The 67,774-nt window shown below is 36.2% G+C and overlaps 10 protein-coding genes across 13 annotated transcripts; 3 read left to right on the forward strand and 7 right to left on the reverse strand.

Moving 5' to 3' along the window:
- Positions 1-3,785: 3,785 nt before the first annotated feature.
- LOC132177244 (uncharacterized) lies at positions 3,786-5,651 on the reverse strand. Its single transcript, XM_059589492.1, has 5 exons — positions 5,637-5,651; positions 5,158-5,560; positions 4,860-5,099; positions 4,182-4,646; positions 3,786-4,087 (listed from the first exon to the last, which is right to left on the reverse strand). The coding sequence occupies exons 1-5, from the start codon at positions 5,649-5,651 to the stop codon at positions 3,786-3,788; spliced, it is 1,425 nt and encodes a 474-aa protein (XP_059445475.1).
- Positions 5,652-7,419: 1,768 nt separating this feature from the next.
- Positions 7,420-11,449, reverse strand: LOC132177245 (cyclase-like protein 2). The gene is made up of 7 exons (XM_059589494.1): positions 11,020-11,449; positions 10,669-10,713; positions 9,348-9,420; positions 9,104-9,201; positions 7,971-8,041; positions 7,619-7,754; positions 7,420-7,509 (listed from the first exon to the last, which is right to left on the reverse strand). The coding sequence occupies exons 1-6, from the start codon at positions 11,447-11,449 to the stop codon at positions 7,629-7,631; spliced, it is 843 nt and encodes a 280-aa protein (XP_059445477.1). The 3' UTR covers positions 7,420-7,509; positions 7,619-7,628.
- A 1,069-nt stretch (positions 11,450-12,518) lies between these two features.
- On the reverse strand, positions 12,519-16,381 carry LOC132179649 (cyclase-like protein 2). The gene is made up of 6 exons (XM_059592406.1): positions 15,922-16,381; positions 14,844-14,888; positions 14,369-14,441; positions 14,018-14,115; positions 13,640-13,710; positions 12,519-12,680 (listed from the first exon to the last, which is right to left on the reverse strand). The coding sequence occupies exons 1-6, from the start codon at positions 16,346-16,348 to the stop codon at positions 12,555-12,557; spliced, it is 840 nt and encodes a 279-aa protein (XP_059448389.1). The 5' UTR covers positions 16,349-16,381; the 3' UTR covers positions 12,519-12,554.
- Positions 16,382-18,259: 1,878 nt separating this feature from the next.
- Positions 18,260-22,326, reverse strand: LOC132179958 (cyclase-like protein 2). Its single transcript, XM_059592781.1, has 6 exons — positions 21,790-22,326; positions 20,703-20,747; positions 20,227-20,299; positions 19,876-19,973; positions 19,499-19,569; positions 18,260-18,595 (listed from the first exon to the last, which is right to left on the reverse strand). The coding sequence occupies exons 1-6, from the start codon at positions 22,202-22,204 to the stop codon at positions 18,470-18,472; spliced, it is 828 nt and encodes a 275-aa protein (XP_059448764.1). The 5' UTR covers positions 22,205-22,326; the 3' UTR covers positions 18,260-18,469.
- Positions 22,327-23,051: 725 nt separating this feature from the next.
- LOC132178783 (cyclase-like protein 2) lies at positions 23,052-29,455 on the reverse strand. The gene is made up of 7 exons (XM_059591334.1): positions 28,903-29,455; positions 26,638-26,682; positions 26,135-26,207; positions 25,783-25,880; positions 25,380-25,450; positions 23,455-23,590; positions 23,052-23,330 (listed from the first exon to the last, which is right to left on the reverse strand). The coding sequence occupies exons 1-6, from the start codon at positions 29,330-29,332 to the stop codon at positions 23,465-23,467; spliced, it is 843 nt and encodes a 280-aa protein (XP_059447317.1). The 5' UTR covers positions 29,333-29,455; the 3' UTR covers positions 23,052-23,330; positions 23,455-23,464.
- A 3,640-nt stretch (positions 29,456-33,095) lies between these two features.
- On the forward strand, positions 33,096-34,524 carry LOC132178684 (leucine-rich repeat receptor-like serine/threonine-protein kinase BAM1). The gene has a single exon (XM_059591179.1). The coding sequence runs from the start codon at positions 33,177-33,179 to the stop codon at positions 34,344-34,346; it is 1,170 nt and encodes a 389-aa protein (XP_059447162.1). The 5' UTR covers positions 33,096-33,176; the 3' UTR covers positions 34,347-34,524.
- Positions 34,525-40,634: 6,110 nt separating this feature from the next.
- Positions 40,635-43,404, forward strand: LOC132178914 (uncharacterized). 4 transcript variants are annotated; one of them, XM_059591495.1, is made up of 6 exons: positions 40,635-40,749; positions 40,869-40,907; positions 41,035-41,096; positions 41,647-41,696; positions 42,735-42,880; positions 42,984-43,404. In XM_059591495.1, exons 2-6 carry the CDS (start codon positions 40,888-40,890, stop codon positions 43,186-43,188), a joined length of 483 nt encoding a protein of 160 aa, XP_059447478.1. In that variant the 5' UTR covers positions 40,635-40,749; positions 40,869-40,887; the 3' UTR covers positions 43,189-43,404. The 4 variants fall into 4 exon arrangements, with proteins under 4 accessions (XP_059447478.1, XP_059447480.1, XP_059447479.1 ...); XM_059591497.1 differs by having other exon boundaries at positions 41,038-41,096; XM_059591496.1 differs by having other exon boundaries at positions 40,637-40,749; positions 40,843-40,907.
- A 522-nt stretch (positions 43,405-43,926) lies between these two features.
- On the reverse strand, positions 43,927-51,556 carry LOC132177247 (uncharacterized). The gene is made up of 8 exons (XM_059589497.1): positions 51,403-51,556; positions 51,207-51,317; positions 49,280-49,455; positions 47,754-47,853; positions 45,310-45,527; positions 45,014-45,133; positions 44,738-44,856; positions 43,927-44,181 (listed from the first exon to the last, which is right to left on the reverse strand). The coding sequence occupies exons 1-8, from the start codon at positions 51,446-51,448 to the stop codon at positions 44,091-44,093; spliced, it is 981 nt and encodes a 326-aa protein (XP_059445480.1). The 5' UTR covers positions 51,449-51,556; the 3' UTR covers positions 43,927-44,090.
- Positions 51,557-52,525: 969 nt separating this feature from the next.
- LOC132179303 (sodium/proton antiporter 1) lies at positions 52,526-59,700 on the forward strand. Its single transcript, XM_059592008.1, has 10 exons — positions 52,526-52,898; positions 53,339-53,515; positions 53,623-53,751; positions 54,940-55,116; positions 55,798-55,904; positions 56,513-56,633; positions 57,649-57,710; positions 57,822-58,124; positions 58,398-58,692; positions 58,777-59,700. The coding sequence occupies exons 1-10, from the start codon at positions 52,632-52,634 to the stop codon at positions 58,894-58,896; spliced, it is 1,758 nt and encodes a 585-aa protein (XP_059447991.1). The 5' UTR covers positions 52,526-52,631; the 3' UTR covers positions 58,897-59,700.
- A 643-nt stretch (positions 59,701-60,343) lies between these two features.
- LOC132179096 (D-3-phosphoglycerate dehydrogenase 1, chloroplastic-like) lies at positions 60,344-63,398 on the reverse strand. Its single transcript, XM_059591735.1, has 5 exons — positions 62,579-63,398; positions 61,669-62,045; positions 61,482-61,592; positions 61,302-61,397; positions 60,344-61,221 (listed from the first exon to the last, which is right to left on the reverse strand). Exons 1-5 carry the CDS (start codon positions 63,120-63,122, stop codon positions 60,550-60,552), a joined length of 1,800 nt encoding a protein of 599 aa, XP_059447718.1. The 5' UTR covers positions 63,123-63,398; the 3' UTR covers positions 60,344-60,549.
- Positions 63,399-67,774: the final 4,376 nt, after the last annotated feature.

Raw genomic sequence — 67,774 nt, forward strand, 5'->3', positions numbered from 1 at the left:
CTCAGGTTTGCAAATCACCCATACTGGTTCTACTTCCTTCCATACTCCCTTTGCTAAACTATAGCTTTCTCAAGTCTTTCATTGTCCTAATGCCCTTGCTAATCTCCTTTCTATTAATCAGTTTTGTAAGGAAAACAATTGTTTCTTTATATTGACTGCTGCTTCCTATTTTATTAAGGATTGTCTCACAGGCCTAACCCTGCTGGAAGGCAAGAGTGAAGGTGGCCTTTATCCCATCCGCACATCAAAGGCTGTCCATCATAAATCTCAAATCCTCACGGCATTGCTTGGTGTTAAGGCTCCTGTTAGTGTGTGGCACTCAAAGCTTGGTCATCCATCTTCTCCTGTTGTTCGTCAAATTCTGAAAAAGCATCAGTTACCATTTGTTGGGTCTTTGCAAAATAAGGAAGTTTGTGAGTCATGCCAATTGGCCAAAAGCAAACAACTTCCATTTCCTTTGTCATCTAGAGTGTAATCTGCACCACTTCAGTTAGTTCATACGGATGTTTGGTGCTCTCCTGTCGTGTCTTTTAGCGGTTTTAGGTACTACGTAATTTTTATCGATGATTTTTCTCGATACTCATGGTTGTATCCTCTTCACAATAAATCAGATGTATTTATTTCTTTTAAGAAATTTAAAGCATTAGTGGAAAATCAATTCTCTTCTCGTGTTAAAACTTTGCAATCGGATGGGGGTGGTGAATTTACTTCTCACCAATTCACTTCATTTTTAGAAACCCACGGTATTTTTCATAGAATTAGCTATCCATATACATCCCAACAAAATGGGCTAGCTGAGAGGAAACATCGCCATGTAGTAGAAATGGGTCTCTCTCTAATAGCTCAATCTGGACTTCCTCAAAATTATTAGGTTGAATCGTTCCTTACAGCTACTTTTTTGATCAATCGTTTACCTACACCTTTGCTGAATCAATGTTCCCCATATTACATGCTCTTTAAACATCAACCTGACTATTCCATTCTTAAGTCATTTGGTTGCTTGTGTTTTCCATTACTTCGTCCGTATGTCTCTCATAAGTTGATGTTTCGTAGCAAGCGGTGTATATTTTTGGGTTATGGTTCCAGTTACAAAGGTTACAGGTGCCTTGATCCACTCACTAACAAAGTCTTCATCACTTGGCATGTGGTGTTTGATGAAAAGATTTTTCCAGCCAAGGTAGAGGCCCCATCAGCTCTGTCTGCTCCAACATCTTCTACAAGTGCCCCAATTTTTATTCCTGACAATATCCAGCCCAATTCATTATCCACTTATAATGATATGTCAGGTACTGTTTCTTTGCCATCTTCTCTTAGTCCATCTCACATTTCTACTTCCCCTGTTTCAGTACCCATAGATCCTTCCTCTATTTCACCCTCTTCAGCATCTGATGGTATTTCTCCATCACCATCCGTGGACTCTTGTGATATTTCAGTTCCCCTTATATCATCAGATTCCTCTATCTCTGATACTTCTAGTTCCCTTCCTCACTCCTCACATGGTATGGTCACTCGATCCCGTACTAGTACACTTCGACCCAAGACATTTCCAGATTACAAAACCTTCTACTCTACCCGCCACCCACTAAAAGCCTTATCTAGTGTTGTAATTTCTGTTGAACCTTCTTGTTATAGTCAAGCCGTGATATCACCTGAATGGAGAGCTGCAATGGGTCTTGAGTTTGATGCACTATTGGCTAATGGGACTTGGTCCCTTTGCCCACTACCCGTAAATCACAATGTTGTACGCAATAAATGGGTCTATAAGATCAAAAGAAAACAGGATGGTTCTCTTGAGCGTTTCAAAGCTAGATTGGTGGCTAAGGGGTTTGATCAGAAAAGTGGGGTTGATTTCTCTGAAACATTTAGTCTTGTAATCAAACCTGCAACAATTCGTGTAGTCTTGGCATTGGCTGTTCATTTCAATTGGAATATTCGACAACTGGATGTGTCGAATGCGTTCCTACAGGGTTATTTGGTTGATGATGTATATATGGAACAACCACGGGGTTTTGTTGATTCTACTCATCCCAATCATGTTTGCAAGTTATACAAAGCTAATTATGGTCTTAAGCAAGCACCTAGGGCCTAGTTTACTCGTTTATCTCAAGCTTTGTTTGATCTTGGATTTCACTCTTCAGATGTTGATACTTCTCTATTTATTTACTTTCAATCTGATGTAACAATACATATTTTAGTCTATGTAGATGACATTTTGATCACAGGGACTGACAACTCTGTTATCCTCTCTATCATCAAGCAGTTTCAATTGGTATTTGCAATGAAAGATCTTGGCAACCTTGGGTATTTTCTTGCTATGCAGGCTCACCGTGATGATCAAGGTCTACATATTCGCCAATCTAAGTACATCATTGATTGGTTACACAAATCATCTATGGCTGGGGCTAAACCATACTCTGCACCTTCTATTTCCGGTTCCAAAGTATCAACTACAGTAGGTGATCCCTTATCTGAATCAGATACTGCAACATATCGTCAAGTTGTGGGTGCTTTGCAGTATTGTACTATTACAAGGCTAGATATTGTGTATTCGGTTAACCAACTGTGTCAATTTATGCATTCCCCAACGTCTTTGCAATGGATTGCTGCCAAGAGAGTGTTGAGATATCTCAAAGGCAGTGTTGATCATGGCCTATTCTATCGTAGAGGTTCTCTTAACTTAGAAGCCTTTTGTGATTCTGATTGGGCTGGGGATACGGATAGTAGACGATCCACCATGGGTTTTGGTATTTTTCTTGGGCCATGTCTTGTTTCGTGGTGTGCTAAGAAACAACCTGTTGTTGCTCGTTCCAGCACAGATGCGGAATATCGAGCTATGGCATTTACTACAGCTGAGGTTTATTGGATTCGAATGTTACTTAAAGATTTACGTCTTCCATTGACAATTCCGCCTATACTATGGTGTGACAATATTGGAGCCCTTGCTCTTGCATCCAACCCGGTTTATCATGCTCGCCCCAAACACATCGAGGTGGACTACCATTTTGTTAGGGAAAAAGTTGTCAATAAAGATATTATTGCTAAATTTATTTCTACTCATGATCAGTTGGCTGATATTTTCACTAAGGGTCTCACATCAACTCGGTTTTCATTGCTACGTGACAAGCTTCAGGTGGTTGAACCCCCTCTTAGCTTGAGGGGTGCTGTTAGAGATAAACCTTCTATTCAAGAATTTGAATCATCAACCAAGTCAGCAGCTCATCCACAGTTACCAGATCAGCCACAACATTCAAATTCAAACCTTAGATAACATTATCTTATCTTGTTATCATGTATTTAATTTTCGTATTGTAACCATCAGATAAGATTTTACATTAAGCTGTACAGTTCTATATATTGAGTAATATACTTCATTGTTTTGGTATTCAAGCCAAAACCTTTATTAAAAGATTTTCAATAAGTACTTGGTATAAAGTTTATTCACTCATATTCATTTGTATATAATAGATTCTTCTATTTTTCTCCATATAATCACTTTGGATATCATATAATTATTAGATCGAATATTGTTATGATAATGGAGAGAACAAATTCAAGCCCACATTTCCATCTTCTTTCTTTTCCTCACTCATGAAAAAAGACTATTAATTCAACATTAAAAGGAAACTTCAGTTATTTGCTTTATATATATGAATACGAATAAACAAGGTAAATTTATATGCTGCATGCACCGGGAGGTGTCAATATTCTTGCCTCCAGTGGGTTACAGTTTTATTGGTGTTTGTATGCGCATGCATGTAGAACTTTTTACGACAACAAAGAAAAGCCTATCTCTTGCATACAACTCCTTGCCCCTCCATACCACTAGCGCAGCTCAACTCCATACCCTCCATAGATGCTCCGCCATGATCCAACCCGCCAAACCAAGCAACAGCGCAGTCGGCGGCAAACAGGCTTGATGTTTCGAAATCCTTGTCCCCTCCCATTACCGGCAGATTTGCCCGAACATTTACACGACTCATGTAGTCCGGTCTATATGTTTGTCCCAACACACTGCTGGCTTCGTTGCTCAAGGAGAAGAACTTGAATCCAAGGTCGAGGTGAGCGAATGAGCCCCTTCTCGTTATACCTATCAGAATATAAATTAAATGATTAATTTTTTTTGTTAAGTTAAAATTTTAAAATAAGTAATAATTTAATGTGATATGAGAGAGGTTATATACCATAGTTGTGAATCCTAGAATCTTGTTCGGTTATAGGCACAACCTTGGTTGTGATCCTCAAGCGTCCTTCAACTTCAACCATGACACTGTTTGTGTCAGCAAGCCTGATGATGACCACACTTGGAGAGCTTGAGGACTGCCACCTTGCAGCTTCGGATTCCGGGAGGACGATAGGCTCACCATCAAAGGAGAGGGCGAGGCGGTCAACGGAGTCGTCCCATGTGGTGGTTTTCTGTGCACCGGCAAGAAGTTGGTGTTTGCTGAAGAGGATTCCAATTGACTGGACCCAAGTGAAGTCCCTCTTCATGTTCTGGTTTCGCCTGCCGATGAAGTGGGCGTTGATATGGAGGTTGGTGTCGGATACAAGGCAAAAGTTGCGATGTTTCTTGCCATGGAAGTAGAAGGTGATGCCATCGCCGCCTATGAAACGAGGATCTTGGCAAACTGCTCCTGGCCTATCACACCCTGCCATTCAAACATGCAGAAAAACTATAACGATAATGCTATATATAAGAAGAGTACTAGTATCTTCGGATTGAGATCTCTAACAATTTATTGTTAACAATTGTGAAAGGGTGATCATATATATGAGATTTACACATTCGGGTCCGTGGTTAACAATTCAAAATTTATTTAGGCAAGTAGGTTTTAAATGAAAAAGTGCTTTAAGAGACTTACTGCAAAGAGGTTTGCAAGTGACACAATCAACCTCACATCCACCTGGGCATGAGCTGGGACACACTTGCTCCATATCGTAGCACTGAGGGTAATTCTTGTTCTTGCATCTGACAGTCTTTGGAGAGGTAGAAGGAGGTGAGGGAGGAGGAGAGGAAGAAGTAGGTGGTGATGGGGTATGATGTGGTGGAGGAGGAGGAGAGGAATAGGGAGGAGTTGTAGTAGGAGTAGATGGAGATGGAGCTGGAGGGGAAGGAGTAGATGGTGGTGGTGGAGATGGCGAAGATGGGGGGCGTAATGCTAGGAGGTGTTGGAGAAGGTGAAGATGGAGTTGGAGGATTTGGAGTGGAGGGAGGTGGAGTGGAAGTAGTTGGAGTAGGAGGTGTTGGTGAAGGTGGTGATGGTGACAATGGTGGGGGAGTCGACGAGGGTGGAGTTGAAGTACTTGGAGGTGTTGGAGTTGAAGCAGGCGATGGAAGGGGTGGAGAAGAATATATTAGAGGTGGTGGGGGTGGAGTTTTGGGCGATTTTGGTGTTTTAGGCGTTTCAAGAGTTTCAGGCGTTTTATGCGTTTTTGGTGTTTTGGGTGTTTGAGGTGTTTTTGGCGATTTTGGTGTTTTAGGCGTTTTTGGTGTTTGAGGAGTTTCTGGTGTTTCGGGCGCGCGATTTTGGTGTTTCAGGCGTTTTGGGTGTTTCTGGACTTTCTGGTGTTTTTGGTGTTTCAGATGTTTTAGGCGTTTTAGGTGTTTCGGATGCTAAAGAAACTATTGGGGGACCTGCCTCAGCTATTGCCATTAGCATGAGGAGAAGAATTGGTAGAAGAAAACTTTTCACGGATTGATCCATGGAAGCTGAAGTTTGAGCAAGCCCTATAATTATTTGGTTAATTTTTATCCTCGAGTGGCTTGCTATGAGTGAGTTTGTAATTGCCAATGCACCCCCTTTTATAGAGTTTCAAGCAGTACCGAATCTACGAAATTCCCATGTGCCTATTATTTCGGATCATAAATTCATTAAGCCATCTTCCACATGGTTTCTTCACAAGTCAAACCAATTGAGTTTTCTTGCCTTGTATTATTTATTCTTTCATTTCACTTTTGCTATTGTGTTGCTTTTCATATGAAATTGGCATCACTTACATTTCAAGGAAAAGTCTCGCTACCGAGTAATATTATTCTTCACACTTATTTATCACATCCATTTCACACATGCAACATATTTTAAGTAGTTTTTTATATCAGCCACTTAAAAAAAAAAAAAAAACAGTTAAAACACGTCACATCAACTGGTATAAAATGAGTACGATAAATAATAATACACTTTTCACCCGTATGATATTCTGTTTGCTTAGAGTAACGCTAGACCCGCAACCAATTTACTATTCATTTACAATCTAGCAACACGTGTCAGCAAATTGTAAAAGAGTCGTAGACGTCTAACATTATTCTGTATAATAAATAAGAGTTTCTCGTAGGCAGGAAAAAGTTGCTCCCCCCAACGTGAATGAGACCCAAACACATACTGCCCAAGGGGACAACAGGATTATCTAACACTCAATTGCTTTGAGTTGAAAATAAAAGATAAATTAAACAAAAAGGAGTGAAGTAACAAGAGAAACAGAGTCTAACTTCTGAAATATATTTCCTAGGAGCCCTTTTCTTCTTCCTATGGTCATCTGGGTTCAGTTAACTTGCAATGTACGCCACACTTCAACCTTTACACCTTGATGGGTGTGAGGAGAAGTAAACATGTATGGGTATGCGTATGCGTATGTGCTATTCACTCATCATGTAATCTAATAAATTATTTTGCAGGACAAGAGAGCATGTCATTTGTAAGGCGTATACAAAGGGTGGGGGGGTCGGGGGGGCGTTGGGAGTGAAATCACCAATCATTTATCTTAAAAGTTGAAGCTGATAAGAAAATGTGAACTTAATCATTTAAATTGATATTCTAACATACTTAACAAGTGAAATATTTAACCGATGGAATCAGAATTCAAATTCATGACCTAGACTACCTGATGCATGTAGTGGTTTTTTTTAACTTGGACCATAAGGATCAATATCACACTCTTTAATTGAATTGTTAGGGTTTTGCTGTTGAAGTTGAGATTTTGTGGGGGTGGTTGGTGGAGTTCTTTAAGTTGATAAAGATTTCCCCATTTCAATGTTTATCATGTTTCTAGATGATTCATTATTTTATATTTCAATGAATATATAATATGTTGAACATTGAAGTAGTAAAGTACTCTTAAAAATGTAGAAGTCTATGTAAAATATAAAATAAGGGAGAATAACGAAAGCAAAGAGAACAAAAATGAGACATGAAATTTGGGGTGATTCAGCCTTAGAGTCTTATGTCCATCACTGGAAAAGGCTCTTTAGGGTTACTTCTTTATTGTATTGATCAACTGCATAGAACTCTATTACATTGTGTGGTATTTAACTATTTATAGAGAAATTAAGATGTGGTAAACAAGGCAATTTAGACCAAATAAGGTAGGGAATTGATGACAGAAGATGATAATGTACAAAAGTTGCTGAATTTCCTTATAGTTTATGTCTCTCCAGCATTATTGAGACACAAGAAAACCTCTGTATCAGTCTTATTCCAGGCACTCAATGCACACCTCATTGGGCTAACATTGTTCCTGTAACAATTTAACAAATATGCAATGAGTTTACCCCCATAACTGATAAGAAAGCAACTGGTTAAGCATTTTCCATAGGATGGATTACTTTGAATAACACAAAACTTACAAGGAAATTATCATTTGATGAGAACGCATCTTGTGGGTGATCCATCGGAACCAAGCAACCTAAGAGGTAAGCAATGGACAGAATATATTCCTGGCTGGATGTCATCCAGCTTTAGGCCTTCCAGGAGGATGATTTCCTGAATTTTTAAGCATCTTTAGCAACATTACATGAAATTTGTGACCAAGAAATTGATAGATAATCTACATCAGAAATTTCACTAGAAATTAATCTCTGATATAAACCCAAAGTGAGTACCAAACTATAGATATAGTTTGAGAAAAGAATCCCAAATGGAGCTTGGAAAAATTCAACATGGAAGAATCATAAACAGATCAAACAAATACTTTCTTACCCTGCGTTCCAGAAAGGCAAGATGAGATGGTGCTAAATCATCATAGGCAGAAACAGATAAATAATCAATTCCTACATTCAATGACAGAAAATGTCTTAGCTAGTGCAACTACGTACTAGCAAGATTTACGAGAGAAAACATAGAAATGCCACAATATATATACCACAGAAAATGTGTTGGTACAACTAATAGCTAGATCTACGAGAGAAAGCATAGAAATGCCGATTTGAGGAGGCATTTCGAATTTGTGTGTTGGTTTTCGATTGTATTGAGACATGGACATAAAATTATATAAGTCATTTTGAATTCGACACCCAATTTATTGAATTAAATAGATTAAACCCTTCGACTCTAACCCTTAATCCGCTAATTTCGTATTGAGTTTATATTGGGTTCGCGAGTCAAATTAAAAATTGTCAACCCTAATTGTCACGTATCAAGTTTAGGTCATGTCGATGCATGAGTATAAGACTATATAGGTAAACCTTAATCTGATTTATTTAATTAAGAGAAATGCTAGGAGTACCAAATCTTTTACCAAGAGAGCCTACCAAATTGATATGTAACTCATTTATTGGAGAAGAACAAAACAATTAATTAAGAGAAATGTAACGGATACCAATGAATGAGTTATACTTCAATTTGGTAAGGCTCTTTTGATAAAAGATTTGGTACCCCTAGCATTTCTCTTTAATTAAACGAGTAAGACATTTCAACCCTAACCCACTAATTTCGTGTTTGGTTCACATTTTGTATCCAAAATTACTGACCCAAAATTATCGACCCAAATGCCTCTCTCTCTCTCTCTCTCTCTCTCTCTCTATATATATATATATATACCACCAAGTAGGCATGGAGTAAGTTCTCGAATCGTCCCATGTGGCAATGTTGGTTGGCCCATAACCTCCTTACCGTCTATGCCCCCTAAGAACATTGGTTTTCCAATAAACATATGCTATTATAGTCACACCCAGATAGAATTAGGAGGAAATAAATTTTTCATAGAATATCTTTTGCTATATCTTTTTAATTAGCAAGCATCTACTAAGGTAATTCATAGATGAAAAAAAAAAAAAAAAAGAGAGGACATCAACTGTAGGCATCTATAAGTACTGTAGGCATATCTTGATTACCAACAAGTTTGATGTCCGTGTTGTCCACCAACCATTTTGTCCCATCTGTCGTAAATCCCACGTAACTTGTGTCGAATTCCTTTTTAAACATGAGCCGCCTGAAATTATAATACGTTTGTGCTTAACTTATAATGCTTAATGAAAAATTGTTAATGCAAAATAATTTTCAATTCTTTTAGATAAAATCATCAATAGATCGAGTGAAAATTCTATTAAAAAAAAAAAAAAATTGAACTAGATTTACCTGTCAGTATTCAATGTTCTGAAAAGGACACGACGTACTCCTTTAGGAATATTTAAAAACTTCATAACTTCAGCTGTAACGGATAGATTTTATCAGCTCGAGTAATGTTATAAAATCCTCCTCGAGTCCTCTCAAATATAATGTAACTTTTAAAATTATTATTGAATTTAATATGATTTTTATTGAATTTTAATCTATTAATAATTTTAAAAGCCACATTATATTTGGAAGGATTCGACCCAGTATATGCAAAACTTCCAAAAATAGAAGATAAAAAATGTTCCCATCACTAGGAAAATAAAAGTAGATATTGTGAGCTGCCAAAAAACTTTCTGTAGTTCATAAGATTCAAATCCATGCAATTCTCAAGAATTATGGAGGCTTACAATTCTTTAAATTCATAATAAATTACTTAAATTATGTCACGTCATCAATTTAAGTTAAAAAAATTTCCAACAATATTTTTCCACTTACGTCAACTATCCTCGGGGGATGGCTAAACCATCCAAAACGATGAAATAGTTGGACCACTCTAAGGGCCCGTTTGGGAGTGCAATTTCAATAAGTGCGATTAAATTGCGTTTTTAAAAATTGTGTTTTTAAAATCGTTACTTTTTAAAATCACACAGGCGTTTGGTAAAACATACTAAAAATTACTTTTTTTAATCAATTGAGTGTTTGGATAACATTAGTATATAATTGCGGTTTCATGACCAAATTACCAATGAGAATGAACAAGACAGAGAGGATGAAGAAAAAAAAAAAAGAGAAAAGAAGGGTTTTAATATATTTTAAATGGATATTCTTGGTATTTTTTCATTCTCGTTCTAAAAAATATAACTATTGCGCCAAATATCTTTTTAATAGAAATCGTGATTTTGTTTTAAATTCGCACTTTTTCAAATAAGCACCCTCTAATCAGCTTATGAAAATCGCAGATTTTTTTGCGATTTTAAAATTTGCGTTTTTAAAATCGCAATCCTAAACACCCTAAAGTTGAGATTTTGTTTAAAATCGCATATTATTTTTAAAAAAACGCACTCCCAAACGCACCTTAAAATAGTTTAAAAAATAATTTTAGGATAGCTGATCATTTCAATATACACCTTGAAATTAACCAACTATCTCCGAAATAGCCAATGACGAGCTCCGATCGACCAACCCTATGAGTTATTTGGGTGATCCAGTTAAAATTTTTTTGGACTAGAATTAACAACGTGGCATAATTAGACCTAATTTTCCTCGTGCTCCTTATCTAATCATATGAATCATGGACCCAAATTCTCTACAATTCTAGAGACTTGTAGATAAGTTCACTTACCAGTAATGTTCTTCTCCCTTGGAACATCAACTAATAATGCCGGACCTATTGAAAATAAAGAATAAAAAAAATAAAATCATACCAATATCTCATTGACATGCAAGATATGAAGAGCTAGCTAGCAAACTATATCAAACAACAAAAGAAAGCATTACAGGCCCAGAAAAAGAAAAAGAAAAAGAAAGAAAGCATGACAGAAACTAAGACGTGCATATATAATATTTTCCAGAGAACCAAACAGAACATTTCTCAACAAAGACACTGAATATTCAAAATTGTTGCAGACAAGCCACATGACTAAGAGGGAAGAGGGAAACAAAACAAGCCTGAGTACAAAATATACAAGATTACCATTGAGTACTTCCAAGTCAAGCGTATCGACATCGAAGCCGGCGTCGTAGTAGTGATCAAAGACATGGCCGGGCGCGTCAACGTGCGTACCGGTGTGAACGATCAGCTTCATTTCTGATGCGTTGGCGAGCGAGCCATTTTTCATGCTAAGCGGGAGCGAGAGGAACTGGCCCAGCCCCTCCGTTGACTCCCACGACGGCATGTCCGAGGTGTACCTATGGCTTATATCGATGATTCGGCCACCATCATAGACTTCTCGGCGAACCGGGATGAGGTCGTCTTTGTTGTTGGTGTTGATGTTGATATTGGAGAGTGAGCAGTCGGCGGTTTCGGTGGCGCCAAGGTTAGAGGGGTAGGCGGTGGTGGTGGCCGAGAGGGTTGGGATGGTGTTGGAGGCGGCGCAGAGTAGGAGGAGGAGCTGCAAAGTCATGCTTGTTTGTTTGCTGAAGCACTTGAGACGAAGCCCGAAGGTGGAGTAGTTTGGTGGGGTTTTCAAACTGGACTGTGAGGAATAATATGACAATATCACAATCTAATTGAATTGTTTAAGGTTTTGCTGTTGAAGATGAGTGGCTGCCTGGTGGGGTGGTTTGGTGGGGTTCTTTTAAGTTGACTAAGAGGATCAAAATTATTCATGTTTCCAGATGATTCATCATAATATTATATTTCGATCAACGTTGAACGTTGTAGCTAGTAATCAATTAGAAAGAAAAAAATAAAAAATAAAAAATATCAAATAATTGTTTCACAATGTTGAATTAACTGCCGTTCTATTTTTTTTTTTTTTTTTTTCAGAAGAGATGATGAAGAAGAAATTTGTAGGCCCAACTCATAAAATTGATTTAATAAGAGAGAGTTGTTCATTCCTTATAAATATGTCCAAAATCTAGTCCACAAATAATGTGAGATTATTCATCAACACTTTCCCTTAAGTGCAAGCCAATATTTTGTCATTGGATAAGTAGTGTAGGTCCCATTCGTCCTCTTGTAGGCTCTGATACCATGAAGAAATTCGTGACCCTAACACATCTCATTAAACCGGTTCTATAAGAGAGGATTGTTCATTCTTTATAAACATGTTCAAAATCTTATCCACAAACAATATGGGATTATTCCTCGATAGATGAAACAAGATCAGGCCACGACAAATATATTCATCATTTTCGTGAAATTCTAGTCCCTGCCTCCTCACTTTTCTTTTCTCTCTGGTTCTCTGCCCTGCAATCTCAGTCTCTTGAATTTCTTCTTCATTCACAGCTGAAGAAACAAACAAATATATTCTCTATTCGATCTTCGTCAAAGACAAAGATCTTATAGACGTGTTATGTGTTCTACATTTATCTTCGGCCGAAGACGAAGAACAGATCTTTGTCTTTGATCGAAAACGAAAATAGACGTCTTTAGCTGACAACGAAGAAAAGTCGTTCGATGACGAAGAAACTAAAACATATAAGAAAGTAGATTTCTCATCAAACGTGGAAAAATCCTCCATAGGGTAGATCACTGTCAATAACATAAAACTTACAACAAAATTATTATTTGATGAGAATGCATCTTATTGGTGATCCCCCGGCACCAAGCAACCTAAGAGGTAAGCAATGGACAGAGTATATTCCTGTTGGGACGTCATCGAGCTTTAGGGCCTCCACAAGAATGATTTCCTGAATATTTAAGAAGTGTTAGCATTGCTTGCAGACCTTACTAGTTACTAGTTCTATGTGAATCCAAACACAACAAAACTCTGTTTTCTTACATTTTATTGCAAGTCATAGACATAAATCCCAATATGGATCACCTATAGATGAGTGAATGATGTTTTTCCATATTGGATGTTGCACTCCTTAATGTAAACGTGGGTAAACAAAGATGCATTGAGTTAACCTAGAACAAGCTGCTCCAATCTAGAACATCACCCTTCCGCTAGACGCTTATTAGCCAATCCCAATAAGCAGGAAGAAGACATTGATCAAGAGCATTGCCCATAGGTCTATTTTCCTTTACCATGTCAAATAGAAAGGCAATGACGGAAAGATAATGGCAGTTTGTTATTGTTAATACCACCACAATGGCCACTACCGCCTGTGCTCACATTGAATCCGGCTAATTGGTTTTTAATATGGTTGTACAAAGTTAACAACATAAAAGGTTTTGATTATATGTGAACCTGTTTTTCCTGTTATCTGAACTAGTATCCTGTAAAACAGCACAGCTTGTCACAGCTTTGACTGGAAACCTAGTCCAAGACCAATTACTACAGATTTCATTTTCAATGAGATCTCATCTGATATGGCTCCAACTGCACGGATAACATTTGCTAGGATGATAACATTACATGAGATTCGTACTCAGAGAATTGACAGATAATCAACATCAGAAATCTTACTAGAAGTCCCTGGTATCAGCCCAAAAATTAAAATAAATAAATAAAAAAGAAATAGCAACCTATAGGCTATAACTACAGTTTGAGAAAAGTACCCCAATTTTTTGGGCTGAAAAAAAATGAAATCTCAACCGATAGATACGTTATGCTCAACTAAAATACTAGATAAAGCAAGAAAAATACTTGGTAAAAGTTAAAACATGGAAGAATCACTATTTTGTCAGACAAAGAATTTCTTACCCTGCCTTCCAAAAGGACAAGATGAGAGGGGATCAAATCATCAAAGGCAGCAACAGATAAATAATCAATTCCTGCATTCCATAACAGGAAATGTGTCAAAGTGCGAATATCAGAAACAGGAAGGAAATTCACTAATGTACTCTCAGTGTACAATAACCAAACACAAGACGAGATTCTGCTAATAAATATATACGCCACTGAGTGAAAAAGTTTTGGCTTTCAATGAAATTTTAACGGGTTAGAATATTGCAAAAAAAAAAAGAAAAAAAAAATTGCAGAAAGCATTTTGCATTATCTATTGAATTAGCAGGCATCTCTTCAAGGTAAGTCGTAAATGGAAGACCAAACAAAAACAGGATACTGATTGGCATATCTTACCAACAAGTTTGATGTCAGTGTTCTCCACCAACCATTTTGCCCCATCCTTCATAAATCCAACATAACTTGTGTCGTACTCCTTTTTAAACATAAGCTGCCTGAAATTACAGTAAGTTTTAGCTCAACTTAAAATGCATAATTTTTTGCCTTCTAAGTTCAAATTTGTTTTTGATTAATAAAAATGACTTTTAAAAACTTCTAATTTAAATGTGTCAAATGCAATAGTTTCAAGCAAACCAGTATCACCAATAACAACTAGTTAATGCAAAATATCTTTTTTAGATGAGTTCTATCAATTGAAAATAACTACCATGGTGGAAATTCTACAAAATATGATTCATCTAATCTTACCTGTCAGTATTTAAAGTTCTGAAAAGGACACGGCGTACTCCCCTGGGAATATTTAGAGACTTCATAACTTCAGCTGTAAGGAATGACTGTATCATAGTCTAATACATGCAAAACTTAGAAAATAGAACACATCAAGAATGTTCTCATCACTTGGAAATTATAAGTAAATTTTCATTTAGCTGCCAAAACACTTGCGTGTAGTAGGGCCTGAGAAGCAGCTGCCTTACATCTTAGGTCTTATATAAGTATTTATGGATGACCATACACATAGACAAGGTCATACCAACTGATACAGCACCATATTTCATCAGAGACATAACATATGAAGAAGCTGACAGAAGAAAATTGAATAGCATGTACTGAAATTTTGAAACAGCGTCCTCCCTCCCCCACCCCCCCCAAAAAAAGTTTTCATTTACATGGAGAGAAGGTATCACCAAAAATAAAAAGGTCACAAAGAGAGAAGTCCATTTACCAGTTATGTTCTTGTCCCTTGGAACATCAACTAACAATGCAGGACCTGTTGAAAGAAACAAATATAATCATCACCAATATCTCATCAAGACAAGATGAGAGAATATTTACAAATGATCACATTTTGTCACAGAGAAAGATGAGAGAAAATTACGAAGAGAAAAACATATCAAACAACAAAAGAAAGCATGACAGATAGTAAGATAAGGATTCCGGGGAAACAAAAAAAAAAAAAAAAAGACGCTTGCCAAAGAAAAAATCTAAAACCTACTCTGTAACTTTCCCTATAATGTTTTTTTAGTACTAAGCATTGTAACAAAGATTACGATTAGGAAATGCTGTGAGAAGGAAGGATCAAGGATGACTAGGAATCTGTAGAGTAGAATTTCACATATAAGTTACACCTCTTCTCTGAATTTTTTTTTTTTTTTTTTTTTAAATGGCTTTTCCTTTGCCTTTTCAGTAATTAGTTGAAAGTGTTTTGAGTTGGGTCTACCTCAAACATATGGTGATTGAAAGTTAATTCTCAAAAAAAAAATTTACAGGAAATAATTAGAGAAGAACAAGACAAAATCATGGCAATATAAACTGAAAAATTCCTATGCAACCAAAAGCTTCCAAGTTCAAAATTTGCAAATGATCATTTAATTTCTAGCTTCATAACAAAGCGTAACAATAAATTCTGACTGCCAAAATACACACACGAAAGAAAAAAAAGAACATAAAAGCAATGAAATGAAGCCCCTGATTAAATATCAATGACCCAAAAGAAAAAACAGAATAAAAAGAAACCCTTTTCGAAATAAGCACTGAGGCAATCTTCCGCTACCTTTTCCACCACAAATCCATACTTAATCAAAACTGCGATATAACAAAACCTCCAGCAATATGGTTGACCACTATACTTAAAAAAATCACCTTTAGAACTTCAAGCTCCAAAACCCCATTATGATTCACATAATAGTAACCAAAAAAATCTTGTTGAGCCTGACATACATGGTGGTGAACCAAAATATCATTGACTTCATCGAACAAACAGCACCCAAACAACCACAAAACAATGAGTTGCTGATAATTACCATTGAGGACCTCCAAGTCAAGCGTGTCGACATCGAAGCCGGCGTCAAAGTAGTGATCGAAAACGTGGCCGGGCGCGTCTACATGCGTACCGGTGTGAGTGGGCAGCTTCATCTCAGAGTTGTTGGCGAGCGAGCCGTTCTTAATGCTCTTCGGGAGCCACAGGAACTGGCCGAGCCCGTCTGAGCCGGTTCCTAATGACTCCCACACTGGCATGTCAGGGACGTACCTGTGGCTGATATCGAAGATTCGGCCTCCACCGTAGACTTCTCGGCGAACCGGTCTGAGCTCGTCTTTACCGGAGAGCGAGCAGTCGGTGGTTACGGTGCCCGGTACGGATGGGTATGCCGGGGTGGTGGAGAGGGCGGGGATCGTATGCGACGTAGCCCAGAGTAGGAGGATGAGGACGAGCAGGGAAGTAGTAGTCATGGTGGATGGTTTGTTGAAGATGGAGGTGGGAGACGTCTGGAAGAGTTAGACTGAGCCGGAGCGGGTGGTCAGTGTGTGTGAGTAAAGGATGAGCTGATAAAAATCCAAACGTTCCGGCGTATAAATAGATGCCGACTCTTTTGGAGCATGGTACGAGGTAAAAGTCGTAGACACTCTAAAGTTGAGATCGCTTTTAAAATTTCATTCATCCAAAATTTATTGATAATTTTAAAGTCATATCAATATTAAGAGGATAAAAAAATAAAAAATGGTCTCTAACATTATTCCATACGGTATATTTAGCTTTCAAGTTGAAAACAAAAAAGAAGAGAATTGGACGAAAGTGGAAAATGTATTTATTTAGCGGAAAACATGAATGCAAGTCTCCATTTATTACAACTAGGAAAAAAAAATTTGAGAAAAAATCAATCTGATCTCATTAATAGAAAAGTTAAGAGCACAAAAACTCTTACAATGAAGATCTTAGCCGAAGCTGAACTAAATGATTACACATCATAGAGAACAATAACAAACTGATCTTATATTGAAATCCAAACTATGATGCCAAACATTCGTTAACCCAAGACTAATCTTCAGTTGTAACTGCAGATTTACTACAAGCAGACACAATCCAATACATAGATAACTCTAAAAAATAAATAAATAAATAATGAGTTAAGTGATTTGAGGTTTTGAAAAATAGCTTGTTTAGATTAAAAAAAAAAAAAAGAGTGACCTACTACTCTATGAGGTGAGAAAAAATAAAGTGTTTTGGTCATTATAAAAGTTAATAGAATATGTTAATGTGTCATATCAACACTAATCATCTTGTGACACATATCTCTTACAAAGTTATAATGTCAAAAAGGGCGAAAGCATATGGCTTGTTTGGCAACAGTTTTTTGTGCAATTTTTAATTCTCAATTTGACTTTAGTTTTGGGTTAAATATCTTTTTGTCCCCTCTAGTTTAACGATTTTTTTTTTTTTTTTTCTAACATAAGTTACAATTAGTATCATAGATGATGCCTCACTTATAGGTAAAAACAAAGATAGTACCTCCGTCTAACTTCAATCCATAAAATTAGCTCATATCCACATTAATGCCCTTCAAAAACTCACTCGTGTCCTTATGCTTCATTAAAAATTAAAAAACTAAAATTATTAAAAATATTAAAAAAGGGGGGTGGCCGCCACCCCATTTGTGTTAGCTAGTGCAACTACAAGCTAGATTTACGAGAAAAAGCATAGAAATGCCAATATATATATATATATATATATGTGTGTGTGTGTGTGTGTGTGTGATCCCGTGGCAAGGGGTAGGTGTGGAGTAGGTCCTGGGATGCCCCATGAGGGCAACATTGGCCGGCCTGTAAGCCTTCTTAAAGCTTTCACATTTGGTCACCAAATGTTTTGCAAATATTTAGCTAAAAACACCTTTTTCTTTTTTTTCTTTTTCTACCTTTTATAAAACATATTCTACTTATAATTTAGCCATTCACTTTTACTATTTCATTTTGAATATTATTTATTTATCTATTTTTACTATTTCCAAAAAAGAGATGGAATCATATCATTTTTTTATTAGTTTTTTAATGCATTGTTTAGTAGCTAGTCAATTCCTTAGCTCAGGGTTAAACCCCGGCCCATTTCTGACTATCACGCTTGAGTCGGACTACAACATTTCAAAGGTCCAACTCAAAGGTGGAGTTGGACCGAAATCGCCTCCACAAGGGTGGAGTTGGGAGTTTTCCGACTCTTCTGACTCCGACAGAGGCGAAAGGTAGAAGAGCCGTTACCGGCACCCAACAGACTCAGTGCACAGCCCTGTTGCATGTCGTAAAATCTAGCTACAACATTTAAAGGCAAATCTTTATTTTGTTGCTCATAGTAATAACCTATACATGCAAGTATTGGGAAACTATATCAATACATGGTTGCTGAATTTCTTTCGTGCGCATCTGTCCTGCTCTACTGAGGCACAGAAAGTGTCCCTTGAAACAATTTAACCAATATGAATGTGTACCATTAAAACTTATAAGAAAGTAGATTTCTAATTAAACATGGAAAAATCTTCCATAGGGTAGATCACTGTCAATAACGTAAAACTTACAACAAAATTATTATTTGATGAGAATGCATCTTATTGGCGATCCCTCGGCACCAAGCAGCCTAAGAGGTAAGCAATGGACAGAGTATATTCCTGCAGGGATGTCGTCGAGCTTTAGGGCCTCCACAAGGATGATTTCCTGAATATTTAAGCGGTGTTAGCATTGCCTGCAGACCTTACTCGTTCTATATGAATCCAAACGCAACAAAACTCTGCTTTCTTACATTATATAGTAAGCCTAGACATAAATCCCAATATGGATCACCTATAGACGAGTGAATGATGTTTTTCCAAATTGGATGTTGCACTCCTCAATGTAAAAAGAAGATAGACGTGGGAAAACAGAGATGTATGAGTTAACCTAGAACCAGCTGCTCCAATCCAGAACATCAACCTTCAGCTAGACGCTTATTAGCCAATCCCAATAAGCAGGAAGAAGGCATCAAGAGCATTCCTAAAATAACATACATACAATGGCATTGGCCAACAGGTCTATTTTCCTAGACCATGTAATATAGAAGGCAATAACGGAAAGATAATGGCATTTTGTTATTGTAGATGCCATCACAATGGCCACTACCGCCTATGCTCGTTCACATTGAATCCAGCGAATTAGTTTTTCTATATGGTTGTACAAAGTTAACAACATAAAAGGCCAAGACCAATTACTACAGATTTGAATTTCAATGAGATCTCATCTGATATGGCTCCAAGCCTCCAACTGTCCAGATAGCATTCGCTAGGATGATAACATTACGTGAGATTCATACTCAGAGAATTGACATAAAATCAACATCAGAAATCTTACTAGAAGCCCCTGATATAAACCCAAAAATAAAAAAAAAATAAAAAAGAAATAGCAACCTATAGGGACATAACTACAGTTTGAGAAAAGTACCCCAATTTTTGGCGCCCAAAAAAATGAAATCTCAACCGATAGATACGTTATGCTCAACTAAAATACTAGGTAAAGAAAGAAAAATACATGATAAAAGTTAAAACATGGAAGAATCACTATTTTGTCAGACAAAGAATTTCTTACCCTGCCTTCCAAAAAGACAAGATGAGCGGGGAGCAAATCATCAAAGGCAGCAACAGATAAATAATCAATTCCTGCATTCCATAACAGGAAATGTGTAAAAGTGCGAATATCAGAAACAGGAAGGAAATTCACTAATGTACTCTCAGTGTATAATAACCAAACACAAGACAAGATTCTACTAATAAATATATATACGCCACTGAGTGAAAAAGTTTGGTTTTCAATGAAATTTTAACGGGTTAGAATATTGCAAAAAAAAAAAAAAAAAATTGCAGAAAGCATTTTGCATTATCTGTTGAATTAGCAGGCATCTCTTAAGGTAATTCATAAATGGAAGACCAAACAAAAATAGGATACTGTGTGTTAACATTTCTTACCAACAAGTTTGATGTCAGTGTTCTCCACCAACCATTTTGCCCCATCCTTCATAAATCCAACATAACTTGTATCGAACTCCTTTTTAAACATAAGCTGCCTGAAATTGCAGTAAGTTTTAGCTCAACTTAAAATGCATAATTTTTTGCCTTCTAAGTTAAAATTTGTTTTTGATTAATAAAAATGACTTTTAAAAACTCCTAATTTAAATGTGTCAAATGCAATAGTTTCAAGCAAACCAGAATCACCAATAACAACTAGTTAATGCAAAATATCTTTTTTAGATGAGTTCTATCAATTGAAAATAACTACCATGGTGGAAATTCTACAAAATATGATTCATCTAGTCTTACCTGTTAGTATTTAAAGTTCTGAAAAGGACACGGCGTACTCCCCGGGGAATATTTAGAGACTTCATAACTTCAGCTGTAAGGAATGACTTTATCATATATAGTCTAATACATGCAAAACTTAGAAAATAGAAGACATAATGTTCTCATCACTTGGAAATTATAAGTTGATTTTCATTTAGCTGCCAAAACACTTGCTTGTAGTAGGGCCTGAGAAGCGCCTGCCTAACATCTTATGGTTTATATAAGTATTTATGGATGACCATACACAGACTAGGTCATACCAACTGATACAGCACCTTATTTCATCAGAGACTTAACATATGAAGAAGCTGCCAGAAGAAAATTGAATAGCATGTACTGAAATTTTGAAACAGCATCGTCTCTCCCCCACACCCTCAAAAAAAGAAAGTTTTCATTTACATGGAGAGAAGCTATCACCAAAAATAAAAAGGTCACAAAGAGAGAAGTCCATTTACCAGTTATGTTCTTGTCCCTTGGAACATCAACTAACAATGCAGGACCTGTTGAAAGAAACAAATATAATCATCACCAATATCTCATCAAGACAAGATGAGAGAATATTTACAAATGATCACATTTTGTCACAGAGAAAGATGAGAGAAATTCCCATTTACATGCAAATTAGTGAAATTACGAAGAGAAAAACATATCAAACAACAAAAGAAAGCATGACAGATTGTAAGATAAGGATTCCGGGGAAACAAAAGGAAAAAAAAAAAAAAGATGCATGCCAAAGAAAAAAATCTAAAACCTACTCTGTAACTTTCCCGATAATGTTTTTCTAGTACTAAGCATTATAACAGAGATTACGATTAGGAAATGCTGTGAGAAGGATCAAGGATGACTAGGAATCTGTAGTGTAGAATTTCACAGATAAGTTACACCTCTTCTCTGAATTTTTTTTATTTTTTAAATGGCTTTTCCTTTGCCTTTTTAGTAATTAGTTAAAAGTGTTTTGAGTTGGGTCTACCTCAAACATATGGTGATTGAAAGTTAATTCTCAAAAAAATTTACAGGAAATAATTAGAGAAGAATAAGACAAAATCATGGCAATATAAACTGAAAAATTCCTATGCAACCAAAAGCTTCCAAGTTCAAAATTTACAAATGATCATTTAATTTCTAGCTTCATAACAAAGAATAACAATAAATTCTGTCTGCCAAATACACACGAAAAAAAAAACATAAAAGCAATGAAATCAGGCCCTTGATTAAATATCAATGACCCAAAAGAAAAAACAGAATAAAATGAAACCCTTTTCGAAATAAGCACCGAGGCAATCTTCCACTACCTTTTCCACCACAAATCCATACTTAATCAAAACTGTGATATAATAAAACCTCTCGCAATATGATTGACCACTATACTTAAAAAAATCACCTTTAGAACTTCAAGCTCCAAAACCCCATTATGATTCACATAATAATAACCAAAAAAATCTTGTTGAGCCTGACATACATGGTGGTGAACCAAAATATCATTGACTTCATCGAACAAACAGTACCCAAACAACCACAAAACAATGGGTTGCTGACAATTACCATTGAGGACCTCCAAGTCAAGCGTGTCGACATCGAAGCCGGCGTCAAAGTAGTGATCGAAAACGTGGCCGGGTGCGTCGACATGCGTACCGGTGTGAGCGGGCAGCTTCATGTCGGAGTTGTTGGCGAGCGAGCCGTTCTTAATGCTCTTCGGGAGCCAAAGGAACTGGCCGAGTCCCTCGCTCGACTCCCACACCGGCATGTCAGGGGCGTACCTGTGGCTGATATCGAAGATTCGGCCTCCACCGTAGACTTCTCGGCGAACCGGTCTGAGCTCGTCTGTACCGGAGAGCGAGCAGTCGGTGGTTTCGGTTCCCGGCACGGATGGGTAGGCCGTGGTGGTGGAGAGGGCGGGGATCGTGTGCGATATAGCGCAGAGTAGGAGGATGAGGACGAGCAGGGAAGCGGTTGTCATGGTGGATGGTTTGTTGAAAAGATGGAGGTGGGAGACGTCTGGGAGAGTGGGACTGAGCGGGGCAGTATGCGTGCGTAAAGAATGAGCCGATAAATATTCCGGCGAATAAATAGATGCCGAGTAGAGTCAACCAATCACGAGCTTAATATATTGGAGGGTATTTTTGTTTCGTAAAAAACTAAAATACCCATAAAATAAAATAGAAAGAATTCTATTCCGGATAAGATCCTCTGAAATAGATAATATCCCGTTAGTATTTTTCTTATCCTCTAAAATAGATAATATATTTTAGATTAATAAAATTATCATTTTAATTTTTTAAACAATTTTATTTTCTAAAATACACCGTCAAAAAGTAAAAAGATAAAAATACCCATTAAAATTTTATTCCAAATAAAATCATTTCCATTTTAAATGAAATAAATAATATTCGGTTAGTATTTTTTAAATGAGTAAAATTATCATTTTAAGTTTTTAGACAATTTTACCCTCTAAAACACTAAATAAATACTCCAAGGAGATGATAATAAGTACAATGAAGTTTGAAGTCAAATATAATAGATATTTGAACCCACAAGAATCTTTAGAATTTTTAAGAATTTCATGAATTTTTTTTTTTTAAAAAAAAATAGTGTTGTTTTTAAATTAAATAGTTGATATTTTTCCATATCAACATTTATTACTTTTAAAACACATTGAAATGATAAATTTTTAGGATATTGTATTTTACTTGTGCTCGAACGCACCCACCTTGATTCTCAGCTTAGAGAACGTTATTTAGCAAAAAAAAACACACTAATGCAAGTCTTGATTTACTAGGGTGGGTGTAGTAAATTCTACCAACAAATATTTAAAAGGATAGTGCATATCATTACTATACAATATTTAAAGGAGGAGTCCAACAAACATTTATTAGGTTGTTCATAATAACCTATACAAAAGAGAAATGTTACACATCCATTTCTTATTTATTTTTTGTCTATCTTTCTTGCAAATTCACCATTCAATGGCGAATTTGCTCACTTCTTATACAGATATAGACAAAAGATAGGCAAAAGATGGAAACCAAACATTTCCCGTATGTAAAAGTGCATATCTTCCCCGCTTTATTGAGGCACAAGAGATCCTGTAACAATTTCAACCAATATGCATGAGTGCACCATTAAAACTGATAAGTACGTAAATGGTCTCCCCTTAAACATGGAAAAAGATTCCATAGGATAGATTACTTTCAATAATATAAAACTTACAAGGAAATTATTATTTGATGAGAATGCATCTTATTGGTGATCCCTCAGCACCAAGCAACCTAAGAGGTAAGCAATGGACAGTATATATTCCTGCAGGGACGTCGTCAAGCTTTAGGGCTTCCACGAGGATGATTTCCTGAATATTTAAGCACTTTTAGCATTGCGTATTCACCTTACTAGTTGTATAAATCAAAACACAACGAAACAAACAAGAGGGGGTGTGCTCTCCAACAACACGGCCCAAACAAAAAAATACAAAAATAAGTCATAGAGTAACCCGGTCCAATGTTTCTTAGATAGAAATCTAAGAAATGAGATGCAGACCAGGGGAGAGCCTGCTTGCTACTGCATCGAGGCGACTTGGAGACCGCGGCAGGATAGTTGTAGACAGGATAGATCCTGCTTGCCTGTTTTCTTGTACTTTAAGGTAAGCCATAGACATAGACTAATGAATGATGAATGGTGTTCTTTTCCAAATTGGATGTTGGACTCGTCAATGTTATAGAAGATGCATATGGGGAAACACAGATGTATGAGTTAAACTAGAACAGCTTCTCCTATATTACCGAACATCAACCTTCAGCTAGATGCTTCTTAGCCAACACCAATAAGCAGGAAGAAGACATTGAACAAGAGTATGGCCAAAATAACGTACCCAAAATGGCCAATAGGTATATTTTTCTAGACCATGTTATGTAGAAAAGGCAAAGCCAGAAGATAAAGGAACTTTTTTATTGCAAATACCATCAAAATGGCCACTACCACAATTTTTGCTTGTTCAAATTATTACCCAACTTTTGAAGGATATTAGATTATTTTGTTTTATTAGAATACAATATACTTAGAAATCAATCTAAAAGTGGCTAAAAAGGGGTGAAAATACTGTACATAAACAGCACGCCCCCAATATTACATTCATATAAAACAATTTATTTTTCTTTCTTTTGGAACCTAGACCCAGTGGACGCTGCTAGTTTCTGCTTTTCCAAAATACTTTAGCCACAGGTTTATTATAAGACAGCTTGATAAGGGGTAGTTTTTTCAGTCCAACAATTTTAGTGAGATTACTCAATGAACTCCATGAGGTCTAAATTCAAAATGTGAGTTTGCAATATGTCTAAAAGATAAAAAGTCCTTACTACCTAAAGATGAGGTCTGAGATTTAACCCATTATAGATGGAGTTTGAGTTGTTTGGGATTCTTCTATAGTTTACAGCAGCAACAACAACAATAATAATGATAACAATGACAATAATCATATATACTAATGACACATGATTGGAGAAGGAGTGTGAATGCTTTAAAAAAAAGGGAAGTATTCTCATACATTTGACACGTTTAGCATCACTTCTTTGACATGTCTCTTGGTAGAAAGAACAGGAAGCTCAGAATTATGGGTGTATTCAATACTCCCAAATAAAAAGGGAAAGTTCTTTTGAAAAAAAAAAAACACCAAGCTGAGGTTGCTCTGACCCATTTACCACCCGTACTCATTCACATTTTTCATATGGTTGTACAAAGTTAACAGTGTAAAAGGGTTTGATTATATGTGAACCAGTTTCCTGTAAAACAGCAAGGCCAATTACTATGGTTTTGATTTTCAATGAAATCTCATCTGATATTGGCTCCTACCACCAGCATAACATTCGCCAGGATGATAACATTACATGAGATTCGTACTCAGAGAATTGACAAATAATCAAAATCAGAAATCTCACTAGAAATCTCTGATATAAACCAAAAAAGAGAAGCCAAACTTTATAAACAGTTTGAGAATAGAATCCCAATTTTTGAGGGCTGGAAAAATGAAACTTCAACTGATAGATTCATTATGCTCAGCTAAAATACTAGGTAAAGATAGCAAAATACTTGCGAACAGTTAAAACAAGGAAGAATCAGTAACTTATCCGACAAGAATTTCTTACCCTGCTTTCCAAAAAGACAAAATGAGCAGTGGCCAAATCATCATAGGCAGCAGCAGATAAGTAATCAATTCCTACATTCCATAACAGGAAATGTGTCAGTGCAACCACTAGATTTGCAAAAGAAAGCAGAGAAATGCGAATATCATAAACAGGAAGGAAATTCACTAATGTCTTCTCAGCATGTTATAGCTATACATGAGACAAAATTCTCTTAATAGATATATATGCTATTGAGTGAAAAAAAGTTGGTTTTCAATAAAATTTTAACAGGTTAGAATATTGCAACAAAGAAATTTTTTTAAGAAAGCATTTTACATTGTCTGTTGAATTAGCACATCCATGGGGGCAACTCATAAACGGAAGACAAAACAAAAATAGGATACTGAGTGTTGACATTTCTTACCAACAAGTTTGATGTCAGTGTTCTCCACCAACCATCTTGCCCCATCTTCCATAAATCCCACATAACTTAAGTCGCTCTCCTTTTTAAACATAAGCCGCCTGAAATTGCAATAAGTTTTAGTTCAACTTAAAATGCATAATTTTTTTTTTTTTCTTTCTAAGTTAAATTTTGTTTTTGATTAATAAAAATGACTTTTACAAACCCTTAATTTAAACATGTCAAATGCAATAGTTTCAAGCAAATCAGTATCACCAATAATTATTAATGTAAAATATCTTTTTAGATGACTTTAATCAATAGAAAATGATCAACCATGGTGGAAATCTACAAAATATAAATGATCTAAACATACCTGTCAGTATTTAAAGTTCTGAAAAGGACACGACGTACTCCCTTGGGGATATTTAGAGACTTCATGACTTCAGCTGTAAGGAATAGACTTTATCATAGTCTAATAGAAGCAAAAGTTAAGAAAATAGAAGATAAAAAATGTTTTCATCACTTGCGAAATATAGGTAGATTTTCATTTAGCCACCAAAAAACTTAGTCTATTGTAGGGCCTAAGTAGCACCTACCTTACATCTTATGGTTTATATTAGTATTTATGGATGGGCGTTCATAGAGACAAGGTCATACCAACTGAAACAGGACGTTATTTAATCAGAGTACCAAATGATACATCATGTTATTTCATCAGAGTCATAACATTTGAAGATGCTGCTGGAAGAAAATTAAACAGCACGTCCTGAAATTTTGAAATAGCATCCCCCCTCCCCCCAAAAATAGAAGTTTTCATTTTAAATGGGAAAAAGCTAATCACCAAAAACAAAAAGTTCACAAAGAGAGGTTCATTACCAGTTATGTTATTGTCCCTTGGAACATCAACCAACAATGCTGGACCTATTGAAACAAACAAATATAATCATCACATTTTGTCACAGAGCAAGATACGAGAAATTCCCATTTACATGAAAGGCATGAAAAGTAAAAGATTTGCCCTTGTCTAGATGAATTTTGCATTCTTCATAACCAGAAGATAAAACATAAAATTCAATATTGCTTTGTCTTCATCATTCTCTTAGGAAAATAAGCAAAGAGTATTAAGACCCATAACAGCATCAGGGAACTCACCACCTCCATCACAACCCATGCCGGGACCTTTCTTCAACAAGATTAAATTCCCCAACCAAAACATATAGAGATGTTTTCTCATTTAAGCTTTATTTATGGAATAAAAAAGTTAAACACCTAATACCTGCCCTTTTGGTGGAGCAGGCACTTTCGAATCCACTATAGTCTATATAGTTTTCAAAATTGTTGCAGACAAGCCACATGATCTAACAAGAAAGCAGTATAAGGAAAGGGCAATCACACACGAGAAAAATTAAGCATTCACATGGTTTGGCAGTTCACTTATGTCCACATTGGAGGCTGACAACATATCCACTATCAAGAATAACTTGCAAAACTCTCAAACTCTTGGGTCTCTGCCCAAAACTATGTTTGTCATGAAACAAACATAATTACACTCAAAGAGTATGTCACCCAGAAGGAAGAAAACAAAGTGACCAATAACGTTGGGTGGTCGGGTCAGCGGTGTCTGGCCCAGGACCCCAATGATGCATATTAGTGCAGAGTCCCACACATAACTGAAAGGAATACAATACAAGCATGAGCACAAAACATACAAGACATTTGCTACAAAATGACAAAACCAAAAAACAAAAAAATCTCCCTCAATCCTACCATGTAAATTTCCCAATAACATGTTAGTGCAGAGGGCTGTAAGAGAGATTAAGGTTCGGAAATGCTGTGAGAATGATGAAGGGTTTTTAGCCATTGGTAGAGATGAATTATACAAACAAGTTAGACCAGTTTCTTGAACTTTAAAAAAGTGGGTTTTCCTTCGCTTCTTTGAGTAATCTTCAAAATGGTTATAGCCATAGGTCTGTATGCCTCAAACATTATAGTGATTGAAAATTTACTCCCGAAGAATTTTAGAGAGAACAACTACACTGAGGAATTCCTATATATGCAATCTCACCCTCTACCAAAAGCTTCCAAGTTCAAAATTTCAAAATGATCATTTAATTTCTAACTTAATAACAAAGAATAACAATGAATTCTGAGTACCAAAAATACACACACTCACACACGAAAAAAACAAAAAAAAAAAGAATTACATAACAACAATGAAATCAAGCCCCTGATTAAATAACAAGCAAAAAATGAAACTTTTTTCCAACTAAACACTGAAGTAATCTTCACTACCAAGTCTACCATTTCCCCTACAACCACAAACCCATACCTCATCGAAACTTTGATATATCAAAACCTCCAGCTGTCCAGCAATTGATCGACTATATACCATACTTAAAAAAATTGCCTTTAGAATTTCAAACTCCAAAAACCCATTATAATTCACATGTAAACGGTAAACAAAAAAACAACCCATTTCTTGTTGAGCCTGACAGGCATGATTAGGGCTGGGTATCGGTCTCGGACAGGTTAATGGACTTATCGGTCGGTTAACCGATAAGCTATCGGTTAACCAAATCCTAACCGATTACCGACCGATAAGAAGTGTTAACCGAAAATTATCGGTCATATTGGTAATTAGTTAACCGGTCGGTAAAATCGGTATGGGCTTTTGTGGGCTTTTTATTGGACTTTTACTGGTTGCTAATTGGACCAAAAATTAATTGTTTTGGAGGTTCAAATACATTTTGTTGGGCTAAAGCCTAAAATAATTTATTAAAAATTAGTTATTTTAAAGTATATTTTTGGCTAAAATAGCTTATTGAAACTTTTTTTTATATTGGTTCACTACAATAATAAATATAAAATTTTAAAAAAATTAAAAATTAAAATAGCTTATCCGTCGTATCGATTTTCCAATAAAAAATTTTTAACCGCCCAATAAGCTTATCGGTATAAAATTTTTAATCAATAACTATCGGTTATGGTTAATATCGGTTCGATTAAAATCGGCAATCGATTAATCTGCCTATCCCTAGGCATGATGGTGAACCCAACATATCATTAACTTCATCAAACACATAGCAGGCACACACCCAATGACCCAAACAACCTCAAAAACAAGAAATTACTGATAACTACCATTGAGCACTTCCAAGTCAAGCGTGTCGACGTCGAAGCCGGCGTCGAAGTAGTGATCGAAGAAGTGCCCGGGCGCGTCGACGTGCGTGCCGGTGTGGGAGGGCAGCTTCATCAAGGACTGGTTGGCAAGCGAGCCGTTCTTCATGCTCTGCGCTAGCCAGACGACCTGGCCGATCCCTTCGCTAGACCCATACTCCGGCATGTCCGGGCTGTACCTGTGGGTGATATCGATGATTCGGCCTCCATCGTAGACTTCTCGGCGAACCGGTATGAGCTCGTCTGTTCCCGAAACCGAGCAGTCCGTAGTTTCGGTGTCAGCTACGGAGGGGTAGGCAGTGGTGCTGGAGAGGACGGGGATTGTCTGCGACGCCGCGTAGAGTACGAGGCTGAGGACGAGTAGGGAAGTCATAGCCGATGGTTTGTTGAACATGGAGGTGAAGACTGAAGAGCTAGTTAGTATTCATCCACACTAAAAGGTAGTGAAGAGCAGGAGCTCTGGCTGGCGGGGAATTGGGGAAAGCGAGAGTGACTGTGATTGTGTCAGTGTGTTAGTGTGTGTTGGTACGATGTTCACGTGTTTGGTGTATAATTCTTTGACTATTCATTATTACGTAATTTCTCTTTATAATTCTACCATTTTTTTTTTTCTGTTTTTTTGTTGTCTTATCTTATTGGACTGAAGTGATAATACCCATAAAATCTTTAGATTAGCTAAGAGGTAATTTAATCAGTTAAAATCATGCCTAATAAAGTGGAGGTCACTAGTTCAAATTTTTATCTCCACTCTTGTGCGGACATATCAAAAAAAAAAATCTTTGGATTAGCCGTTATTAAAAAAAAAAAAAAATCAATGACTAAGTTATAGTTGAGTAGGGATTAAATATGAAACGGACAAAAATTTCTTCCAAACCAGTCTGAAGAAAATATCTTCTAATCCATATAAAATAGTGTTAAATGTGTATAAATATTTAAAATGTATATTAAATTCTTAACCTCATTAATAACAGTTTATTAACTTAAACTAAATTTAATGTACATTTTAAATGTTTGTAACACTATTTTAGATGAGTTGAAAAATATTTCATTGAAATAAATTCCTGTCCATACGAAACATTACCTTCTTTTTTTTTTTTTTTTATGTCGCCCATTTTAATATTTAGTTATGAATTTGGACTGAAATTAATTTTCATTCTCATTCTCTCTCCCACTCTAGAAGATGTCGTACCTGTAAAATCCCCTGCTCCTCACGGTCCCCTGTAAAATTTCCTTTTTTAATTAAGGATTGGGTTTTCTTTTTCAATTAGGGTTTATTTAGTTTTCCTATTCCTTGTTGAATAAGGAATGTACGTATCTTGTCTGTATATATAATCAGAATTGTTTTCTTTCTCTTCCGCTGTACGCGACTCAGCCGTTTCTTTCTTCTCCCCTTCTTCTTCTATTTCTTTCTCTCTCTTCTCTTTCTCTAATCTCTCTTGATTTCTCGGTGGAGCGGCTTTGTTTTGGAGTGGCTTTGCAGAAAAAACGGTTTCGGACACGAAGTGGCGATGGCTCGGAGAATAGATATGGCGATAAAACATAGACAACATAAACGACAACGTTGCAGAGTTACAAGTTTGGAGGACCTCCCTTCAGATATCATCTTCGATATCCTCTCACGACAATCTGTAAAACAACTTCTCCGTTGCCGCTGTCTCTCCAAATCCTTTTGCAGCATGATCGACAGTCCATCTCCTGCTTGCATACGAGCAGGGGTAAAAGTTTCCTACAAAGTGGGTTGGAGGAAGTTTCTTTTAAGAATGTAAGAAGTATAGGCCTTTTTATTAATGCTATTAAAAAAGCATATAAGAAGTATACACTATTAATTTGAATTCTCTATTTTGTAAATTCATCAATTGAATAAGATCAAAATATAGTCATTTGTGGTATATGAAAGAAAAGATAAAGCTACGAAAATTAAAGGTGTTTTACGTGGTTCGATCTATGACTTACGTTCATAAGGGCTACAATACAGAAGATCTAGAAAAAATACAAATATGATTTGATTTGATTACAATTAATGTAGAAAATATAAAATCAAATCTCATAATATATTCTAACAACTATGTTAATCAATGCTGAAAATCAAATCCTATAATATAAAATCAAATCCTGTAATATATTCTAACATGTTAAATCATTATTTATCTCATACGCTTAACATGTGAAAGGTGACATTTTAAGCTCAAAAAATGTCTTTATTTAATTAGGGACATTTGAATAGTGACATTTTGCAAAGTATAGTAACTATAATAAAAATTAGAGATGTTTGAACAGTGAAAATATCCATACAAGGTGACATTTTCACTGATATATCTCATTCCCAAAGGGGACGTGTGAATAGCAATACGTCCCCTTCTAGAAGGGTCGTTTGAATAATACTGTACTATTCAAACGATCCCCTCTCAGAAAGATGTGTCGTTTTACTATTAAAATGACGTCTGGTGGGGTCGTTTTGTTAAAACGACCCTATGCCAGGCGTCCCTAAGATGTGGGTTTTTTGTCGTGTAAAAGAAGGTTTTACAAATTAAATAGATAGATTACGCAAATAAAAAAAGGGTGCTTCTTTACTGCAACGTATGAATAACCATATATGCTCTCATAATTGTAAATTCTTGGGTAATCCACATAATTGGGGACTATGAGAAAACTTCACTTATTACTCTTGATTTTTTATTATTTTTACAATCATACATTTAAATTTTAAAAAATGTCAATTTAGGGTTACAATCTTTTAGAAGTTTGTAATGTCAACATTTCTGTCCAAATTCAATTTTAAATCCTAATGGAATAAGTGAAATTTTCAAAATACCCATGTCCAAATTCAATGTATTTTTGTAATTTTATAGATATTTTGGGGATTTCACTCAACAACGATTTGAATTAAGGATTTGGACAGAAGAGTTGACGTTGCAAACTTCTGAAATATGGTAACATAAATCACAAAAAAAAAATATGGTAACATAAATGAGCACTTTTAAAAATTTAAGGGTATGATTGCAAAAATAATATAAAAAAAATCTTGGGTGATATGTGAAGTTTTTCCACTAAAAAAAAAAAATAAAAGTGAAATTTTTGGCAAACCAAATTAGTATGCTTTAAAATTTAAGAACCAAATTGTGCGGTTTGGGAGCTTTGACTGCCGTGGAGTTTAGTATATATATATGTTTTGTAATTAGTTTAGTAGATATTTGAAATTGCATAAGATTGTGCCAGAAGTGATAATTTTTGAATTGTGCGGTCACTAAAAATGAAAAGAAAGAATTGGAACAAGTACGATCAATTAATTGGTTGAAGATGCAAGAATTATTTTGAATGGTTTGAAAGAGTGGTCAGAAGAAGAAGAATGAACGAGGTAGCTCACATTATTGCTAAGGAAGTTTTGCATCAAATTGGTGAATAAAGTCTACTTTCTTCCTCCTTATCTTGTAAAATCCTTTTTTTTTTTTTTTTTTTTTTTTTTAAGTTTGACATAGTGTAAAATAGTGGTTAATCTAAAATTATTTTTAGTTAACCAAAGAAAATAACATTTACAAGGTGTAAATTGGCTAAAATTTCTCATTTGCGTAAACCATTTTATGTCAATCTCCTACACTACCAAACAAAAAACTGTGAGAAAACTCTTTACAAGGCCTACCTACTTGAGCAAGTCTCTAAGTTCCTAGCGGTTCGAGCACGAAACACCTCCACATATGTATGATTAGTATTAGCTGTATTGAATTCTTATTGATGGCCTAGTGGGATTAGATCAGGCTATGACTCAGTCGGATTTAAGAGAGCGGCTGAGGTTTCCACTGTCTAAGCCCTAGTGGCTACGGTTTCCACATATGTTTAATTAGTATTAGCCGCCTTAAATTCTCATTGATGCCCTACAGCTCTAGTGGGGTTAGGTCAAGCTATGACTTAGTCGAATTTAAAGGAGTTGTTGTGTTTCCCACCATCTAGGCCCCTTCCCTCCTGTGCAGCATCAGGTAGGATAACCACAATTGATCTCTCCGACCTAACCTATTAAAATAAAACAAAAAATAATAAATAATAAAACTCTCAAATTATCTCATCTCAATAGTGGACACCTTTGTGACAAGAAAGTGACCCCCATGGATATAAATATCCTAAAGCATAGACGTGTAGAATTTAGTGCTCTCCAAGCAGAGAGAAAGAGAACCCATCCAAGTCTACAATCAACAAACTACCTCACATTACATCACCTCCCAAACTCTCTCTCTCTCTCTCCAAAAATGCCAAAGCTAATCATTCCCGACCTTTTCCTCCTCCTCCTCCTCCCTTTCTTCTCCACCAACAATGTCCAAGCCACCACTTCACCGGCAGACATCTCAGCCCTCAAGGCCTTCAAAGCCTCAATCAAACCTTCCTCTATACTACCCTGGTCCTGCTTAGCCTCCTGGAATTTCAACACCGACCCATGTGCCTTCCCTCGCCGCACCCACTTCACCTGCGGCCTCACCTGCTCCGCCGACTCGACCCGGATCACCCAACTCGTTCTCGACCCGGCTGGCTACTCCGGCACTCTCACGCCGCTCATATCCCGCCTCTCCCACCTCACCACCCTCGACCTCTCTGATAACTCCTTCTATGGCGCTATCCCTCCTTCCATTTCCTCTCTCTTCAACCTCCAGACCCTCACTCTCCGATCCAACTCGTTCTCCGGCGCAGTCCCTGCCTCCATTACCGCCCTCAAATCCCTCCAATCCCTCGACATTTCTCACAATTCTTTAACTGGGTTGCTCCCAAACTCGATGAACTCCCTCTCCAATTTGAGACGACTCGATCTGAGTTTCAACAAACTCAGTGGATCGCTCACTAAACTCCCTCCAAACTTGCTAGAACTCGCTCTAAAGCACAATTCCTTATCTGGGTCGCTCTCAAAATCGTCGTTTGATGGATTGTCTCAGCTGGAAGTGGTGGAGCTCAGTGAAAACGCCTTCACGGGGACGCTTCAAGGCTGGTTCTTTCTCCTGCCGTCACTTCAGCAGGTTGACTTGGCCAATAACAGCTTGACACGTATCGAGGTGTGGAAGCCCGCCGACAGCGGCAGCAACCTGGTGGCCGTTGATTTGGGATTCAACAGAATCGAAGGCTACTTGCCTGTCAATTTCGCTTCCCATCCCCTGTTATCGTCCCTATCACTTCGTTACAACCGGCTACGTGGCACGATCCCAATGGAATACAGCAAGACTAAATTCCTGAAGAGGTTGTTTTTGGACGGTAATTTCTTGATCGGGAAGCCGCCGACGGGGTTATTTACCGGTGGCACGTCAGTTTCCGGTAGCTTGGGTGACAATTGCCTACAGGGGTGTCCAGCATCCTCACAGCTGTGTGCACCCTCTCAGAAACCCAATGCGATTTGCAAGCAAGCCTATGGTGGGAAAGGAAAACCGAGGTCGTAATGTGTCAGATTGTTTGTCAGACATTTCTATTTTTTACGCCGTAGAATGAATAAGAAAATGTATAATGCTTTACATCGAAGCAATTTCAAATGCTTAACATTGAAGCAAGTTGTAGTAAAAATTTGTATAAAGTGAGCAAGATGAAAGGGCACATTATATATTATTAACAATGTCATATGGATGCTTTGTGTATAGTTTTTTTTTTAATTTTCAATTTTTGAATCCTTGTCCGTTCAATGTTCATGAATGTGTTTGAAAGATTCAGATGTCTTGGAATTTTTCAAAGAGATTGCGGGTTTTAAGGTGTTTGAGCATGTGTTCAGGCGACTTAGGGTGCAAAAACTACCTACTCGAGCACTCTAAAACCCGTACTCTTGTTTTATTTTTCGCCTAATTCTCTAAAATTTAAATTTTCCAGAACTTTAAGAAGATCTATATTATTACAAATGGCGTAATAAAAACGTGTTTTGAATCTTCCGTTACAGTTATGCACATAACTGAAGAGCGTTTGTCAGACAGACAGAAATGGCATCTTTCACTTGTTTACATAACTGAAGAGTGTTTGTCAGACAGACAGAAATGTCATCTTTCACTTGTTTACTAACTGAAGAGTTTTGCACATAATTGAAGAGTGTTTGTCAGACAGACAGAAATGGCATCTTTCACTTGTTTGGGGATAGTTCCATGCGCCATACAGAAGCCTAAAAGTGCTTTTGCTTTTTGATTTTATTTGTATAAATCAAAGTCGTTAATGCAGTTGTTTTTGACATAAGTCGTTTGTAGTTTGGTGTGTGTGTGCAGTGTCGGTGGAGCGATTATATTGTTCGAGGATGATGATGAAGTTGGGTTTGATTCAACTATTCAACCAATTGTGGTGGTGCATAATGCATACCTGTCCAATCATGAACCTAACCTTCACAACAAAGCTGGTTCTTCTAGCTTTTGCTACCAAATTCTTTGACTGTAGATAATATTGTCAGAATTAGAATCGTGACATTTTGGGTAATATTTGAGGAGTGATGCTAGAAATTATATAACTTTATCTTACAATTATAAGTCTTAACCCGTCCTTAGAATCAACTCTTATACTATATTAATCATTTACATTTATAACAGCTTTCTAATCTAAAACTCAATCTTTCTACAATCATTAGTCTGGCCATTTATGATTGGGACTAATATCTTCCACGATCTTAATTCTCAAGCATTATTCCATCTTCAGGCATTTTTGTAATTGTTGAATCAGGCCTTTAAGTCATCTTATCTAAAATCGGTAGATGTTCAGTGAAGAAGCTAAAGTCTTTTATGGCATTAAAAATTGCATCCCGCAAGGTATATTCTAAAAGTTATCCAAGCGAGTAGAGCAGCACTGTTACACTTCAACAGTAATACCATATAATATACATACGCACGAAAGTTGTTTAGAAGGAGAGTTAAAAATTGGTTTTGAGCTTCACATGGGATATTGCTTAGGAAAGACTTAAATGACATCCCCAACTTTGTTCAAACAACAAAATATGTTTTAATAATAAATGTCAGTTTAATAAATTAAATTAGAGAAATTTTTTCCGACCCATTCACACCGCATACACTAAGTGTACAATGCTAGTTTGAAAGGGTTGGTCCATGATATAGACTCACATTTATGCACGCCACTTGCCAAATTAAATTGTGCCTACTCCTTGAGGAAGTTGACACAATGGGTCCCCTGGATTTCACTTATATTTCAAGATACATAATTACCAACATTTGCAAAAGTAAATTTGTTGCATAGCTTTACAAGGTTCCCCACCTGCAACCAGGACATTTTTCTTTATGCGTGGTAGGGTCTTCGATCTTTTTCTTTTCTATCTTTTTTTTTACCTTTATTTATTTATAGAATACGCTTATCCATTTAAATTTTTTAGATAATTGGTAGTAAAAATTTTGTGCTTGAATATTTTTGTTGGGGTTATTTCATATTGGTTGTGCAATGGGCTGGTGATCAGTTTATAAATGTGAGTAAAAGCTTCACCTTTAGAGTTAATTTTTGGGGTTGAGAGAGACCCAAGACCGCCTAACACTGGTATCAGAGCTTAGATTCAATTAACAAGTCTCAACTCAGCAATCCACGAGAGAAACAAGTTGTCTCTGATTCGACCCAATGCCCGATATATGAGGAAGAGATTGTGTGGGTTATCCCACATCGGTTGTGAAAGTGGCTGGTAGTCAGTTTATAAGTGTGAGGAAAAACCTTTTCTCTTGAGCTACCTTTTGGAGTTGAGAGAAACCCAAAACCACACAATACTCTCTCTATTTTTTTTTATTCCATCTTATTCATCATTGTTGTGTACGGTAATAACAACTGGTATTAGAGCCTAGGTTCAACCAACAAGTCTCGGCTCAACAATCCATGAGAAAAACGGGTTGTCTCTACTCCGACTTAGGGCCCGATGTGTGAGGCTTGTTGGTATTAACCGTTTTAGGTCTCATTGATGCCCTAATAAAATTGGGTCAAGATATGGCTCAATCGGACTTGAGGGAGCGCATGTGGTTCCCACCGTCATAGCCCATTATGTGTGGCTCCAAAAGTCAATTGGGCATATGCTACTATGACCACACATAGGTAGAATATGTACAATTAACCTCTCCTGCTTGCCTTTTTGAATAGAAAAATAAAATAACCTCACTTATTATGGGAATGTGTAAAAGCTTTTGGTAATTTAACAGTGTCGGTATAACCCTATAAATTCTCCATTTTCTTGGAAAAATGGTAAATGTGTACAAGATAAGTGAGGAGAGTTGATCTCTTTCTCCCAGCTGTGTGTCACAACAAAACTCAAGGACCCCATATGGCCTTCCATGAGTGCTTGTCAACATCTAATTCTCATTAGATAGTGGTCGACCAGAAGGTAGAAACAAGTACTCTGGAAGATGCTTCTTTAACCCGCTGCAATTTGGGTCCATCAGAACATCGGAGTGTTTCATGCCGACACCTTCAATAAGCCACTTTTATTAATTTCTATTTCCGTCAGTTTTCTTAACTGAACTACTGACGTGCAGTCAGCTGTACTAATATAGTACTAATATAGTAATATTGGTCATAAAAAAATAAAAAAATAAACTCCAATGTTCACAAAAATATAGAGCCAAACTCGAAATATTCAAGCTTGTTTCACTAAATCATTAAGGTTAATCCATTTAATTAATAAATCAATTCACATACAAGTTATTCTAAAAATTTAAATTAATTTGAAATAGTAAATGTAATAATTTAATTAATACTTTAACATTATTTTTCATGTATGGGTTTAAAGTTTGAGGGAAAAATGAAAAATCAGTCCTTATGATTTATCTGATTTGCAATTAACCCATGTGGTATCAAAATAAATGTAAAAGTCCCTAGGTATGCAAAAAGAAAAAAAAAAAAAAATGATAAAGTTTTCCTTCAAACTAGGTTGGAGGAATTTCCTTCAATCTACTCTATAAAAGTGACATGTGTCCATTTTTTTAATAACATGTGAGATGCACATGAATTTTTAATAAAATTTATTCCAACTTTGTCCCTGCTATTAAAAAAATATGTGCATCTCACATGTTCAAGAGATACATGTCACTTTTACAAAGTAGGTTGGAGGAAATTCCTCCAACCCAATTTAGAGGAAAACTTTGTCCAAAAAATTAGTTCCTATAATCAAATTCCGTTCACTAACTTAACAGATTCTGATAGCGTGAAACGTTAAAGCCAATAAAATTATGCTAAGTCCAGTGTCACACAACAAAGTCTGTTAAATTAGTGGACGAAATTTGACTGTAAGGACTAAATTATTTTGCATTTTGACTATAAAGACTAATTTTGCATTTTTCTCACAGTTTAAACTATCCTTCAACAAATAAGTAATTTTTTTTTTTTTTCCTTTTTTTACTTGGGCAAAATCTTCTACCATGGTGGTAAAAATCTTAAATTTTGAAAAGGACAAAAAGGAGTACTCGTGGGAATCACAATTAGCGAATACCTCGATGCTTTACTTATTTTGGTATTATTAAAATGATTAGTTTCACTAAGATTAAGAAACAACTGTTAATTTTCAAATTAATTATTGTAAACAAAGAATTAGTCAATATATTTTCACCTAAAACTTATTTTATGTTTAGAAGAGGGGGGTTGTTAGGAGGCAAAGATTTCCAAATTAACACCACGGGTTGTTCAATCAATTCTTTATATGAGAAATAACAGTTGGCAAGATGCTTTTTTCTCAACATTAATTCCCCAATAATTCAATCCTCTGTAGATATACATGATATCAACAATGGGGAATGAGTTAATTTCCGTTATCAAATTGGGACGGAGGAAATTTTTTTAATTTAATTTATTAAGTTGATATTTGTTATTATAATATGATTTTTTTCGTGCATTTTTAGTAGGATTAACAAATCTCAACTTAATAGACGAATTAGTCATTATTTTAAAAAATGCATGTAAAAATCATATGCTTTAAAAATATATGTTAATTTAATAGATTGTGTCGAAGAAAAACCCAATTAAATTCATCTAGTCTTCTCTTTTTCTATCTCTTTAATCAAACAATTTTTTTTTATAACAATGCTTGTTTTCTATTGATTTCATAAAAAGAGAGCATATTGCTCTAACACAATGATTATATCATAGATACAATGATTATATCATAGATACAAAATGATTAACTCTTCAAATGTCACCGTCCCAATCAGTTTTCAGATATGCACCATATTTTGGCAAATTACGTCTCTGGCCGTTGTCTAGTCTAACACAACTTTCTCAACTAGAAAGTGACTTCCTAACTTTTCTATATTCGCTATAAGTGCATTCCCAAATGCAATCACATGCAAAAGTTACGGTCATTGTTTAATGGATTAAAAAAAGAAAAAGAAAAATGCTATGTTAAAAGAATATATAAAAGGTGATAAGCACCAACTAGTTGGTGGATATAAAGCACCAAATTAGTGATTAATAAGTTTGGTGATTGGCTGGGGCTTAGTTGAAAGATATCCTGAGGGATAACATGCACATGCTTTGTCAACTTACAGCAATATCTGTTAGTTTCAGATGCCTTCAAAATAGTAGATTCCACCAGAAATATATATATATATTTTTAAATAAAATCTTGACAACGTACGTGTAGAACATACGTACTATATATGTATGTTGAATGGTCGTGGTCGTGCAATTAAAAATGGGATGTGGGTTTGGCATTTACACCGGAAATAAATAAATAATGCGAAAGGTGGACATATATAGTTTGAAATACATTGAATGTCATCTATCTATGACAATATAATTTATTTTTAGATAATATGAAAATATTAAATTAGTGTGTGTATATATATATATTGAAGAATAAAATTTAATGTATATAGTTACTAGTGACGTGACGGCAATAATAAAATACCTTGTCGGCTTCAGCATTTTGATTTGGCTATACTATATTGTAATAGAGATTTGCTACAATGCATTCTCTCACCCATCTTCTCACCATCTTTCCTCTTTCAACATCTGGATTTTTTTTTTTAAAAAAAAAATACAAGAGAGAAGAGATGGTGGGTAGAATGCAAAAAAGCATTTGCCATTGTAATATTGTAAAAAAAAGGACAGTTTTGAGTCGTAGGAAATTCCTCTAATGTACTAAGAGCCCAATTGGAAGTGCGATTTTAAAAATTACGATTTTAAAAATTGTGTTTTTAAAATTACACAGGTATTTGGTAAAACATGTTAAGAAGTATTTTTTTTTTTATCAATTAAATGTTTTGATAATATTAGCATATAATCGAGGTTTCATGGCCAAATAGGTAAATATTGCCCCAAATATTTTTTTAAGCAAAATCGTGATTTTGGTTTAAATTCATACTTTTTAAAATAAGCACCCTCTAGTCAGCTTATAAAAATCGCAAATTTTTTTACGATTTTAAAATTTGCATTTTTAAAATTGCAATTCCAAACACTCCGAAATTACGATTTGGTTTTAAAACATTTGAGGGGACAAAAATACCCCTAAAATATAACTAATTGAATATTATCAAATTTAATTGAACTTGATCTAATTCCCAAGTATCCACTTGACCGATACCATGCCAAGAATGTAGTCTTGGCCCTTGGGCTGTGTAATTGTGCCCAAACCATATATCTCCATGGCCCAAGTGAACCAACCCGCTAGGCTGACAAATTGGTATCTTTGTATCCACCAATAACAAATTGACAAATCAGCGTGAACACAATAAGACAAATAAGTAAAAACACTGAATTTTTATTCTTATGTCCCTTTGAAAGTAAAACCCTTCACTTTTCCCATTCATCGACCCAGACCGCCTACGCCAGCCACGAATCCGGCCAGCCCAGACGACGCCAGCCAGCCCAATCACTTCTTCCGGCCGCTGCTCCTCCACGCCGGTAAGTTATCCCTCTCTCCGTCTCTCACTCTCTCTCTCTCTCTCTCTCTTTGTGTGTCACCAGTTGTGTTATTTATTTATTTTTTTTGACAAGGCTTGATATTCATTGTTTGGCCCCAGAAAATCGAAATCTTCAGTGATGGGAAAGTCACGTTCACTGTAAGGCTTTCACATTTGCACCCATTTATTTTTTTAAAATTTTTTATAATAATTTGCTTCTTTTTTTTTAATTTTTATTTTATTTTATTTTATTTTTAAACTTTGTTCTATAATTATGAAAACAAAGCAGACCGGAATCAATGTCCAAATCCGACCTTAAATTCGAGAAGAAGCGCCAGTTCTATGGCAGTAAGTTTGGATTCGTTAACTCTACAATGAGTTTCTTTTCCTACATATATACTGTTTTTTTGTTTGTGTGTGTAAGAGAGATAGTTTGTTGCAATTGTTCAGTTTTTAATGTTTTCTATAAATGAATCAATCTCATTTAGTTAATTTTGCATAAAACCCATTTCACCATTGAGTAAAATGTTTTGGGTTTCTAATGCTGCTCTTGGAGATGTCAATCAAGCGCCCCTTTAAGTCAAGGTAAATACTTTCCTTGCAGCTAGAAGCTAAGGAAATTGAAAGAACTTGGAAAAGGGGCAAAGGCAGTTTCTAGCATCGAAGACGTGCTAGTACTTTTAGAACATGTATTTTGCCATGATTGATGTGCTTCCATATTGCCAACTCTTGTTTACTATCTTTTTACTACATTCTTTGATCTTGTGGAGCTTTTTCTGGTCATTCTGTTTCTGTTTTAGGTTTCAATAAATTTTTACTTTCTAAATTTTTAATAATTGTTAGGTACTTGTTACCATATTTATTTATTTGACCTTTTTATTTTTGTGAAATTATGCAGAGGTTAGAGAGACTGTTGCTGCCTTGAGTGCCCAGAAGGCTATTGGTAAGGTAAGATTCTTAGATTGACTTTCTCGTTGATTATCTTTATACGATAGCCTCTATTAGTTCAGTATAATTTTGATATAAGGATTTGCTTTGAATCAAAGTTTCTGTCTTTGATGGAGGAACTTCACCATATTAGTATAACATGTACTGAAAGTTTCAAGGAAGAAAGTTTTTTATGGTGCTGTAACTTTTTGCCACATTGTAAATAGTGTCTTCATGCGCATTTTGTTTGCCTATGTTTCTTTGAGATGCTTTAACATTGGTAAATTTTGCACTTTGCTACAAGCATAGCACTTTTTGTGAAGACATAGCTCCTATCTTCTAGAATTGAGGCCTTACCCTCAGAACAGAAGTTGCAACTAAAAGTGAGCTAATATAGGAGTCAATAAGATTTAGAAGTATCCAAACACAAAATAGGGTGGAACGTGAGGTCATGGGTCAAGACCCATGAGGTGCATGTCTAACTTAGAAAAAAAATGTCAAAAGTATCAGATTTTGACAGTGGTTTAACGTGAAGCGGATTGGCATAAAGTTTTGGCATACATGAAATAGATTATATGTATGCAGTGATGCAATTTTTCCAAAATGCAAGGATATAATAAACAAATTTCAATCAAGCTTCAAGTGTTATATGGATTATGTTTATAGCTGTATTATTAAGAAGTGACATAAATACTTTTGGAGGACAAGCTGTATTTGAGAAAAAATTTAACTGGAACTTCAGTATATGATAAATGGATAATATGCAACTTCTTAGGAGACATCCGAATAAAAAAGAACCCATGGTGGTCCATAAGTTTTATAAAGCCTTGAAAACCATGGTGTTTCTTTCTTTTGGGAAATCCCTCAGACCGTGTTGTTTTCCAAAAGTTCCAGAGTAATTTGTAGAATGGTGTATTAGAGTTGTTTACTTTTATTCGATATACGAATTTGAGGTGTTCGTTTGTTGTGGCGAGAGTTATGCATGGCACTTACAGAATTTATTTTTGAATTATATTGATACTTTTTATCATGTTAAGTATCCAATTTATGTTCCATCAGAAGAAGAAACATCGAAGGGGGCAGAAGAAGTTGAAAGTATATGATCTCTCTTCCCTCTCAGAGTTCCTTCCTGAGTTGAAGACTCCGCAGCAACCAACTCCTGCAGCTGAGTTCAACCTGAATTGTAAATCTCGGCAAAAGTTAATGTGAGTACTTCAATTCATCGATTTACATACAGTTGCACATATTAGTTTTTCTCGGTATTCTGTTATTCAAATCTCTTATGTAGTAATGGTTACCTGTCATCAGCTTGAAGGAAGGTAAACAGTTGAGTGCAGTTCTTAACCATCCTGCTTTCCGGTTGGATCCTCTGGCTGCCATTTATCAACACCTGCAGAGCACACAACCGGTTACAGATGAGAAACCAAAGAAAAGGAAAAACAAGAATGGAGGGAAGAAGAGAAAAGAGAAGAAGTCTAAGGTTTCAGATGGGCCTCAATCTATGGTTATGTGATTTAAAAGATAAGCTTTCCCATTCTGCTTCTTTGAGCCATATTTGTTCATATCAAGTTTTAAAAGTTTAGAATGCTCACAATTTGGAATGTAAAATACACTTGCCTTTCTGTAGAGATACTATTAATCTGAACAGTGTAATTTTTCTTTTCCTTTTTCTGTCAAGAATATATTTGAGAAGGAAATATCATCTGGTTTTTGAAGCCTTTCATTTTTAGTACTCAACTGCAATTTTTCTTTTCCTTTTTCTGTCAAGAATATATTATATATTTGGGAAGGAAATATCATCTGGTTTTTGAACCCTTTCATTGTTAGTGCTCAACTGCTCTGAATATAGGGAGGATTTATGCCTTTTGTGACAGAAACATTAAACATGGATGGTAGTAGTTTAGCTAACGTAGTTCCGTGTAGGGAAACTTTTGAGGATGCGGTGCACGGGACCGAAGTTTACTCTGCAGGGGTGGGTTTGAACAGCCTTGCTTTGGAGAGGTTCCAAGTAGTTTAACTAACGTAGTCATTTTTGTTGGTGCAATATATGATGTTCATAATGTCATTGACTCTTGTTTCCAGACAAATTTATCAGAGATTTTTTTGGTCATTCATTGAATGCAAAGATGAAGAATATGAATCTTTATATTGAATCAGAACATTCGAAATTCGAGTCATACAAGTAAGCTGAAAATAAAGTGGATTTGCTTGGAATTTTAAGGAGCAGAAGAGAAGAAGAAAGATCCTCTTTTAATATGCCTTGAGTTTTGTTTTCTTCATATTTTATCCTATATACTAAATTTTGGATATGGTCAGGAGAAACCAACTCTCCACTGAGCCTTCCTTTATGAGGGTTTCCAAAAAAATTGTGTTCTCGTTCCACTCATCCACTGAGTATTTTGTAAGAGACATATATCATGAAGCCTTGCTAGAGAAGTTGCTGGATAGCCAATCAAGACCTTCGTGTAGCCCTTGGCCGGCGATGGCAGAAGTACTCTGGATGTACCTGCACATAGATAATAAATTAAAGCCACTAATCCAATTACATGCATCGAGGGGAATCCCATCTTAATAAAATTAAAAAAATTAAAAAAAAGGCTCTTAATTCATGATTTGGAGTGCGTTTGGCGCCCCAAAATTTTAAACAAAATTGTAGAAAGTGTTCTATTTGAGAGCTCATTTGAAAAATTGTAATTTGAAAACGTAAAACATGTAAGATTATGTATTTTAAAATCGCAGAAACAACTCATTTTTACTGATATTACCAAATGTTTAACTGCGTCATTTTTATTAATTATGTTTTAAAATTGTTATTTTTTGAAACCACGGACACTGGGATGAATTTTTATGCTTTTGCTTTTGTTATTTATGTCAAAAGGGATTTCTTCTGGCATTCTTCTTATAACTATATTTCTCTCATCCAAAGGGTTTTAAGTTTGAGGAGTGAAAATTTGAGGAGTGAAAATTTGTAAATGCACTTCACAGAAAGGAGGCCTGAAGGGGGAGAGAACATAGAATCATTTATTTTCTCTTTGATGTTTTCAAGGAAAGCCAATGCTTACCAACGTCGCTGATGGAGTGTGTGTAGGCCAAGTTTGTCCGCAACCTCAGCAACACCCAGAGAATTTGGAAGGTCCTGCTTATTGGCAAAGACAAGAAGAATGGCATTCCGCAGTTCAAACTGAAAAAGCGATAAAAGTTTGTTAAATTATCTGTACGTTATTTCAAAAGCTTAAGTTGATAGACCGAAAGCATGAAATATTTAATTGAAAACGTGGGTACGTAATTGTTTAAATTAAGGTTATCTCAAAAGCTTAAGCGGATAAAAAAATTGTAACCTCGCCGAGAATACGATGCAGCTCATTGCGGGCTTCCGAAATTCTCTCTCTATCATTGCTGTCCACGACAAAGACTAGTCCTTGAATATTTTGAAAGTAATGTCTCCACAAAGCTCGAATCTGCAGATTAGTAATAATGTCTGAAGCATTTCCCATTGTTAAATTTCATAAAACATAATGAAAAAAACCATTATTGTTTTTCAGAAGATTGGTTTTTGTTCATCAATATGGCTGTATCTGGTATATATATATATATACATACATATACATCAAATAGAAAGACATCAAGTTGGTACCTTATCTTGTCCTCCCAAATCCCAGACAGTGAAGTTAATGTTTTTGTACTCAACTGTCTCCACGTTAAAACCTGGTCCATGACAAATGCAGCCAATACACATCATCACCTGTGACATGGCAGTCTTCATTGTGTAGCAGTTTGGAAGATGGTTCCATCTGCATATATATAACGTGGTGTATCTAAAGAGACAGAAATGAGGATGGTTGCCATTGGTTGCTTTCATAATTTATTAGATTTATTTACTTTTTTCTAATTTGATGTTTCTTTTATATGCTTTCCGTGTACTTAGATTCCGCCTTTACATAAGATAGAGAAGGAAGAAATGCAGAAAGAAGTAATATTTCTAGCTGAACTTTCAAATATCTCAGGCTTAAGCATCAGAAGAAGAGATAGCTTCATTAAGGAACCGTAGGCTTCATAATTAAGGTAAAGAGTTTTTAAGGTAGTTACCAACTGTTGGTGTGGATGTGACAACTTCTCCCAGTTTTAACTTGTACAAGATTGTTGTCTTGCCGGAGGCATCAAGACCCACCATCAGAATCCTCATTTCACATTTGGGAAGAAACCTCTTTGCCAGTCGGGATATGGTAGCACCCATGGCACAATATGAACAGAAGAGATGAAGAAGGATATTTAAGAAAGAAAATGGACAGTTTCAGCAATATGAGGAGAGAACTCATGAAACACAGAAACAGGACACAAATTTAAGGAGAAACATAAACAGGGCCAATGGGATGTTGATGGGTGAGAAAAGGCAGAGGAGAATAAATTCTGATTCCAAGACAGGAAAGTTATTCGACTTCCAATGGTAGCTGCCAAGCATGAGAAACCTTAGATTATATTATATTGGTGTAGATGGAGATGGCCAAAAATCTGTCGGTTGCCTTAAAGTTAAAGGTTACATATTTGACATTTTAAAAGGCCAGGATCTTTGTGTCTAACAAAGCTAAAACAAAAGCTTCTTTCTCAAAAAGCACTTGGAGTGATGCCCTGACAGTAGCTGATTGCTTACAGATCAAGATGAGTCCTACTTCTCAAGATATCTTTCTGGAATCCAATCTGTTTAAATAATAATAACTTATAATAATACAGTTGTTTTATTCTCCTTGCTGATCAAACCCTTTTCTCAACCCTGTGCAGAAAGTTAGAACCTAACATTCCCAGTATCACTAAGTAATCTATTACTTAGTGACTAAACCATTTGAAGCTGTTCCTCTTTTACTTTTCTTCCTTCTCCATTATTAAGGATTTTTTTTTCTCTAAATATAATACCATTTGTGAACAATATTTCTCAAGATAATGCTATTCTGGTTTATTTTCCAAATTGATATCCTTTACACAGAGATGCCATACTGGCCAGAAGAACGAAAAAGGGTAGGTAAAAAAAAAAAAAAAAAAAAAGATGTAAAAAGCAACTATGTTCTCACTAACCATATGGATCATGCAATATTTGTAAATATTTTATGTGGTGCTTAGAGTTGGAACAATGAGACAATTACCAAAGTTTATAGGAACAAATTTTCACACTCATAATTTAACTAAATGAGCCGCGTTTTCTTTTTGTTGGATCTTTGCCTTGTTGGATCTTTCCCTTGACAGTGGAAAAGATCCTTATCATTTTTTATGTAATTTATTTGACCCTTTTCTCATGTATTAATTTAATTTAATTTATTTTTTTTTAAAAAAAAGAGTGGGACACAGAAATCAACATATTTTAGATCTTATCAAATTCAAACATGATTAGAACACATTTCTTTTTGACATTAGACGTTTAATTGTTATATTCACAAGTGGGGATATTTGTCCCATTAAAAAAACTTATCTTCCAACAAGATGTTTACAAAGTGGATTAATTACATTAAGGAGTTTGATATCCTGTAGATCTCAAAATAAAAAAAAATAAATTATACAATGTCTCAGACAGGCAGCCAATCAAAATTTGAAGACTATTGAAGCATCAAAGATCGTTGTCAACAATAGCCATGATTACACCAATTGACAGAATTCATTAACGATGAACAATCCATGCATTACAAATGATTTATTTATTACTAAGAGTTGTAGTTGTCATTTAAGCTTTTTTTATTTTATTTTTTTATTTTTTTTTATAATGCGCAAAAAGGTTTTGTGACATAAACATATTCCATTCAGAAACGAAATCAACTCAGATGATTATAAGAAATATTTTCTACATATCGCATTATGTTAGAAAAAAAAAGAAAAAACCCCTCCAGTGTAGCACTTAAAAACATGTGAAAGTAACACCACAGAAAAGCCTTTATCTAGATTTTAAAACTTTCCATATCTTGGTGCATTCTCAAGTCTTAATGCCATTGTTTGGAACTGAGATAACTATAATCACAAATGAACAAAAATGTAATCTAGTGGATATTTCAGAATTACAGACTTTACAAACATGAAGAGACCTACAATGTGATCAATCTTTTGAAGCAGACTGGAAGATAAAAATTGCTGTCAAAACGCCCACCAATCCTGTAACTGCCAAGGCTACTGTAGGCAGGGGACTTGTGAGCCCAAAATTCTGCAAAAATCAAAATATACAATGATTTTATAAATAAATGTTCATGACTGTGATATTGTCTGTTTATAATTGGTTGTAGTGTGCTTCTACTTCTGTGTGGAGAAAGAGAGAGACAGAAGGGTGCAGTTTCTAGCTACCAATTGGTTTGGTTGACCAGCCAGCTCTCTCAGTACTAACACCATCAATTTTTTAGGGTTGATGTGGTGGGAGGGGAGGGGCGGGCGGATTTTGGCGTTGGAGATGGAGTTTAGAAAGCGATGGTGTTGGCTATGGCGGCAGTGGATTTGGGTGTACGTAGATGAGTTTGGTGAAGAGCAACTGTGAGAATACGGTGTTTTATATGGATGTTGCCAAGTTGGTTTTCTTTGGATCCTCAGCACCAATGATACTCGATGTTGTCGGTTTTGTTACTTCCGAAAGTGCACCGGCCCATCAAAATGTCAAAAACCAACAGATGTTGTTCGGTTTCTGGTGGGACGTGTTGATTGGTTGGTTATCTGTATTTTATGACCGCCCCTGTCCAGGAGAAGAGACTTAGGAACCTCTTTTTTCACTCTTTACTTTGTGCATTGTCATGGATTAGATACACCATTCCTTTTCTGGCCAAAAAGGTATATATGTACAAACACACAAAGGAACACTTTCCCCTTGTGGTATCAACTGTTGACTTTTAAAAAAGGGACTCAAAATGCTCAACAGGAAAGAATAAACTAATAATCATCCAAAAGGCATCTTACGTTTAAGAGGTACTAAAACACAACAATAGCCAAGAGTTTCCATGATCTCCACACCAAAGCCTCTGGGCTTGAAGGTTCCCAAGACTTGAAAAAATGGGACTACAGGACAGTTAGCTCAGACATCATCCAGTGTCCAAGGCAAACCTCATTAAAATGATTTCAATCAGCCATGCCATACGCATCATTCTCTCTGAGGGATGGGTTATGCATGTGTCTAAACATAAGAATGGAGGGATGGGGAGATGAGAGGGGCAGGGGTGGATTTGTTTGATCAAGGAGGCTTCACTCAAATGATTAAACCAAAATGATTTTGTCTCGTTCTAAATTTGATCAAATAATTTACATATGATGCTTTTGATAGAGGAAAAGATCATCATTAGAGTCTCAATTAGTTATTTACACTTTAAAGCAACATTTTATGAGCTTCTGTAATAAATAAAACCATAGCACATTGAGTAAACTTTTGTAACATTTGATACACTGGGATTACTAAATGTAAAACATATAAAAAATTTACTCATTTTGATTTCTTGATGATTTTAATACTTTGGTATTTCTGTTAATTCTGCTTTGTATAAAACTGTATCCCACCTCCTCAACACGACAACCAATGCTGATACTAAACTATGCATGAAATTAAAAGTAAATAGCTTTTGCTTGGATCTACAAACCCAAAGCAAGTACCATACCTCCAGAAGTCCCTTGCCAGTCGCTATCTCAACAGTAATAGCCACTGCAAAGCCAACCATTGCAAGCCGGCCTAGCCATACATCCAAACTGTTGTCCTGGGTACCTTGCTCACATCTTATGGAAACGGACCTAGCTTTGTATGCAATCCTCTTTTGACAATAAGTTCTTCGTATCACTACAAACGAAAGCAAGCATCAGCTCTCACCCGATTAACTTGAAATGTCAGATAGTGATACGTCAGTTGTCAAGAATATTATGGCAGATTTCAAACTAATTTACAAATAGTTAAAACTTTTCTTTTTGTATTTTCTCTTAGCATTCATAAAGGGGAAAATGACCAGGTTTAGACGGGCATTTTAATGACAGATATGCAGTCTGAACTTCAAGAGCATGAAAAAGAAAAACTGCTAAACATCACATCTGTAGAGGTCTTGTCAACCAAGTATTTAAGACCAAAGCTCATGAGCTTGAAAACAGGAGGATAAATGGATTAATTGAATCAATGCGCGTGTTGCTAGCAAACATGTTCGTCATTTGCATGGTAAGCAAAGAGATTGCAACATAATTATCACAACCGAAGTACCTTAGATATGATAATAGAAATACAGTTACACAAATATCTCAAACATGAGATTATCACCAGAATTGTAAGAAATGTTGCTACCATAGTTGATTCTTAAAGAGAGATAACGATTAAAATAAAATGACTTAGAATATTGGTCATAATAAACAATTTAAGCCTAATGTGATGTCGTAAATAGAAACTAGACGAGAACTATTAATAGACCATAAAAAACACAGCTATTGTGAAATGGTTGTGAAAGTACTCAGGTAAATCACTAAGGAAGGTGATTTTGATCATTGCATATACGCTGGTGTACCATCACAGGAAAAACCAGTATCAAAATCTAGCTAAGATGACAAATATTGATATCAAAATAAAAACATAGAGATATTTATAAGTAAATTTAACCAAAAAGGGAAAAATGAAAAAGAAGGGAAGGACCCAAAGCCAAGTATGCAAAAAGAATACACGAGAGAACCACCTCTGTCAAAAGAAAGAAGAAAAGGCAATCCTAAAGTGAAGAGGAGGAGGCGGGTTCAGTCTTCCAAGAATGGTGCATAGGAAATAAGCTGGGAGGTGTATGAAACAGGGCTTGCAGATTAATGAAATGCTTTGAAATGGTCACCAATCAATTGATTGAATCAGCATCTTCTTATTACATGGTCTCTCTAGGTTCTAGAGTGTGTAATTTCTTTTTTTTACCACAATTTGTTACTGAACAAGGGGCTCTTATATTGTTATATGAAGATAAAGCCTAGTTAATTTCCTTCAGAAATCACTTGATAATATCCACTACTTGGTGATTTAACACGATAAGCTTTTAGGATAATTGGCAATTTAACAAAATATCAAAGCAAAAGTCCCGAGTGTGATACTTGGCTCCGCCATTCACCTCCTATTTCAATTAAACATTCCATGTGTTAGACTAACTTATTAAAAAAAAAATTTGAGAAAAAGTGTTAGAATATTATTTAAATAATTAAATCTACAATTTTCTATCAACTTAAACAAGCTTTTGGAACAACTGTTGAATTGCTATTTAGTACACAATTTTGAAATTTTATGGAATCGTTCCAGTCATTCTGCCTTAAAGATAATAACTTTCAGCCCATATAAATTGTTTGTTTGTTTAGCACTTTTTTTCATTTCAAAGCCCACTTGGTGTCCCACCAAGTTAAGCTTCAGAGAAAGAGAGAGACTTAAAGGGTGCTTGCCTATCACCCATTTACAGTGTGATTTTTCACAATCAGTTAGTTTTGGGTTCGACAAATAGTACCACACTTCCTTTCAGAGACATATCATGAACACCTGGTGGAAACAAAAAGAAAAAAAAAAAAAAAAAATCAAATTAGCATCCTTACAAAGCGGAGAACCGGTGGTGAAGGATGACCCACGTAGTGAAAACTTGGAAAGAGGAAGCCGAGGAGTTGCAGCAGGAGCTTTGGCCATGGCTGAGCTAAGAGCATAAACATCTGCAACATAAATACATAATTCTCACTATCTGAAAGTATAAGGCAAATGGAAATTCCAGAAACTCAGAGAGAGAGAGAGGGTTACCGCGGAAGGAAAGGGAGAGAGAGGCGGAGATTTGAGCAGAGGCCATTTGAGAGGAGCTGTTTGTGGCGCCACAGGAAAGCCTCTCAGCTGCTATCGCTTTTATGGGAAGTGAGCAGCTGAGCTTTGTGAAGATTGATTGGGGGAATGTGACACGTCACCATACACAGACAAGATGGGGCGCGGCATTGGTGAGAGTTGGGCCGACAATTTAACTCGTGACTCGTAAACTTATAAGAAAACCACACTTAATTTTATGATTAGGGACCGTTGAGGTTAAACGGGTTCGGATTATGGGTTGTTTCAACCCGCATGTTTGACCTATTTCAACCCGTTTGTGAAGATTGACCTTATATATATATATATTTTCTCAAATTTGTATTTATACGTTTAAATGTGTTTACGGGTCGGGTTTGGTCGGGCCGGGTCGAGTTAAAACCTATTAACATCTAAATTAATCATGTTCGTGTGTCATGTCGTGTCAACCCGACATGACACATTTATCTAAACGGGTTACATATATCGTATTGTGTTACTTGTTAAGAAAACGTGTTGTGTTCGAGTTTGGGTATTCGACACGTTTATTTAAACGTGTTGTGTTCGAGTTGGCATAAACGAGTTTGTGTTATAAACAGGTTGACACGCTAACCCATTTTATCAGCCCTAGTGGGAACTGACCAGGGTTGGTCGGACGACTCAGACCCTCCCACAAATTCCAAAATAATAATAATAATAATAATAATAATTAAACAAAATAAAATAAATGAAAAACTTCAAAAAGCCCCCCTGAACTTTCAGCCAATTTGAAAAATCCCCCCTGAATTTTCAAAACTCTCATTTAGGCTTCTTGAACTTTGATTTTCTCTCACTTTGAACCCTTTTAACATTAAACTACGTTGTTTTGGGCTGGGTAGGTGTTTAATTTTAGGACACAAAATGACGTAGTTTAATGTTAAAAGGGTCCAAAGTGAGAGAAAATTAAAGTTCATGGCGCCTAAATGAGAGTTTTGAAAAATGAGAGTTTTGAAAGTTCAAGGAGGTTTTTCAAATTGGCTGGAAGTTGAGGGGACTTTTTTAAATTTCCCCGAAAATAAAATAACAACTGCTTCCACTCCCATTTCCACTCCTCTATCCTGTAATTTGGAACAAGAAGTTTATAACTTCAGCACCTCTTCTTCTTCTTCTTCTTCTTCTTCAATCTTTGGTGCCTGACCTTGAAAGCCCTCGCTCAAATGGCCTCTTTCTCTGTTGGGATGCACATCTCCCCAACCCACCATTTCAAGAAACGCTCACATATCTCATCATCTCTTCCTAGCTATCTCCTTCAGGCACAGCCCTCACTCCCTTGCTTTGGATCGTCTTTGTGTAGAACCAGGGGTACAAGGTTGCTGGGCAATGGGGTTCTTGCTAGAGCTGAAGACAAGGCCAGGGGTTCAACATCTTCTTCTTCTTCGTTTCAGGAGCAGCAAGCTCAACCAAATCCTGAGAGTCAACTAGAGGTTTATTCTTTCTCATCCTTACGTACCAAATTTCATTTCTTTTAGAGTTCCCATATGGTGGTTTTGCTAGTTTATGAATTTGGATGAGTGATTTTGATGAAGTTTGGTGAATTGAAGTTGATAGAATTGGGGTAAGTGATGGATTTTTGGTTAAAACCATGATGTTAGCTAGTAGTATCTGCAATTTTTTCATTTGGGCAACCTAATGTCATCATGGAAATGAGGTTTCGTTTTGCTTCAGCTAAAGATGTGTTGCTTTCTAAAATAGCCCATTATTGCTGTTGGGCTTGGGGAAAAATTTTAAAAAATAAAATAAAATCTTCAAATTTTATGGGAAGATTTCTATTTAATTTGTTTCGATATTGTTATCATTAATGTAGTGCTTGCATCTTTTCTGCTAATATTTCCAGTTAATTATTGACCCATTAGCATGTCACCAGGAGCTGAGACCAGACTCTGGGTCATGTGATCCTTTATGTTCACTGGACGAGACGAGTTCACGTGATTTTGAAGCCACTTATCAACCCAAGACTGATTTGCTGAAAGCTCTTGCAATATTTGCAGCAGCTGCAACAGGGGCAGTGGCAATTAACCATTCATGGGTTGCTGCCAATCAGGTCCTTTTTTGTCTTGTTGGCTGATCTTTTTGTTTTTTTAAGGAAAAAGTGGTATAATGGATCTTGAGTAGTAACCTTGGCTGATTTGATCAAATTTTATGAAATAGGATGTTGCTATGGCATTGCTATTTGGAATAGGATATGCAGGCATCATTTTTGAAGAATCTCTAGCCTTCAATAAAAGCGGAGTGGGATTGCTGATGGCCGTCAGCTTATGGGTAGTGCGTAGCATTGGGGTAAGATTCCTTCTTGCTACTTGAAATTTCCAACGACATATTATCCAGCCAAACTCTGTATATGATTCCTTCTCCAGTTATGCGAGTTTTGCTGGTAATGAAGGCTTCGTATATCCAAATAAGCATTAGTACGAGCTTGACTGTAGTTGATACATTATTTTCTAAGTTCCGCTGATTTCTTGGGCATAGTAATGTAAATTTTAGAAGAAAATGACATTTATGGGCATTTTTTATTTTCTGGATTTTCTAATTTTCAGCATATAATTTATAGTGTCCATGATGAGCTTTTATTTGGTGTCATCATTGACAAGTTGCTTACTTTGTTTGATATTGGGACTAATAAATCAAAGTTGCTTTGGACAACTAATTCTTATATGAGGCGTTGATAAAATGTATTGCTGCCTATGTTCTGAAATCAGATCAAACTTTTGAAAGATATTGTTAATCTTAGCTTTAGATAAGTGGGGTGCTGAAATGATTTTGTGTCTATAGGTAACATTTTGATGTAACAGAATGTTGGGAGCGTGTTCTTTAGAGGGTTTTTAAGTGTTTTTTTTTCCTTTCTACAGTTTATACTCTGATGCTCCTAAAGACATTTTAGAAATTTTATATGTAATAGTGGTCAGGATAAGGCTCCCTTGAAGTGTAGTACTTATTTCTGCACTTAAGAACTGCTTTTGCCAGTCAAATTTTAATCAGTTAAAGAATATCCCTACAACAATGCTACTTTACGTAATCTAATTAAGGAAAATTTTTTGTTCAGACAATCCTTGCTGGTTGGATTAATTGGCTGGGCACTGTACCAGTTCTATCTCTTGTTTGAATAGTTACACTGTATATTAGGACCATCACATATATGTTCCATTCATAGATATGTACGGGGACCAACTTTTAGCATGATTGTTATTCTGTAGATGGAATTACGGATCATAACAAAAGGATTTTTCCAATAAGGAAGCCCCACTCTTAAGTTGTCATCATAAATACTTAATAGTGTATATTTAATGTTATCACGAATGAGTTTAGTTTAAGTTGCTTTCATTATCCTTTGATGCAATGCTTCATTGTCTTAATGCCTCTTACTGGTGGCTATATCTGTTAAATCAATATTGGTTGAGTTTTTTTTATTTATTTTTTTAATCTTTTTCAATCTTAATTTCGTGTCCTTTGGGTCTTTGACTTGTTTAGGCTCCTTCAACTGACATAGCTGTTTCAGAGCTAACACATGCATCTGCAGAAGTCAGTGAAATAGTGTTTTTCTTGCTTGGTGCAATGACCATTGTAGAGATAGTTGATGCTCATCAAGGTTTTAAGCTGGTTACTGACAACATAACCACTCGAAAGCCACGGACGCTCCTCTGGGTGGTGAGTGCTCTATTTTTGCCATTATGGTCATATTGACTTCTGTGGGAGGTTTAATATATCAACCTTATTCTTGAAATTTAAATTAACATTTTTTTGCCTATGATCCAAAGTTTTAACAGCTCATGGTATTAGTATTGTGTGTGTGGGCATTGACAAAAGCCTGGAAACTACAAACACAAAGGATAGATTGATAAAAACCTTGGACAAACCAAAAATTATTATCTGTTCACTGTAGTCCAAACTCCAGTTTCTGTTGCACGTCAATCTAAGGGACTTGGATTAGTAGTCATAGAGAGAATTTTTATTGGCAGGCTAGCCATATTCCTAACCAAAAATTTATTGTCAGCAGTATTGGTGATGCTGAAATGTTTTTCCAGTTGATTCATCAATATGGTACCACTATTCTCCTCTTGAACTTAAATATAATACAGCAATTATGCAGTCAATCAGCTATTGTATTGATGATTTTTTATCCTTCTTTCAGTACGAGATTCTAACATTTTAGAATTTCTGTAGAAATTAGTTACTACGTGTTTCATTCCAGCTATGATTTTCGCTGCAGGAAACCTTAGAGATTTATTTGATTTTAAATCATTTGTAGTTTGAGTTTGCCCAATCAGCCTTACCGCCTATATTATATTCCTTATCGATTAATGACACTCGTACTCATGAAAATTACAGGTTGGTTTTGTGACTTTTTTCCTTAGTTCAGTCCTAGACAACCTGACGTCGACTATTGTCATGGTTTCATTATTACGGAAACTAGTACCTCCATCAGAATTCCGCAAGTATGTGCTGACTATTATTTAATTTCATCTCATAGGATTTGAAATCTTCACTAGTTTTTTATGTTATTAGTCTCTTATTATGTCTTGAATTTCTTCAGTCGAATCAAACAAAAATATTCACTACAAGTTTATAAGTCTGTTTTCTTTTGTACTATGTATATATTAACATTTATTTTGCCCCCTAAAGTGATACACAATTAAGGTGTTAAGTTGACAGCTATAGTTAGTTGTATCTAAACCACACTCTTAGAATGACCATGATATCAACTTTTGATTTCTGTCAGGAATGCAAATCTTCAGAGTAATTAATGTCACACATAAGAGTCACGAACCTCATTTTTACTAGAATATTTTAAGAGGACATTGTTGTAGGGCAGATAATGATATCATGACATACTTGTGTGTTTCTCGGACACCTCTCTCTACTGCAGTGTCCGAATAGATTCACTGTAATGGCTTTAAGGAGTTCACTGTTGCACTGAGACTGGCTGCCTGCTTGCTATCTTATCTTTACTAGAAAACTATCAATCCAGTTCCTGCTAATCATTTGTTAGTTATTTGATTTGATTGGTAATCTTCATTTTTTTTTATTTGGATTTTATCCACAGGCTTCTAGGAGCTGTTGTTGTGATAGCAGCAAATGCAGGTGGTGCATGGACTCCTATTGGTGATGTTACCACTACCATGCTATGGATACACGGTCAGATATCCACTTTGCCGACAATGAAGGTTTTTAACATCATCCTCATAAACTGATCCCATCGATAGAATATGCTTCTGTTCTTATTTTGCATTGTCCAAATATCTGTTCGTTGGGTATTAATGGATGATGGATGTTTATTCTCACCAAGGTATTCATTGTATTGTCTTGTTATATATTTCATGCTGCTTTTGCATGTTCAGTTTATGCAAACAGATAAAGTGAAGTTGAGTGGTCCAATAGGTCCAACCAAGGCATCTGGATAAGCTGGGTTGTCTTCCCCTAAAAAAAATTGTAATTTTATGACCTGACTGCAGTTCTAGGTGTTTGGTTAACCGACCCGGATATGTGCATTTGTGTGTTCTAATTAGGTAAAATAGATTATGAGAAAGTGAAGTTTGCAAGATTTAAATGGCTAATGTAATTATTGCATACTTCCTCTCTTTCTCTGCCTTATATGTGTGTGAGAAAGAGAGCTGAGCAGGATCTTGCCATGAACTTGTCGAAATTGATCTATGTTGCAAAAATTGGAGTGTTTAAATGCTGAATAATGTCCATTTAATTGTGGTCATCTGGATGGTGAAAAATACTTTTTATGTTCAAACTATAGATTTCAGGTATATTAAACTTTAACTCATGCAGTGGATATTTCTCTTGCAAATTTACGAAACTCACAATTTGTTAAAGGACAAATTTATTGATGATGATTTTAAAATACGCCTTGAAAAGGTGAGGTTCCATCATGATTGTTGTTAATATACTATGCAACAATGAAATTTTAAAACCATGTTTTTTGTTTTTCTTTAAATATTCTTTTTTTTTTTTGGTGCAAGGCAGCCTTGTTTTTAGTTTGTGATAAGAAAAGCTTATAAAGCATATGGTCAAAGTTTACATCTCGCTAGCTGGGGCCCTTTTAATGCCAGGTCCTTAAATTGCTTGAGATTTACCTTTCATTCAATGACAGTGACTAGGCTGATTTTAATTACAATAGCACTATTCTGACTAAATGAAGAGTTCTCATAATCGCAGTTTCTTTTCTTACAGAACCTATTCATACCTTCAGCTGTTTCTCTAGCTGTCCCTTTGGCACTTATGTCCCTGACTAGGTATTATTATTGCATTGTCAAAGCAAAGCCAGGGAATTTGAGTTTTGGAAGGTTAGATCTAAATTACTGGATTGGGTATGAAATGATATGAGTTTCTCTTCTTCTATCCAGTGAAGTTAGTGGGAAGGGACAGGACTCTCCCAATGTTTTGGCATCTGAACAGATGGCTCCTCGAGGACAGCTTGTTTTCTCAGTAGGTATCGGAGCTTTGATTTTTGTTCCAGTGTTCAAGGCCCTAACCGGTTTGCCTCCCTTTATGGGTATCCTGCTTGGACTTGGAGTTCTATGGCTTCTGACTGATGCTATCCACTATGGGGAATCTGAAAGGCAAAAGTTGAAAGTACCACAAGCTTTATCACGGATTGACACTCAAGGAGTTCTTTTCTTTCTTGGAATCCTTTTGTCTGTTAGCAGGTGAATAAGGAATACTGTTTGAACTTCTGTGTACGTTTCAAGTACTGGTTTTTGTGCTGTATAATAAACTGTTAAATAGTAGCTCTATTACTCTCAAAACTATTTCTGAAAGATACCATCAAGATGCTTATGATAGATTATCCTAATTTCCTGATAAGCATATATTGAATACTTGCGTGCGTGTCTATGTTTGTGTGTGAGTAATTTTCACACACATGGGACATCCTGAAGTTATCATTTCTGCAATGTAACAAGTTTGATTTTTTGTTCTAGCCTTGAGGCTGCAGGGATTCTTCGGGAATTGGCAAATTACCTTGATGCTCATATTCCTAGTAGTGACGTGATTGCTACTGCAATAGGAGTCGTATCAGCAATTATAGACAATGTTCCACTGGTTGCAGCAACAATGGGAATGTATGATCTGACCTCTTTTCCCCAAGATTCTGAGTTTTGGCAGTTGATTGCATTCTGTGCTGGCACTGGTGGATCCATGTTAGTTATTGGCTCAGCAGCTGGAGTTGCATTTATGGGGATGGAGAAGGTGGACTTCTTTTGGTACTTCCGGAAGGTTTGTACTGCTGTTTAATGACATTCTTTTTCAACCAAAATTTATTTTTCTTTCTTGTAAAAGAAGGCATTCTCCTTTGTGCAGGTGAGTGGTTTTGCTTTCGCAGGTTATGCTGCTGGTATTGCTGCTTACCTAGCAGTACATAACCTCCCCATCTCCCTACCCACCACTGTAGCTCAGGTTCCTTTCCTTTCTGGTTCATAAATCATAGAGAGCTTTGGCTAGGATGTTTCCCTGGCTTCAAAAAAGGCAGTCAAATGTGGCAGTATGCATTATTGAAAAAGTGAATGGCAATCGTCTAAGTTTGGCAACATGGACATGATTCCTTTGAGATATAGAAAGTCAAATGAAGAAAAGTTGAAAAAAAAATTGACTTGTGATAAGTTGAGATTTTTTTGGATCAGGCTCTCAAAAAGATTTCACTTTCTGATGACTTCAATGAGAAATGTAATAATGCTCAGTCTATTAAATATTTCTTTCGAGGTTAGAATGATGAAGGGGTTTTAGAGTAGCTTTGTACCCGTATGGGTGCCGCCTAGTGGTCAAAGGGCGGGCTTGGAATGAGCTGTGGACTTGGATATTCTAAGTTTGATTTTGCACTAGGAGTTCTCCTGGATTACCTTATACACGGTTCTGGCGAGTAGAGTAGTGTAATCGAGTTTTACTCTTCATGGGTGAGTTCGAAGGGCTTTGGTTTGGTAAAGTTTCATGTCATTAGAAAAAAATAAATGATGAAACGGTGAATCAATGTATGGAGTTTGTAGTGTTGTTTATTGGAAGATGCATTTTTAAAGCATTAAAGAAAAATAAAATTAAAATATATATATATATATATATAAATCAGATTGCTTTCCTTAAATAGCAAGCTGACTTATGGTGGTTTGAATCTGCTTACCGATGTAATCTTCAACGATTGTAGGCTTGTAGCCTTGGTGGCCATGTATTCTTGTAACACTATCCTAAAGGTCATGACTTTTATAATGGGCCAAATTTTCACTTTCCGAATGAGGTAATTTGGAATAGAATCATTTTTATTTCAAGTATATATATATATATATTGTAGGGTATTACTATTCACAATGGGACAACCCATACATCATTAAATTTATAAAATTAGGTTCAAACTATAAAATGATTCCTTTACATATTAAGCGAAATTGATCGATCCATTGAGAACCCCAGAGCTAAAGAAATGATCTCATGACCCTAAATTTGCATGCATAATTCTTGTTGTATTGATTATCCTCTGTTACTAGTTATTTTTAACAGTCATTTTTGCTCAAGAAGCCGAACAAGAACTTAAGGCATGTTTGAGTTTGTACTTAAGGAGTTCAAAAATAAATTTAACATTCAAAAAGTTGGTTCAATCTGTTTAGTTAAAAAAATTAAAAACATTTTGAAAGTCTAAAAAACTAAAATAAAAAAAAATTGTAAAAATGCACTTTTGACAAAAACTTGAAAATGAAGTTTTTGTTAAAAAGCATTTTTTAACTTACAAGTTTTTTCTCAAATGCAATTCCAAACATGCTCTTATTCTGGCTGCTCAGCCTTATTCAAATTGGTGGTGTTATTCTCTAGGTAAAATGCGACTACATACAGCTGCCAAGATAACTAAACATGCATCCATTAAGTGATACAATTACAGGAGGCAAATTAAAACAGAAACTTGCATTAGGGAAAATAGCAACTCAATAAAAGTACAAGCTTCTCTCATCGCAAAGCAAAATTATTGTTTTTCCTTCCCTTCAAGCTACTACAACAAGCGAAAAAAAAATAAACAAAATCGGCAATAGGATGTGGTTTTCATACCCATCCGAAAGAGAGGGCGGGGAATGATGAAGTACCAATCATGCCACACTACAACTTGAGGAAAACAAACTCTTCAATGGCTGGAACTTCACCAATCCTCTTCAAAGCTTGCTTGCTGGGTTGGTCATCCACTCCAATTGCCATTACAGCTTGCTTTCTGGGGGCAATCCTTCCAACACTCATAAAGCTGACATTCACATTCTCCTCACCCAAAATGCTCCCAACCCTTCCAATCATACCTGGCTGATCGACCTGCCTGCAGAGTATAATACTGCCTTCCAAGCTCACATCAACTTCAAAAGATCCTACCTTTGTCAGATGAGGAATCCCGTCCTTCACCCGCCCCTCAACCTTAATCTCCCCAGAGTCTGATATGGCGCTGGCAAATTTGGATTCCACATTGGCAATCTGGACTTGAATGAAATCAAGTGGGTTCTCAGGAGAACCATCAAGACCGATCCTCTCTTCAGTTATTCTGAGACCTCTTTGCTTGGCAGTGAAATCAGCATTAACCAAATTCACAAAGACACTGGATATCGGCTCGATGATACCCTTGGTGATCATGGCACGAAGAAGCCTGGTGTCAAGGTCATCAGTAGCTCTAGCAGAAGCATAAGTCACTTTAACAGTTTTGACGCCACTTCCTCCAGCTACCAATTGGACGGCAAGTCTCCCAAGTTTCTCAGCAAGTACAACATATGGTTTCAGCTCTGTTAATACCTGCAGTTGAAAAGGAATGATAACTGGATCTTGACACTGAAAGCTAAGAAAGAAGACAAGACAAGACTATGTATCAATACCTCCGCAGAAACCATTGGTGCGTTGACTGCAGTAGCAGCAAGCTCCCCTTTCAAGGCACCCACAACAGCTTCAGCTATTTCAATAGCCACCCCTTCCTGCACATTGGACCCAAATATTATTAGAGATAACTTGGTCAGAGAAGAAGTTAAGAGCGTATAAATACTGGTTATTTAACACACCTGAGCTTCCATTGTACTGGCACCCAAATGAGGAGTTGCGGTAACTTTCTCATGCTGAATTAACTTGCTTTCTTGAGGAGGTGGCTCCTGTGTGAAAACATCAAGGGCCGCCTATAACAAAGAGATCACGTTATTGACTTTCCCAAACAATAAAATATCAGTTCTTCAAGCATAAGAATATAAGAACCTGAGCTACAATTCCAGCATCCAATGCCCTCACTAGAGCTTCCTCATCAATAACTCCCCCACGAGCAACATTGACGATCCGAACTCCTTTCTTCATCTTAGCGAAAGTTTCGTCATTGAGAACCTTTGATGTAGCAGGAGTAAGAGGCATGTGCAAAGAGATGAAATCCGCAGTTGCTATGGCTTCATCAAAACTCACAAGCTCCACACCTATCGCACGAGCACGGTCTGCTGGGGCATATGGATCATGCGCAATCACATGCATACCAAGCCCCTTTGCACGCCGGGCAACTTCCGTTCCGACCTTTCCAAAACCCATCACAGCAAGCGTCTTACCCACAAGTGAAACCCCTACATATTTATTCCGCTGCCACTTTCCTGGATTAACAAAACTGTGTAAATTAAGAGGTCTTGGTGTTTTCTAGATAGCGGCTTGAAGCTAATATATTCGGAATATGCGTGACCACCAAAACTTGACAAACAAACATATCATACACTAAAAAATGCCAGAGTAACCAGGAAACAACCACCAACATTTGGAATAGCAAAAATAGGATTCCTCACAAATGGGTGGAATCTTATTTGATTGAGGTAAAAAGCGTTGATTTTATCTTGCAGTTATCAAATAGAAAAACAAAAAGTCTTTATCTTTTCAGTATATAAATGTTCCTCTTTTCTTGTTTTGCAAACCCCAGAATCATTACCCCATAAATTTCAAAAATCTAAAAGACAAGAAAGCAGATCTGCAAGAAAAAAGTCACTTTTAATGTACATTTCTAAACCAAAATTACTTGAACAAACGAGGTGGCATCCAAAGTCGACTTCGAAAACGGATCTAAACCCATTTCCATATTCAACCGAACAAACCGTTCGATGAAATGCCAAAGACAAACTGAAATAGATTCACTTACCACCTTTCACCGAAGCATCGGCTTGGGCAACGTTCCTGGCCATAGCGGCCAGGAGCGCGATGCCGTGCTCGGCGGCGGCGACGGTGTTGGCGGTGGGCGCGTTGACAACCAAGCAACCATGCTCCGTTGCCGCCGCCAGATCCACATTGTCGATGCCCACGCCGGCCCTCCCGACCACCTTGAGCCGCCCGCCCGATGACTCGAACACCTCGCGGCTCACCTTCGTCCCGCTCCGCACGATCAGCGCGTCACATAGCGAGATCTTCGTGCACAGCTCCTCCGGACTCAGGTTATACGCACAGTCCACATTCGCAAACTCCTTCAGCAGCTCCAGCCCCGCCTCACCCAGCTTCTCCGCCACCAGCACCGTGGGCTTCGCGTCCAGCCCCCCAGCCGCCGCCGATATCACCACCACAAGCGGCTTCACGGCTCGTCGGCTCGGACCGAGCGCAACGGAGAACGCGGAGGTAAGAGGCTGCTTGGAGCTAAACGACGGCGTCTTGAGAAACGGAGTTCGGAGGGCTTTGGACGCTGACGTGGCCATTACCGTTGCTTTGTGTGTGTGTATATGAAGTGGTATACGCGTATGTGTGTTAACGTGAGAGATCTGGGGGGGTGAGAATCCTTTTATATGGAGGCGGGTTTGGTGGGTGTGCACTGAATACGGTTGAGAGTGAGAGAGATCCGAACTGTCAGGGTTTTGCCATCTGAGACTGAGAGAGAGAGAGAGAGAGAGAGAAAGATGGTGGTTTTTACACGCGCCTGTGATGGTGAGTGTGAGAGTGGGGGTCGGAAATGGGGCTGTGTCCACTCAGATTGGTGTTTGGTAAGCGACCTACCGCAACCATGAATCTGTGTTGGATTGCGAATCAGGCTTTGGTAATCAAAATTAGGATATTTGTTATTTAATAAGATATAATAAATTCTGAATAATAAATATTAGATTAGTAAAAGTCATAAATATTACAATAGTCAAATTTTAATAATTTATTACAAAAAAATAATAATAATAATAATTTAACAATTTTTTATTTCTAAGATATTTATTTTCATTTGTTAACATGTTTTTTAGGTTTAAAAAGTAATGTTAGAAATTATATTTTTATTCTACAATATTAATGTAATAATTATTACTAATCTTTGAATAAATTATTTTTTTAAAAAAAAATTCAAATATTTATTAGAATTTGTAGAATAAAAATGTGTATATAGTATTACTCTATCATAAAATTAGAAATGAGTGAATTTAATAATTTACTTAAAATTTTAACATACTACATAAATATGTGGATTCAAACTAGTCTTCAATTAAAAAAGACACAATATATTAAAAAAATGAGATTGGAACTTCTATTTTTGTGTCGTCACCAATTATTAACAATAATGTTAATTTAAAGAATATGAGTTTATAGATCATATAGTAAATTAGCATTATCTAAACCTAGGGAACACCGGCGTGCATGAATAGTATGCACGCCCATGCTCATATATTATTATTATTATTTTTACTGTTTAAATAATATTTTATAATATATGAACACTGGCGTGCACGCTGCTCATGCACGCCAATGTTCCCTAAATCACTACTCCTAAAACTAAATGAATATAATAAAAAAAAAAAAAAAAAAAAAACAACTAAATGAATATTATATTTCGAGAGGATTCGAATATTGTTGATGGGGATTGGAACTTTTTATCTTTTATTTAGGACTTACCAAACAGAGAGACTTTCATGATATTAAATTGAGGCTTTAGCAATTGCATAATAATACATCACATATTTCCGCTATCTATTAATTCACTTGTTTTTTTATTTTATTTATTTATTGTAATTGTTGGAGAAATAATCAGTCTACCAGAAGCGAGGCGAGAAGTCGCCAATAGCAGGTCGCCCATCGAGCCCACGTCGCCTAGCAAGCATGTCGTGAGCCCACTGTGCACGTCCCATTTATTATGCAATTTTGTTGCTTACAGTAAATACTACGTACGGACTGACCCTAGTAGGCCCCTCCTGCATAAGAGATATTAGCCATTCCTCTCCATTGACAAGGATGGACCCACAGCAAGGCAAGGCCATATCGACCCAATCACAAGGACGCACGTGCAAAGAGGATGACCAATCTGACAAGCGCGCGTCTCTGCACGACCAAATAGAAGATATTGGCCATCCCTTGTAAAGATACTATACTGTGTACATGTATGCAAGACATGTTGTAATCTAATGTGTGTGTGTATATATATATATATATGAGACTTGCATTGCTAATGAGATAAGAGGAATTATTCATGAAACAAGATTCTCATACTAGAAAAACTCCCACTTCTCCTTCTCCCCTCTGAGTTCACAACTCCCCTAATCTCCAATATATCTCAACCCAGAGCTAGCACTGCTCCACCTCAATCCAACCCGAGTTCTCTAGGGTGACCGGAAATTGTGTTAACAGTAATTGATTACATAATTTTTAACCTCAGATTGTATTGGATCATGGATGAAGGGAGTGCATGGGATAAAACGACATGAACAGAGAAACCGCGGGCTGGTCGTTTTCCATGATCCTCCATTTGTCCCTCGCCTTGTTTCCTGAATATTAATTCGCCGGTCAAAACAAGAGTTGGCGGAGAGCTATGAATTCATTTTTTGAGAAGGCGAATTAAAATAAAATAATTTTTTTATTCTCTTGTTATACTACGTTTAATCTATATATATATATATATATATATATATATAATACAATTCAAAATAGAACAAGAGTGAAGTATACATACAATTCCTCTTTTGGTTAAAGATTAAGCAACCTCTTATTGTCTCATTACATCATGGCCCATATAATATAACATTATAACTAGATTAGTTGTCGAATATACAAATGTGAATGGAAAACAATTAAGACTCACATTGAAAAACATTTTCATAAGAATGATTTTTATTCAATATAATATGATTAGACTCGAATATATTAATTTTAGCTTTTAAATTGAGTGACCTAGCTCGTTGAAAAAACTCTTTAAATAACAAATCTCTCCAACAACAAATAATATCACAATTGAAGGTTTGGTAGGGCGAGTATTTAACACAATGTTTCACGGCTTACTTGCATGTAATGAATTTGTTATTTATCAGAGAGTCGACTAAAAAAATGTACGAAAAAAAGGAAAAGAAAAAAAAAGAGCCACTAGTTCTTAGTAGACAAACACTTCTCTAAAAAGTAAAGGCTTGTGTGAGAAGTTGCTCTGTGAAGGAGGCTCATCCCCTCCCCACCTTATGTGTCTCTTCCACCAGTCTTGTTAGATTGGTTTATTTTTATTGCTTTCTGCTTTTTCTTTCTCTCTATAGTTTTATGTAGAGCCTTTTGCGTCTTGTGAGACCTTATCCATCATTTCAAGTGAGCTATGTAAAGGGATCCTAGCTCCCATGTTCATTATTTGTGTTGCATTTGTGGCTCTTCTCCCCAATAAATTAGTGTTTGTTCGTCGCACCACCTCTTTTGATCACCACTCTCTCGTCAATTATGGAGTTCAGATCTTGGGTCGTACAAGCCAAATTTATCTTTCTCTATTTGCTTTCACCGTCAACATGCCTCTCCGCTCTCTAACGCCTCCCTTCGGGCCCTCGCGTATTCCTCATGCGGCCTCACACAGTGTAGCGTGTCCTTCACAATCCACCTTGTTATTGGCCAATGTTGCTGTTTGTTGGTTTTTTGTTTGAAGAGTTGCTTTTGGTTTTTTTTTTTTTTCTTGGTTTTGTGTTCCAGAACTATCTCTCCCCTCAGCAACTGCCTGCAACCATTTTTCATGGGGTTTACATCAAAAATACATATGACCGTCCCATTCATTTGACACATTCTCATTTAATTTTTGTTTACCCACATTAATCTAATAGCTTTATGGGTTTATTTTTATTTTTTCTTTGTAAAGTGTTTTATGGGTTATTATCAGGTTGTCTAAACTCATCTTTTTTTCTATTTTATTTTGGTGTAATTGTCCCACCCCAAATCCAATGACCCCATCCCTTGTTATTAAAAAAAGAAAAAAAAAAAAAAAAAAGTACGACTTAGCATAATAATGAGCGTTCGGTTATCGATGATGACGTGTGAACACCTGGATAAACGTACTTGAATAGTTGTATTCAAAGGTTTGGTAAGGAATCCTTGGATTAATGCGTTCTTCACGCCTTCCAAGTCGCGTGGAAGGGAACGCTTCCAAAACCAACAAATCGCAGGAGCAAATGACTGCCTGTCTGGGACCCAAATGGGGGGGATATGCTTGGGTTGGTGAGCATCTGAAAAAGTTAAGTCGTTTTCGCTTGGACTATTAAGGATCTGCCTTGAGATTTTCCATTGGAGTGTAATTAGGTTTACCCACCCATTTATTTGATTGATTATAGTTTTACAAGAACTGTTTTGTTGGTGAATGGTGACAGTGAGAATTGGTTGTTGCAACCCAATTATGGCATGTCACAAGACACAAACATGGTAAGTTATTCATGGTACAAATAAGGACCAGAGTAGATGATAACGTGATTGTCGGTAACAAAATCTGTTTTTTCAACAAGAATCAAGTCGTCTATCAACTATCAAGTGAAGGGTATTGAAAAAAATCTACTCCCACCAATCCTTGTTGCTTAATTAAGAGTGGTGGGGTGGCATGCTGGATAGTCTTATAAGCTTGACTCTAGCTTAATTTATTTAATGAATAAGTTAAGCTCAAATAACAATTTTTATTCATATATAGTGACTTTTTCACTATTTATCAATTAGTCAGACAAATTATTGCTGAATTTATTGCTTTCAATGCAATTTAATTACTTAGGGTAAAGCAGCATGAACTTGCTTTCATTGAAGCACTCCAGATAAAGTCTTCAAAGCTCATTCACCTAGTCAACAATGCAATAATTCGAATTGAAACCCGGAGTAACTGAGTTTATTTAAAGGAATGAACTTCAGAGCTTTAGGGAGACTGCACAATACTTTTTACCTTAAATTATTTATCAATTCCTAAAATTCACATCTTTATAATCTTTCTTTATAAACTTTAGAAGTAGTAACTTTTGAAATAATTTCAAAGAACTTATATATATATATATATATATATATATATATATATATAGTAATTTATGTAATTTTTATTGTGTTTAGTTAATAATTTTATGGCTTAGAATCAATGTTAATTTGCTCATAAAAAATGAAATCTAACTTG

Source organism: Corylus avellana, chromosome ca4 (genome assembly GCF_901000735.1).
Source record: "Corylus avellana chromosome ca4, CavTom2PMs-1.0".
NCBI classification, from domain to species: Eukaryota; Viridiplantae; Streptophyta; class Magnoliopsida; order Fagales; family Betulaceae; genus Corylus; species Corylus avellana.

What these genes read in the sequence shown, in the direction of transcription:
- LOC132179649 (XM_059592406.1), bottom strand. Translation starts at nt 16,348, where the DNA reads ATGACTACTACTTCCCTGCTCGTCCTCATCCTCCTACTCTGGGCTACG. An exon ending in AGAACTTTAAATACTGACAG is followed by an intron (nt 14,116 to 14,368) that starts GTAAGATTAGAT and finishes CTGTAATTTCAG; the next exon opens with GCAGCTTATGTTTAAAAAGG. An exon ending in TTGTCCTTTTGGAAGGCAGG is followed by an intron (nt 12,681 to 13,639) that starts GTAAGAAATTCT and finishes TTAAATATTCAG; the next exon opens with GAAATCATTCTTGTGGAGGC.
- LOC132178684 (XM_059591179.1), top strand. Translation starts at nt 33,177, where the DNA reads ATGCCAAAGCTAATCATTCCCGACCTTTTCCTCCTCCTCCTCCTCCCT.
- LOC132178783 (XM_059591334.1), bottom strand. Translation starts at nt 29,332, where the DNA reads ATGTTCAACAAACCATCGGCTATGACTTCCCTACTCGTCCTCAGCCTC. An exon ending in TGACTTGGAAGTGCTCAATG is followed by an intron (nt 26,683 to 28,902) that starts GTAGTTATCAGT and finishes TTGTTTCAATAG; the next exon opens with GTCCAGCATTGTTGGTTGAT. An exon ending in AGAACTTTAAATACTGACAG is followed by an intron (nt 25,881 to 26,134) that starts GTATGTTTAGAT and finishes TTGCAATTTCAG; the next exon opens with GCGGCTTATGTTTAAAAAGG.
- LOC132179096 (XM_059591735.1), bottom strand. Translation starts at nt 63,122, where the DNA reads ATGGCCACGTCAGCGTCCAAAGCCCTCCGAACTCCGTTTCTCAAGACG. An exon ending in CGATGCTTCGGTGAAAGGTG is followed by an intron (nt 62,046 to 62,578) that starts GTAAGTGAATCT and finishes TTGTTAATCCAG; the next exon opens with GAAAGTGGCAGCGGAATAAA. An exon ending in ATGCTGGAATTGTAGCTCAG is followed by an intron (nt 61,593 to 61,668) that starts GTTCTTATATTC and finishes TCTTTGTTATAG; the next exon opens with GCGGCCCTTGATGTTTTCAC.
- LOC132179958 (XM_059592781.1), bottom strand. Translation starts at nt 22,204, where the DNA reads ATGACAACCGCTTCCCTGCTCGTCCTCATCCTCCTACTCTGCGCTATA. An exon ending in AAGGGACAAGAACATAACTG is followed by an intron (nt 20,300 to 20,702) that starts GTAAATGGACTT and finishes CATTCCTTACAG; the next exon opens with CTGAAGTTATGAAGTCTCTA. An exon ending in CACTGACATCAAACTTGTTG is followed by an intron (nt 19,570 to 19,875) that starts GTAAGAAATGTT and finishes TATGGAATGCAG; the next exon opens with GAATTGATTATTTATCTGTT.
- LOC132177244 (XM_059589492.1), bottom strand. An exon ending in ACCTTCTCCAACACCTCCTA is followed by an intron (nt 5,100 to 5,157) that starts GCATTACGCCCC and finishes CTTCCCCTCCAG; the next exon opens with CTCCATCTCCATCTACTCCT. An exon ending in CACTTGCAAACCTCTTTGCA is followed by an intron (nt 4,647 to 4,859) that starts GTAAGTCTCTTA and finishes TTTGAATGGCAG; the next exon opens with GGTGTGATAGGCCAGGAGCA.
- LOC132177247 (XM_059589497.1), bottom strand. Translation starts at nt 51,448, where the DNA reads ATGGCCTCTGCTCAAATCTCCGCCTCTCTCTCCCTTTCCTTCCGCG. An exon ending in TCTCTCCCTTTCCTTCCGCG is followed by an intron (nt 51,318 to 51,402) that starts GTAACCCTCTCT and finishes TTTATGTTGCAG; the next exon opens with ATGTTTATGCTCTTAGCTCA. An exon ending in TGCATCGTATTCTCGGCGAG is followed by an intron (nt 44,857 to 45,013) that starts GTTACAATTTTT and finishes TCGCTTTTTCAG; the next exon opens with TTTGAACTGCGGAATGCCAT.
- LOC132179303 (XM_059592008.1), top strand. Translation starts at nt 52,632, where the DNA reads ATGGCCTCTTTCTCTGTTGGGATGCACATCTCCCCAACCCACCATTTC. An exon ending in CATGGGTTGCTGCCAATCAG is followed by an intron (nt 53,516 to 53,622) that starts GTCCTTTTTTGT and finishes TTTATGAAATAG; the next exon opens with GATGTTGCTATGGCATTGCT. An exon ending in CACGGACGCTCCTCTGGGTG is followed by an intron (nt 55,117 to 55,797) that starts GTGAGTGCTCTA and finishes TGAAAATTACAG; the next exon opens with GTTGGTTTTGTGACTTTTTT.
- LOC132177245 (XM_059589494.1), bottom strand. Translation starts at nt 11,449, where the DNA reads ATGACTTTGCAGCTCCTCCTCCTACTCTGCGCCGCCTCCAACACCATC. An exon ending in AAGGGAGAAGAACATTACTG is followed by an intron (nt 9,421 to 10,668) that starts GTAAGTGAACTT and finishes TATCCGTTACAG; the next exon opens with CTGAAGTTATGAAGTTTTTA. An exon ending in CACGGACATCAAACTTGTTG is followed by an intron (nt 8,042 to 9,103) that starts GTAATCAAGATA and finishes CATTGAATGTAG; the next exon opens with GAATTGATTATTTATCTGTT.
- LOC132178914 (XM_059591495.1), top strand. Translation starts at nt 40,888, where the DNA reads ATGGGAAAGTCACGTTCACT. An exon ending in GAAGCGCCAGTTCTATGGCA is followed by an intron (nt 41,097 to 41,646) that starts GTAAGTTTGGAT and finishes GAAATTATGCAG; the next exon opens with AGGTTAGAGAGACTGTTGCT. An exon ending in AAATCTCGGCAAAAGTTAAT is followed by an intron (nt 42,881 to 42,983) that starts GTGAGTACTTCA and finishes ACCTGTCATCAG; the next exon opens with CTTGAAGGAAGGTAAACAGT.